Source organism: Scophthalmus maximus, chromosome 1 (genome assembly GCF_022379125.1).
Source record: "Scophthalmus maximus strain ysfricsl-2021 chromosome 1, ASM2237912v1, whole genome shotgun sequence".
NCBI classification, from domain to species: domain Eukaryota; kingdom Metazoa; phylum Chordata; class Actinopteri; order Pleuronectiformes; family Scophthalmidae; genus Scophthalmus; species Scophthalmus maximus.
In genome coordinates, this window is record NC_061515.1 from 9,045,663 (window position 1) to 9,100,433 (window position 54,771).

General features: G+C 44.2%; 6 protein-coding genes across 12 annotated transcripts; 5 read left to right on the top strand and 1 right to left on the bottom strand.

Annotated features, from left to right (window-relative positions):
- Positions 1-538: 538 nt before the first annotated feature.
- On the bottom strand, positions 539-6,958 carry nr0b2a (nuclear receptor subfamily 0, group B, member 2a). Its single transcript, XM_035630214.2, has 2 exons — positions 1,240-6,958; positions 539-1,145 (listed from the first exon to the last, which is right to left on the bottom strand). Exons 1-2 carry the CDS (start codon positions 1,772-1,774, stop codon positions 904-906), a joined length of 777 nt encoding a protein of 258 aa, XP_035486107.1. The 5' UTR covers positions 1,775-6,958; the 3' UTR covers positions 539-903.
- On the top strand, positions 6,862-10,218 carry gpatch3 (G patch domain containing 3). Its single transcript, XM_035630200.2, has 7 exons — positions 6,862-7,331; positions 8,455-8,903; positions 9,019-9,193; positions 9,331-9,390; positions 9,498-9,619; positions 9,705-9,832; positions 9,954-10,218. Exons 1-7 carry the CDS (start codon positions 6,905-6,907, stop codon positions 10,135-10,137), a joined length of 1,545 nt encoding a protein of 514 aa, XP_035486093.1. The 5' UTR covers positions 6,862-6,904; the 3' UTR covers positions 10,138-10,218.
- A 143-nt stretch (positions 10,219-10,361) lies between these two features.
- gpn2 (GPN-loop GTPase 2) lies at positions 10,362-14,551 on the top strand. The gene is made up of 6 exons (XM_035630206.2): positions 10,362-10,564; positions 10,871-11,382; positions 11,563-11,719; positions 12,185-12,345; positions 13,725-13,855; positions 14,065-14,551. Exons 2-6 carry the CDS (start codon positions 10,960-10,962, stop codon positions 14,135-14,137), a joined length of 945 nt encoding a protein of 314 aa, XP_035486099.2. The 5' UTR covers positions 10,362-10,564; positions 10,871-10,959; the 3' UTR covers positions 14,138-14,551.
- Positions 14,552-17,409: 2,858 nt separating this feature from the next.
- arid1aa (AT rich interactive domain 1Aa (SWI-like)) lies at positions 17,410-34,119 on the top strand. 5 transcript variants are annotated; one of them, XM_047336316.1, is made up of 21 exons: positions 17,410-18,687; positions 21,274-21,492; positions 21,579-22,178; positions 22,307-22,402; positions 23,167-23,410; positions 24,181-24,270; positions 24,418-24,588; positions 25,138-25,451; positions 25,512-25,639; positions 25,790-25,935; positions 26,041-26,126; positions 26,267-26,476; positions 26,572-26,776; positions 26,936-27,089; positions 27,238-27,407; positions 27,530-27,716; positions 28,737-28,862; positions 29,525-29,621; positions 29,770-30,613; positions 30,739-30,869; positions 30,958-34,119. In XM_047336316.1, the coding sequence occupies exons 1-21, from the start codon at positions 17,746-17,748 to the stop codon at positions 32,839-32,841; spliced, it is 7,044 nt and encodes a 2,347-aa protein (XP_047192272.1). In that variant the 5' UTR covers positions 17,410-17,745; the 3' UTR covers positions 32,842-34,119. The 5 variants fall into 5 exon arrangements, with proteins under 5 accessions (XP_047192272.1, XP_047192274.1, XP_047192264.1 ...); XM_047336318.1 differs by having other exon boundaries at positions 25,138-25,439; XM_047336308.1 differs by having other exon boundaries at positions 25,138-25,639.
- An 830-nt stretch (positions 34,120-34,949) lies between these two features.
- Positions 34,950-37,656, top strand: pigv (phosphatidylinositol glycan anchor biosynthesis, class V). Its single transcript, XM_035638064.2, has 3 exons — positions 34,950-35,305; positions 35,491-36,657; positions 36,764-37,656. The coding sequence occupies exons 1-3, from the start codon at positions 35,243-35,245 to the stop codon at positions 37,049-37,051; spliced, it is 1,518 nt and encodes a 505-aa protein (XP_035493957.2). The 5' UTR covers positions 34,950-35,242; the 3' UTR covers positions 37,052-37,656.
- Positions 37,657-38,974: 1,318 nt separating this feature from the next.
- Positions 38,975-47,016, top strand: zdhhc18a (zinc finger DHHC-type palmitoyltransferase 18a). 3 transcript variants are annotated; one of them, XM_035633435.2, is made up of 10 exons: positions 38,977-39,691; positions 39,818-39,978; positions 40,273-40,422; positions 40,982-41,119; positions 41,234-41,285; positions 42,341-42,443; positions 42,539-42,651; positions 43,051-43,156; positions 44,307-44,378; positions 45,156-45,232. In XM_035633435.2, exons 1-9 carry the CDS (start codon positions 39,453-39,455, stop codon positions 44,346-44,348), a joined length of 1,104 nt encoding a protein of 367 aa, XP_035489328.1. In that variant the 5' UTR covers positions 38,977-39,452; the 3' UTR covers positions 44,349-44,378; positions 45,156-45,232. The 3 variants fall into 3 exon arrangements, with proteins under 3 accessions (XP_035489320.1, XP_035489328.1, XP_035489337.1); XM_035633444.2 differs by having other exon boundaries at positions 44,307-44,363; XM_035633427.2 differs by lacking the exon at positions 44,307-44,378 and having other exon boundaries at positions 38,975-39,691; positions 45,156-47,016.
- The last annotated feature ends 7,755 nt before the right edge of the window (positions 47,017-54,771 follow it).

Genomic DNA, 54,771 nt, shown 5'->3' on the forward strand with positions numbered 1-54,771 from the left:
GACGCCTGGTTAAGAAGTCAGATATTTATTCCACTTTGATTGATTGTTTTGTGTCGGGGTTTTATTCTGTTAAGGTGTGTGTGTGTTGAGTCCATGTCTCAGTCTTCTGTCCTGTAGTTTGCCTGAGTAAACACATGGTTTCTACTAACTTCCATGAGGGGGAGACAAAATACAGGGCTTGAAAGCTAATGTTACAACCGTGTGTGTGTGTGTGTGTGTGTGTGTGTGTGTGTGTGTGTGTGTGTGTGTGTGTGTGTGTGTGTGTGTGTGTGTGTGTGTGTGTGTGTGTGTGTGTGTGTGTGTGTGTGTGTGTGTGTGTGTGTGTGTGTGTGTGTGTGTGTGTGTGTGTGTGTGTGTGTGTGTGTGTGTTCCCAATCATATTCATCTTGAAAAGAAAAAATTGTAATAAATGGCCATGGTGATTTTTGGCTGCACAACGTGTCAGTAGTGGCAAATGAATGTGTTATTATCAGATGTGTGTCAGGTTTGATTCTCTGTGAGTCTTTTTGAAAGGCTTTTGAGAGACAGGTCTTTGGCGTTAATGTACAAAAATATATTTATTTGAAAAGTTGTGTCAATGTAGACAAACCTTATTTACAAGAGTGAAGCAAAACGGAGAAGATCTTCAACATAAGAAACAATGTATGAACAGTGGGTAGAGTCTGGAAAGTCAAATCTTTGCACCTAAACACTTGCAGATATGGCTTAAAGTGACCTCAGCTTTAATGTATTTATAAGAAATCCGAAGTTTCAAGTCCACTAATTCCCATAGTTTTTAAAAACTGCTTTCCTGTAAGATGTTCCTTCCTTCTTTTGTGAGGGGGGGACATTGCTGAGGTCAGTCAAAAAAATGTTCTGCATCACCGTCTTTCCTCCAGGACAGTCACATGAAGTCCACCGCCTCTATCTGCAGAAGAGCATGTCGACCAGCAGCTCCAGCAGATCGGCCTCGCCTATCACGGGCCGGAAGAAGAGTTCGGTGATGAGGCTGGGCGTGATGCTCTGCAGCACGGAGGACGCGAGGAGGATTCGAGCGAAGCGCTCCTGGTTCCCGGGCTGGATGAGCTGGACCACCTCGCTGAGGGCGTGCTGAGCCTCCTGTTGCAAGCCTTCGACAAACAGAGCTGCCTTTAAATCTGGAACATCTGTTGGTAGTGAAGACAGACAGTTAGGACATTGGTTGGCCAAATATAGTTGGAAGCATTTTCATGTAACTTCTTGTGATATAGAGCAACAAACCTGGATTAAATATCGTGGTCCCTTTGAGGTATGCATACTCCTTTGGACTCAAATCCAAACTCCAGAACTTTTTCAGGCAGGACTTGAGTTTGCTGACTCCGGCAATGGTGGGCTGCTCTCGCTCCATCTCGGGGCTCTTCTGTCGGTTCAGGAGGATCTTCTTCAGCATACTGTCAGCAGGCGTGTCCGTCACCTCGAAGTCCACGTGCTCCTGGGCCAGACCCAAAATGAAGAGCGGTGCCCAGCAGCTCTTGAGAAGAGAGAACTGGTCATTTGGTGGCAGCTGGTTAAAAGCAGGTAAGTTCTTCATGAACTGGACGGTTTTAACCAGAACCCCCGAAGCTTCTTTGCAAATCTCAACTGGCCTTCTGAGGCACACTGTCCGTCGCAGCTCACAGTTGCATCTGTGAGGTGCTGAATTGTAGTTGAAGTTGCCTCGACTCGGTTTGCTGTTATCCATTCGACTCAGGATGTTGAAGAGAATCGGGTTTGAAAGCCTGTCCCGGTCGGCCGAACAATGACATCCGTTATCCATTCTGTAGGTCGAGATGTGTGTCCTCTCAGAGGATGAGCCGACGAGCACTGCTGCTGCTACCTCCAGTGTCCCTGTATTTATAAGGCCAACCCGCCCTGCTCCGTGGACCTTGACTTGTCAATATAGTCTCTGTGAAAAACAACGGTGCGCTCTGCCAGGTGACTGATGGAATAACCCTGGGAAACCGATAAGCTTTTCTCAATGAAAGGGAGCTGGTAGAGTAACGCGTGGGTATCAAGAGGGTTGGGCCTTATCTTGTTACTGGTGTCATTAACCCAGGCAGTACCAAGTCACCAAGGACTGCAGAGGTAATCAGCCCCAACACTGTGTCCCTGCACTCTGCCAGCTCACACCTGGAGAGCTGGAAAGAGGCCAGGGCAGAGAGGGGGCAATGACCTGCGAGTTAAATCCTCCTTTTCTTACTGTAATCCCAAACTGGAATTATGAAAAGATAATTGGGTTGAACTGTAATTGATACAAAGGTGCCCAACACAACCTCTTCTCATAACCTTCATCCACCTTCAAAATTGATGAAATACATTGAAACTAACTGACACGGCTTGTGTCACTGGTATACCGTTAAAAAAAACAAACACATATGAAGCCGGGGGAGTGGGGAAATACTCAGAGAAAAGAAAGAAAAAAACTGATATATTGAGGTCAGGACAGGGTTCGGGGCTAAAGTTGAGTTTGTTTTTTCTTGTAGAATACAAACAGATCAGCTGTACATTGACAACACGGACACACTCACTGTACATTACAGACATCTATTATATAAATTTACAGACAATAAAGTAAATTGGGACAAAAACAAAATAAACCCATCTTATTTTGTAGTGAGTAAGTCAACTTTGGCAATTGTTCTCTTCTGAGAGGCACAATCCAATTAGAAATGGATATTCATTTATTTATTTATAATTCCATTTTACTTTTGTTTGTTTTCATTGACAGCTCCAATATTATTGTTGGATGTATTTGCACTAGGCTTCAGTAAAGTGAAATCAAAATGAGTTTCTTTTTTTTACTTTGGTCATGAGAATGAAATTAATGAAGTGTGTGGCTCAGTCAGATAAATAAATTGTGCCGTTCAGTTGATTGACTTCAGACAGAATCTTTTTATGTAACAGAGCTTGCTGCGTCTCAGACTGACATTTTTGGATAATTGCTTCATATACAATTTATTTTTTAAATCTGAAACAAGAGAATCCAAGGAATTTCTGTTCATGGTGGCTGTAAAAGGTGGTACAATGTTCCCCGTGCCACTGAAATGAGTTTCTCCTAATTCATTATCTTCCCTGTGCCTGGCACTGAGGTTGGAGACTGATAAGCAAATGACTTTATTATTGTTTCAAATAAATAAACAGCACATATCCGATCACACACTCCTTTATTTTGTACATTTAACACCATGAACATACTGAAGCAGTAAAGTGATAGGTGACACAAATTATACCATAATATGCTCTTCGCTTTTTGGTGGAACGTCTGCTGCTCAAGCCGAGAAGCTCCAGAGGAAGACGTGAACCACAGAGCAGCGGAGTCAAGGTCAGTCCACGGAGTGAATGACTGCAATAAAGAGTTTACATGCCAGACACAACTGGCAGCGCCAGTCACCAAATGTTTGTCTTACTCTGCCGTGTTCTCTTTACTCATGATTTCAAAAGATAACTCCGGAATATGTTTCATACCCTCCTGTTCTGTCCTAGGGTGATCTCACTAGGATACACAATGTTTATTCAGACGAGATGTGTCCTGTCCAAAACCACAGGAGCTAAATCAAACTGCACCTCGGCTTCAAATACACAAAGAAAACACATGATGTTATCTTAGAGAATGGAGTACTTTCCTTAGGGCTGCTTGAAAGCCCTCAGGTTCCTATTATTAGCTGGTTTCCAACTGAAGATTTGTCAAGCGTAATATTGTCTCTTCACTTTATATATATAGTGTTTTTTGATGTCTTAGTTTTGGGGTGTTTTACTGTCAGGATCCAGGCCTTCATCTCTCAGCCTTGATTTGGGGGATGGGGGTGGGTTAGTATATTTTGTGTATGTGTATTTGTTCTATATATTTTCATAATTTATTCAATGACATTAAAATTTGATCACAAAAAAGAGAACGTGTTGCTGTGCTACTCTGTGAAATGACCTGTAATGCACTCTGCATCTTATACCCTCGGACCTCATGAAGCATGCTGAGCTGTAAATGCTTGTGATAAGGCCCGTGTTTATGGAGGTTGGGAGCAGGCAGAGACGGACACGGAGGACAGACACTTATCTCTGCTAAGACAGTAAAAATAAAATGTCCTTCATTCTAAAAGTGTACCAACTGCTTTTTTTTCTGACCTCAGGGAATTGAAACTGTCCAGGTCTGATGGAAGCATGATGTAATGGCTAGCACGATATTTTTTTCTTTTTGCTATTATCATAATAAAAAAATACATGTACTGTATGAATCTGGACAATCATTGGATAACTTTGAGGAGAACTGTGTCAACATCCACTGAAAAAAAGTGTACTTTTCTTGTCAGTTTCCCCCAAATATTGATTTTTGTTTCCCCCTATAGTTTTAGTTTCCCCAGGTCACTGAAATCTCAGCATGACCCTTTAACATGTGTGCATGGTGAACATCTTTTCTGGAACATGAAAACTTGACCCTGACCTTTTGCTATTACAGTGGAGGTTCATTTTTCACAGGGTCATTGACCCGAAAACTTTATTACCGTGGGTTCCTTTAAATTCCTCAGGGGGGGGGAAATTATTTAATTATCCTGGAGTGAAGTCAAATCATATTGTTTATATGTAATTCTGTCAGATTCATTATAAAAGTAATGTATGTTAGAAACTTCCAACAACTGCACAAAGTAATGTGCAGTAAACAATTCTCAGGTTGATGTACATATATTTTCAAACCAATCCAATTCATAAAAATGTCTCTGTCAAGTTTTAAGACCTTCTTCCTCACAACAGAATTAAAAAATTCTAAGCGTCTTTGAGCATTTGGAAAAGTGCTATACAAAGTAGATGTATTATTTTCTCATCATTTTAGCCCGGAAGCATTTTACATTTTTTTGAATTTAGTTTGAAAAATATTTTTCCTGAGAGTGAGATATCAAAACAAAACTGGCACTAGTATTATTTAAATATATACAAAATTAACCATAACAAGCCCTAAAGATTAATTGTGAAACTTTACCTTAATTTCACTAAATCACAAAGGCAAACAAATCTTTGGTATGTGTGAGAAAAAACCTCATCTCTCCCATAGGGTCATAACTGGTTTATTTTAGCTTTGTTATTATTTTCCAGCACCTACATTCGTAACTGGTGTGTCTATTTTAATGACTCTACATGATGATATACACATTATAAAGTTTTAATCTTTCAGTACTTTACAAACACGGCTGTGTTTAGATCACAAACCTAGAAGTAAGGTAGAATTTACTGACTTACCCACAAAAAAAGTCAAGATGCTTTCAACACTACTCTTTTTTTGACATTCCTTAGGATTATTGGACTTCCACAAGCCCAGATGGCTATGACTAATGCACAGTAAGTGTTTAATATAGTGTGTAAAGTGATGTCAGAGTCCAGACACCCGGTTCTAGTTTTACTGCCCCTTACTATCCAAACACAGTGATAAAAGCTGAGGTGAAGGCTAAAGACTTAGCCACTGGGTCAATGCACTCTGTCTGAATATATTTCATGATTATGTCTCTGAAAGATTTTTGGTCAGGTGAAAGATTTATATATTTAGAAATAAAAGTCTTTTATTCAGTGGGAATAAAGACAAGTTGCCTTTTTGCGAATATCCAAAATATATATATATGTGAAATTTGAAACTGAGCCAGAATGGTGTTATATTATTTGAGTCGTGTGGTTTCGCTTCTCCCTTTCACTTTGAATCAAAGGTGCAGCATAGATCACTGTCAATGTTGTGTTCTATTAGTGTTATTAGTTCATGTTTTTGTAAAAGGAAACTCTACAAGAAGGGGAGTCTATCTTTAAAAGGCCTTTACGAAGGTATTTCCCATTTTGCCCAATTTGTACAAAGCGTTTTACTTTGTCTGATTTGTGTTGTCCGAGAGTTTATTTTGGGTATGACAACACTGATGTGGCCTGAATGGCTGAATGAGACAATGAGATACATTTCTCAGTGAAACAACATCATTATCACAGTATTTCTGTAAACACATCTCTTGGATACCAGGGGAATTTCAGTTTGGTTTAGATTGCAACAATCTCATTGATATAGTAATAACGGTGCACATAGTTACAGTAAAACCTGATGATATTCCTTTTATTTGACTGTTCGGGATAAGTACTTAGACACTGGATATGACGTCATGAAAGAATAAATATATATAGATCTAGGAGAACAAAACAAAAATATCTTCAAATATCTGTTTGTCTTTCATGTAGAACTCTTTACATGTCTTTGTTCTTTTTGCTGTGAAATGTGAAAAACGAGAACTGCACAGGATTACAAAATAAAGGAAAACACGTGCCCTCGAAAAAAACACTAGTAAAAGACTTAGAAAATATAGAGGAATGAAGAAAACGAAAAAATAAGAGGAAATATAAAGAGAAATACGGGGATAACATTTCATTTTCACATTTATTTACAATTTTTTTCTACATAAATTTAGATGATCTAATTTTTTTAGCTTTTATGAAATTATTATGTTTTTTCTTTCACATTGAGGTATTTCTGATTATATTTCTACATTTATTTTCTAATTCGACTTATTTGACAGATTTACTGTTTTATGGCACTCCCATGACTCCATACAAATACACACATAACTGTAAAACAATGTAGTCTTCCTCACGTGGGCACCCATGAAGGAGGCCGCTGACAATAGGTAGGAAAACACAGCAGTAATCAAATAATATACTGCCATAGAATTGTTGACAAATACTGTACATTACAATACTTTGGAATACAGGCACTTACCGTATGAACCGTTATTTCTTGTTTAACTTATTATAATTGAATAATAGGGGCTGCTGCTACGACTGTGGTTATATAAAGCAAGTAAACGTAAACGTCTCCGGAAGCGGATGTGACGACGTCTCTGAAGCCGTACTGATGACGTACTGATGACGTACGTCGTCCAGTCGATAAACAATCATGGCGGACTGTGAAAGCGTCGCTCCCGTGTATTTGGCGATCAGCAACATCCCCGTCGCCTTTCGCTCGGCGGACCTGAGGAATTACTTCAGTCAGTTCGTGGAGAGCGGCGGTTTTCAGTGTTTCCACTACCGCCACCGGCCGGAGGTTCTCCGAGAGTCCGAGGGCGCCGGAGACGACGCCGAGTGTGGAGACGTCGAGGAGGAGGAGGAAGGCGGCTCCCAGTCTCCACAGACCGACCAGCTCGACACAAGCACCGCGGCCAAGAGGCCGGCGGCGGGCTCGTGCTGCTGTGTCGTCGCGGTTCGCGGTGCGGACGCGGACCGGTTCGTCAGGATGTATGCGCGGAATAACTGGATCGACTCGAAGGGCTCATGGCTCGCCCGGCGCTGTGTCATCAAGCGGATCAAAGTATCTCACGACAAAGGTGAGTGAGACACTTTAACGTGTAGTGTGTGTGTGTGTGTGTGTGTGTGTGTGTGTGTGTACTTGCACAGATAAGTTTGTGAGAAGAACCATACCGAGTACTGATCTAATGGAGTGAGGACACGTTTGGGAAAGTGGGGACATTTTGGCTGGTTCCCACTTTCTTAGGGTTGGTGCTCTGCATTTAGTTGTGATGGTTAATGAGAGGGGCTAGGGAATGCATTATAGCAATGAGTGTCCTCACTACGATTTGCTTCAGGTTTATTCGTGTCTTTTCTAGATTCTGTCAGTTGCTTCTTTGCACTGTAATGTACAGTACGTGTACAAAACCTGTGTGTGTGTGTGTGTGTGTGTGTGTGTGTGTGTGTGTGTGTGTGTGTGTGTGTGTGTGTGTGTGTGACTGACTGACTGACTCAAACTGCCTTAAACTTTACTGTTGGTCAATCAATCACGAACAGGAAGAGAAAGAAAAGACGTCCCTCCGCCTCGTTTTGTCGGGGTTTCCTCTGCTCCTGTTGTGCCATATCAAAGGGGCACTCTGCGGATTTCCCACTGTGGTTCTGTGACTAGTCTGCAGGGAGCTTTACTCACCCCAAGGAAATAAAAAAAACAATAACATTGCCTTGGTCTGAGAGACTACACGCTTGTTACATAAATCCTGCATTACAAACTGTTACAGAGTTGGTTGCATCGTGGATAGTGAAGGATCAACTGTGTTGTGAGCTTGACCCATTCTGGGCACTAACACCCAGACAGTCTTGGCCTCTGCTGCTTTGAAATGTTTTTCCGAGACCTTTCAACAATAATGACCAGCAACATGCCCATCACAAGCTATTAGAGCTCAGATTATTAGCACAGTAACAGTCTTGGTATTTATGAAGTTATTATCACCAAAGATTTTTTTAAATGATACATTTGCAATCAGGAAACTTTCTAACTCTTTTCATGTAAATAGAAGCTTCTCTGTTAGATAAAGTGTAGGAATTATGTAATCGATGTCATGGCATATTTGTGTAAATGTTTATTTCTGAAAATTCGTTTTCTTTTTTCTTGTTTAATTGTGGCCTAAAGTGTTCCACTGTTCATACATGTAAATCTTTTTTTTTTTTTTTTACTCCTCACAGATGATGAATCCTTCCCCTATAAAACAAAGTACGAGCAGCGGCACCATGTTTCATTAACGGAGCGTTTCACAGAGGCCGACCTCAAAAGCCTATCCGAGCTGAATCCGCCCGCCCTGATGCAGAATGGGAATGTGGGCACGCCGGTGAAAGTGTTCCTGCAGCTCATCCAGTCCTGCAGACTGCCTCCGCGCCTCATCCGAAAGTTGGGCCTCACTTTCCCCAAGACCAGCTCCAACCGCCGATACGGCAACGTACCTTACGAGTATTGGGACACTTGGACACTTCCGGCCACAGAGGAGACCGTATTAACAGCTGCTGGACATGAAATATCAGGACCAGGCACTTTGGCTGATCGACCCTCGAGACAACTGACTGACAGCACGAAAACAACAGAGGCTGACGAGCCGCAGAAAGAGGAGGAAGAGGATGCACAGTCTAACGCAGATGATGTGGGTATAAGTTTAAATCCATCAATACCTGTCAGTTATTAACATGTGTAGGCTGTGATACGGGGCTGGCTGAATTATCGTCATCGTCATCATCTTTTGGCAATATTGGTTGCAGGATGATGACCGCTGTGAGGAGTGGGAACGCCATGAGGCTTTACACGAGGATGTCACGAGCCAGGAGCGAAGCAAAGAGAGGCTGTATGAAGAAGAAATCGAGTTGAAGTGGGAAAAGGGCGGCTCAGGCCTGGTGTTCTACACCGATGCTCAGTACTGGCATGAAGAAGAAGGAGGTATGCAAAAATACACATCAAAAATGGATTTATTTACCAGCCTTTTGTCATGACTTCTTGAAAAATTGGTTATGAAAATGACAATTACATAATGTGTTTTGCTTGTTTTACATTTTGTGTCTCTTGTTTTTGTTTAGATTTCGATGAGCAAACGGCGGACGACTGGGACGTCGATATGAGTGTTTACTATGATAAAGGTATCCAAAGTTTGTCACCCAAATCGATTATCTTGATTGAGAAGGGAACCAAAAAATGTTGTCTGTGCAGAGTCAGATTGTGTTTAACCAGGCTCTTCCTCTCACAGATGGAGGCGACATGGATGCCCGCGACTACGTCCGAATGCGCTACGAAAAGAGGCTGAGGGAGGGTCTCGAAGATGGATCTGGATCCAGTCAGTCAATCGGCAAGTTTGAGAAGTTCACTAAGGTAAGGTTGCCACCACCTATAATTTGCTGCCAAAATGTCTCCTACAGTCTACTGGCTATTTAATCACTATATTTCCCGTGGGCAGGGTTTCGGCCGTCGTGTGATGGAGAAGCAAGGCTGGAAGGATGGCGAAGGCTTGGGGAACAGTCAAGCTGGAATCCCTGAAGCCCTGACGAGTGATGGCCAACATCCTAACTGCAAAAGGGGCTTTGGGTGAGCATAAATACAAAAACAGAATTGAAAAAATATAATTGCACACTTTTGGTATGTTATTATTGTTTTGTTTGCCCATACATTGCTCTCCTTGTGCTATTGAAAATATCTCTTTTTGCAGGTATCACGGACGGAAATTGCACTTACATCCCGGGAAAAAGGCCAGAAAGGATTTCCATATATCTACAGTATATGATAAACCCAAAGACATAGATGAAGGTGACACCTTGCTAAGACGCCAACCAAACACCAATATGAAGTACAGAGGCTGGCAGCCAGGTGGCACCATCGGACCACGGAGATGACGTCAAACAAATTATCATTTTGTATATACTTATTTTTGCTTAGTTGTCTGCCTTTGATATTAAAAAAATGTTTTGAACCATCCACTCATCATGTGCTGAGTCTTTTTACCTTTTAAATGCTTAGTGAATGTAATGAAATCAGACGGTTCACTATCTCAGAGAAAAAATAATTCTACATTGGTGCTGCATGTTTTAATGGAATTGTTTGTGCTTTACTGAGTATATAACTTAAGAGCCAGGTTGAAAAAATGTATCTAGTCCAATCACATAGATCTTGAGTTATTGTAGTTATTGTAGTGCTCTTTTTAAAAACATTTTTTTTTTAAACGCCGCTTTTATTGTGACACCTCGGTATCGTAACCCGGAAGTGTTCTGGTGTACATCAGCCTTGTGTATCGACCATCGTACGCATGCAAACAAAACGCCGGTACGTGGGTTTTACTCGTCAGCTTGTCGATACATTCAAATTATTGAAGTCCACAGCTATGTAAAGAAATTGTTGTAAGCGTTTGTTGCAGTTTGCACACACACTTGAGGCTAACTAGTGGCTAACTAGCGGCTAACTAGCTCACATTAGCCAGCTAGCTTCAATAACGTCAACTTTGACGAGTGTGTAACTTGACGTCATTTAGACATAATCACTCTTTGTCAAGTTGGTGAATAAAAGGCTGAACTCGCCTCCGGCCAGTGAAGTGCTGTGATCTGACACTAACTGATGACGTGACTCTACTAGATAACAGTGAGCTGGATGCTTGCCTGCTGGTCCCATCTGATGTGAACCCCTGCAGCCCTCCAGTCTTCCCCCCCCTTGGCGCCGCAGCCATGTCCGGCCAGACCGCAGCAGCGACCCCCCCTCTCCGATTCGGCCAGGTGGTCATCGGACCCCCGGGGTCGGGCAAAACCACGTACTGCCAAGGAATGCAAGAGTTCATGACTCACCTGGGACGCAAGGTGGTCGTGGTGAACATGGACCCCGCTAACGAGGGCCTGCCGTACCCCTGTGCGGTGGACGTGTCGGAGCTGGTCACCCTGGACGACGTCATGGAGGGCCTGAAGCTCGGGCCCAACGGCGGGCTCCTCTACTGCATGGACTACGTCGAGGCCAACCTGGACTGGCTGGAGAACAAGCTGAAACAGCACAGTGACTGCTACTTCTTGTTCGACTGCCCCGGACAGGTGGAGCTCTACACCCACCAGAGTTCAGTGAAGAACATATTCTCTCAGCTGGCCAAGTGGAATTTCAGGGTGAGCCTCCAATGCATGCAGGGATGACAGGGGGTCTGGTGTAAACTGATCACTTCATCCATACAAACATTATGCAAGTACTAGATAAGAAAGTGATTTCCCTTTTAGATTTCCCATTTACACCTTGTTGTCCCCCCCCCCCCCCCCCCCCCCCCCCCCCCTCTGTGTGGCTGCTTTCAGCTGACAGCGGTGCACCTCGTGGACTCTCATTACTGTGCGGACCCAGCCAAGTTCATCTCTGTGCTGTGCACCTCCCTGTCCACCATGCTGCATGTGGAGCTCCCCCACGTCAACGTCCTCTCCAAGATGGACTTGATTGAGCAGTATGGCAAACTGGGTAAGAGCTGTGCGCTCTACCTTCAAATGACACGGACGCTACACGTACTGACAAGAGGATTCTTGTATTTTACAGGCACAATAATCTCACTATTTGTTAATGAGAAATTAAGGTTTACACATTATGTTGGATAGATAGAGATTATTTATTTGTTCAGTACAATGATTTTGTACTTAACAAGCCTGTTGATGCCGAATTAGGTAGCAGACACAATATTAAGACTACAGAGTAAAGGATAAAGGGTAAAATAGAAGCTATAAAGGAAATTGACAATAAAATCTTATCAACTAGGAAAACAGGGAAAAAGTATCAAATATATATAAATATGTATGTACAAGGAACAAAAATAGAGCCAGTAGTAGAAATAAAGTGATAAATCATGGAATAAAGTGTATATAGATGGAATCAAGTTTAAGTTATTTACTATGGTAACATTTTTGTTTTCTTGTCTGTATTCCTGTACAGCCTTCAACCTTGACTTCTACACAGAGGTGATGGATCTGACCTATCTTCTCGATCACCTGGCTGCAGATCCTTTCTTTAAAAAATTCCACCATCTTAATACAAAGTTGGCAGAGGTCATACAAGATTACGGCCTCGTCTCCTTTGTGCCTCTCAATGTACAGGTATTACTTGAGAAATTTCATTGTTACATGTTGGGGGAGTGACCCACAGTGACTCAGGCTTAAAATAGCTCATGATACATTATACATTATAGCCAATTGGACCTTAATATTGCTACAAACCCAGTAAATGACTATTCAGTAAATTAAGTTAATACAGTAGATTTAATAATTAAATATAATCCACTGGGGATTTCCTAATTCAAAAAATTAGACTAGTGTAGAAGCCACTTGTACATGGTTGTCATCAGCCCTCTGAAGATAGATAGTACTGTATTGATCCCAAACTGTGAAATTCCAGAAAAAGAACAAAATGTAATTTCATAAAGTCTTCATAAAGTGACACTGAAAAAGAAAAGCACGACTCTCTATCTGACTTAGGTTATTGCTCTTTTGCAGTTACACATGTACTTTCAGCTAAATAAATCTAAAAAAGAAAATTAAAAATCCAAGACCAAACATAGCCTGACCAGCGTCATCTTATCGATCATCATTACTTTGTCATTGGCAGAAATCAGGCTTTGAATGGTCCAGTTCTGTGTGTATTAAAACAGACTGACAGATAATAGTTTGTTTATTGCAAATGAAAACACAATTTATCACTAAATATTTCAAAAGATTTCATCACCAAATAAGTCATAATCGTGAACCTCTTTTAGCATTTCAAATTGAAGACTGGATCAATTTTGCGCAGATGGACTGGACTGGTGAAAGGGAGTGGACTGTCTGCACACTGTATTCATTCCCTGACATTATGTCTTTATGGAGACTAATTTGATCCTGTGCGTGTCAAGAGAAAGGAGTCTAGACCCCGCTGTACCATCACTGCATATTGGACTAGTAATTTATACAAATAGCAGCTTTGCACTTGGAAAATGCAGCCATTGCGATTCATTTCTCTTTCCACACCCACTGAGTTAAAGCAGCCACTAGTTACCTTGGTTACCATGGTATTTAACACAGCAAATGTAAAAGGCAAAAACACAACAAGTTTGACCTTGAGAAAGGCAAGATGCTAAACGCTGAGCATCGGAGGCCAGTGAAGTTCATAGTTGCTCTCGAGTACTGAGCCGTGATTAACAACAACAATAAGTTAGAAAAGGCTGTTTTACAACATTTACATCTTTTAAAGGAAGGTTCCTTTATGCAGTAGATCAGACTGCTAGAGGAAAAAATAGGGAAAGAGAATTAGGACATTATAAAGCACATCAGATATTATTCAGACTTGTGTTTGGGTTACTACAATGTACTTTAGGACCTTTTGCACATTAACAAGGTTTCAGTGAGAGTGTCTCAGAAACTGTCTTGTCAATGGGTAGTTCCAGTGAATTTCTACCAGGGAAAACCCCCTGGAATTAAATACTTCTCTTTTCTGCTTCCAGGACAAAGAGAGTATGATTCAAGTCTTACGAGCAGTGGACAAGGCCAACGGCTACTGCTTTGGAGACCTGGAGGAGAGGAATATACAGGCCATGATGTCAGCTGCTGTGGGGGCAGACTTCCAGTTCGACTCGTATCCTTTCCTAATCACTGTGGTGACTCACTCTGACTCATCTGGTTTAAAAATCAAACCTTAACATTTACGGGAGGCATCTGAAAAAAAACTGAAAACTTTCCACTTATTTAAGAGCGAAATGTACTTAACAAAACCTGAACCTGAAAATATATATATTTAAAATTGTGTTGTTTTGTCATGTTTTTCCCTTAACAATTGACCTCCAGTACTCTTGGAGTGCAAGAGAGGTATGTTGAGACCAGTGGGAAGACTGTGGAGGAGGAAATGATGCATCTGTAAACTGAAAAGCCCAATTTAAAGGACAGAACTTGCTGCCTTTAAGCGCAAATATAACAGGGGAGGCTTGGCAACATCCACCTCATCTGGCCCGAACAGTGAGGTCCTCTCCTCCCCCTCACTTCAATGTTTCAAGGTTGCACCACCTGTGATTGATTTGATCTGCTGTACTAATGTCTGTGTATACAACAATAATGGACATTTTCAATAGATGCCAGCACATTTTATTAGAATGTATCAAATGCAAGAACCTTATTTTTTCTGTCTTTCTTTTCCTGAATATGTTAGATATTTGAGGGCCTGATAAGGTTGAGGACTTACAGGTACATTTTCTGAACCCTCATATTCAGATACAGGCAATGACTGCAATACAAGTAAGGGCATGAATTAACTGAAAATAAAGGATTCATCTTCATATTTCTTGCTGCTTGTTTTCAGTTTATTGACATGAAAATTAAGCTTGTTTTTTCAGATTTTTTCTCAGGATATAGATACATGAATGGGTAAATATCACAAACTATACATCTTCTATTACAGAATGAAATGTAAATAAAATAAAATTGATATTTCCTGTGTAAAGGTCGAGTACCATATGGTTTGATGTGCAGCCAGTTTATATTTACGTTTTAAGAGTTGAATGTCTTAAAACCAGAGGTTTTTCAAAGTGGGGAGGCTCAATAAATGGGGGGAGAAAATATATTACATCGGAAAAGGAGATCATGTAGAATAATCTAAATATGTTCCCCAAGCCAGAAACCAGTTAATCAGGACAGGCCTTTTTTTAAATATGTTTTGTGTTGGCTGAAGTTGTGTCAAAAAGCAATATTAATATGCCATTGCTCAATTGATGATTGTCAATGTGATGCACAGGCGTCCAGCAATTGAGCACACCTAAGAAACCTAAGGTAAGATCGAGGGTTCACCATTTCCCATGCTTTGTCTGAGGGGAGACTCAGACTCAGACTCTGAATATTCCCTGTTATAAACAATACTGTGCCACATGTAGTTTCATGTCAAGAATAGATTATGGTTATTGTGGCGCATAACAGTCTCCCCTTTTTCCAGAGCTTTCAGGTCTGTGAAAAAGTTGATGCAGTGTAAAATGGAAAACAAATATGCTATTCCATTCGCTACACGATGTCCACAGATCATATTTAATGACAAAACGACATTAAACATCACAATCACAAGTCGGTGACTTTGGCCACAAGTCACAGTCATCGGAAGTCGGGCCTTCTTCTCGTCCAGCAGGTGTCGCATGTGCTTGCAAACCCATCGCCCAGATCCACAACAAAAAGTCTGCTCCACCTTTTCCCAGACGCCGAGCAGAAAAATTAAGTCAGGCGGGGAGAGGAAGCCACATTAAATCTGTGTTTCTGCACAACTGGCCCTGTGTCTGGTCTCTGCGATGGAAGAGCTGTGTGTTTCTAAAAGCAACTAAAAACTCTGCTGTGACTTGGACGAGACGAATTGTTGAGCTGCTCTTATTGTTGTGCTTCTGTCTTCACCGTGTCGCCCAACATGCCACATGTTTATTCACTAAAATAAAAATAAACCAAACACTCTTTTTTTTTTAACACAAACGGCCCTTTGGGTGCGCGCACGCAGGGATGTAGTCAGCCTTAAATAAAGCGTGATCCACTTTGCGTGCTCGCGCTATTGTGGGAAATTACATTAACCCTGTGCTGGTGCTGTGATGTGGCTGGGAAATGTATATGTGCACCACGGCTGCTCTCGGCGCATTAGGGGGGTGTGTCAGGCAGAATGTTAAATTGTGGTCCGATGTTTGTACATGTGATCAAGTATGTCTCCTCGCTGCTACTTCCTGTATTTTCCTCCCCTGTAAGCCCCCTAGAGGTAGATACGTGTGTGTGTGTGTGTGTCGAGAGAGTGAGTGAGAAAATAAACCGAAAGGCTATCTCGTTCTTCTTACACAGCCCAAACCCGAATTCTTTTCAATACAAATTCGAACAATTAAACGCCTCATAAACCTTACCATGCCTTTGTATTGCATTATTAAACGAAAAGAAGAAAAAAAAAACACATACACACCAACGCACGCACGCACACGCACACACACACACACACACACACACACACACACACACTTCTCATTACCATCCCACCCCTGCTCAATGCTGTGTGTGCACACTCACACCCTATGCGTTTTGTTGATGCCAAAAAATGTCTGCTTCATTTGACTGAGAATGGAGGGGGGTGGGGGGTGCAAATGCCCCATTTTTTTCTAATTGTTGGGAGACTTTGAAACTGTTCATGCATCCTCTGTCTGGTAGATAAGGTCGTTTTTTTCTTCTCTACTGCACGGCGTAGTTCAATGTTAGTAGGGTGAGAGAGAGAGCGAGAGGGAGGGAGAGAGAGCTGGAGCCTGTGCGCCCATCCCCCCACACTCAGCAGAAGAGTGTTTCTGCTTGGAGTGAGAGACAGACAGAGAGGAGAGGAGAGGGGGTGGTAGAGGAGCGCAGAGCAGAGCGGAGCAGGCAGCAGGCAGGGGAGGGAATAGAAGAGAATGTGCATTGGTAGTCTCGTTTGCTGCAAGGCTTCCTCCTTCTGCTCTGGAAAAACCTGTGTATGCTGCCTTAGCTCGCCTGAATACGTCTCAGAATCACTGGTGGGAAATAACCAACAAAACATACATACAGGCAGATTATTATTATTATTATTTTAAAATCATTATACATTTATAGATATGGAAATTAGCTCCACATTGTTTTATTTATTTAGGTAAAGGGTCATAACTTTATTACAAAAAAGCCAGGCTAAATGAACTCTATGCAAATATTTTCTATATATTCTATAGAAATATATTCTATCCATTTAATTTCCACGTAGGTGTTTGCATTAGAGCTGCTTTTACGTGTGCAAACTGCATCCACATCCATGCAAACACACGCACACGCACATACACACACACGCACACACACTTAAAAAATATATTTCATTAATTAATCAGTTTCTCACCTTGCACATACAATCATGCATTTAACATAATTGTAATGCACAGCTTCTGTTTTTACGTTGGATTGTAAATTAGTTTTTTATATAAATAAATATTTTAGTAACACAACGTTTAAATAAGTATTAGAGTTTTGAGAACATTAGACTTGTCTTCATGTGGAGAAAATATTCCACATAAGTAAGAAGAAGAGGGGGGGGGGAGAGGAGGAGAAGAGAGAGAGAGAGAATGTGAGGCTGCGCGACCGAAGAGTCCGCTCCGCTGTGGGGAGGCGGGATCCGGTCCGTGTTTTGCAGCCGTCCGTGCGGCTCAGTAAAATGGCTGTATGTAGCGGAGCCTCGTGTTGGTTGGGTTCGCTCCCTGCCGCTGCCCGGGCTCAGTAACACAACTCCCACAACAATTTTTGTCGCTGTTTTACGCATTGTATGGAGCCTCCATCATCTCTCTAACTCATTTGCGGAGCCGGAACCGGGGGGATGGCCGCCGGAGTCGGGCCGGTGTGAGAATGAGTCGGCACAAGGATAAATGGTTATAAACAATTATTTATATTCAATGCTAGCTTGTGATTGTGACTGACTCGCCGAGAGAGGGAGAGAGAGGTGGTGGTGGTGGTGGTGGTGGGGGGGGGCGGTATATCATGGCCGCTCAGGTCGCCAGCGCCGCCACTCTGAACACTAGCCCGCCTTCCGAACTCAAAAAGCCGGATCGAGACCCCAAGGAGGAGTCGGTACCGAGGGAGAAGCAGTCAGACAAAAAGCAGCCGGGCTTGGACAGCGGATCGCCGGGCCGGGGGGATCTGCAGGACGGGGCCGAGGGTGGAAATGCAGGGGGAGGAGGGGAACCTGAGATGAAGAACGGGAATGGGAACCCGCCCAGGGCTAACAATAATAACCAGAATGACTCTGTCGGACCGGAGGGAAATAATCATCCCGGTTTGGTGCATCACCACGGCGCCGCGTTTCCTCCACCTTCATACGGATACAGCCAGCACTACGGCCGGGCCCCTTTTCATCAACATGGCGGACAACAAAGCCCTGGCATGGCAGCTGCTGCGGGTCCGGTCGTGCAGTCGAGCAACATGATGGACCCGTACCAGCCCAATTCGCACGAGCATGGCTTCGCGAACCACCAGTTCAACAACTACAACCCGTTCCCGAACAGGACTCCGTATCCCGGCCAGGCGTACGCCGTGAACTCCCCTCGCAGTACCCAGGCGCCGACAGCTGGGGGGCAGCCAGCTAAGCAGCAGCAGCAGCAGCAGCAGCAGCCGCCGCCGCCACCAGCGGGAGGACCCACGGCGATGGCCGGATCTTACAGTAACCAGAGATATAACATCGGCAACCCGCAGCCCACGTCCACGCCGACGCTCAACAAGCTCCTGACGTCCCCGAGCTCCACGCGGGGATATCCCAACTACCCGCCGGGCGACTACAGTAGCCAGGAGGCTGCTAGTAAGGGACCAGCGGAGCTGAGCAGTGGCGGCCAGTACGCAGGCAGCAATCCGGGCTGGCAACAAAGAAGCCACCACCCGTCGCCCATGAGCCCGGGGAGCGCCGGGCAGCCGCTGGTTAGGAACCAGGTAAAGTCCCGCGGGTCCAGGGAACACGGTCGAGGGCTGGAGCGCGTCCCCGTCCCTCCTCCTAGCTAGCGCACGACGCGGCTAGGCCAGCCATTGTCTGCTAGGAGTTCGCAAAGACTCTAAAATGGCTGCCTGTGCCTGTGCGCTGTCTCCCCCCCCCCCCCCACACCTCACACCAGACACGGTGGAAGAGTGTTTTAGACAACCGTCGGGAGGGTTCCTAGCTGCGCGGCGGTTTTACCCGCTCGGGGGGTTGAGGGGGGGGGACACATAAGTTGTTGAATCGACGGAGGGACGCGCCGCGGAGCCCGACAAGGCCCCGACTTGGGTAAATGGGCGCAAAGATCCTCGCCGAGCAGCGCTTTTTTTTCTTCTTCTTCTTGCGCGATAGCTTCTTTCCGCCGCTCGCATTAACCGTTGAATTGTGTTTGTACGCGCATTTAAAAGAGCCGGGCACACGGAGGCCAGCGTGCTATTACACACGTCCGATTGTGAAAGCGGCTTTTACGCGCTCGTATGTGTTGTTTTTCTTCGCCCGACGAGCGGTTACTCCGGGGCCGTGACGGTTGCACGTCGGAGCAGCCTCTCTAACGGCTACTCGAAACGCTCCGCGCCGGTCCGGTCGGAACGCCTCGTGGTACATTGAAAGGAAAACACTCGCGTCAACGGTTTGGCGTTTTCGCCACATCATTTCGTCGTTTTAATTCAACGCGTTTGCCCGGTGCAGCCGGGCAGCCCCCCCCCCCATGCACACGCTGCTGCCTGCAGGCAGCCAGCTCTGCAGGCAGCAGGTCGCCGTTTGCACTGGGATTTGAATTGTGGAGGTAAAATCCTGCTGTCAGAGCCAGGAGACAGTTGGTCTTGGGTTGACATGCTAGCCGAAATCTGATTGGCTGCTCACCCGCTGCTCATGGCCATTTATAATTACATGTGATGCGAGGCAACAGTTGGCGATAAGAGCGAGCGGCATTAACTCGTCGCAGGGCCGGTGGAGAGGTACACGGCCTGCCTGCCTCGCTCCCTCTGCTCAGCTCCACTTTCCACCATTCAATCAGACGTGTGGTGATGCCACAGCTTGGGGGCATAGATATTGCGTGATTCTTTTGGAGAAATACTTATTTGATCTTTTGGCAAATGTGTCCCAAAAAAAGATTAATATTCATACGAATACCAATGCTCGGTTCTATCATGCAGCTTGGTTTTTAATTTTTTCTCACCAGAATTAATCCCAAGTAGCTTGATGGACGATGTATGTGCTCATACCTGACGCACAAATGCAGCCTGCGTCATTGTATGCCAGGTAGTGTGTTGTTGTTGTTGTTTTTCTGTGCAACAAAAATAAACACACGCAGCAGCATCATCATCATCACCACCACCATTGACTGTTGATGACATAATGTCTTACGACATTGTCTGCTGTTCCATTAGTATTCTTGTTATTGATTCACATACACACATTTGTTATCCATGATGAGCACAGTCGTTGACTGATGGGCGCCTTTTGTTATGTCATATTGTAATTTGATACACTGTCAAAATGCAGGTTTGAGTGTGTGAGTGTGTGTGTGTGTGTGTGTGTGTGTGACAGCCTATGTCTTGCATGCCACACAAGTTTGACTGTGTGACTGCAAAGAATTCCCCCTCAGTCCTCCCCCCAAGCCAATCAGGAGGCAGTCCACCATCTCTCACCCACCAAGGGAGTTTCCTCTCTGTCTTATGCAGATTAGCCATGTGCTACTCCTATTTATTTCACTTCATTATCTGGGATCTGCAAAATGTCACATAAGGCATTTTTGCATACCTTTTGTAAAAGGCTGTTGTTACGCCAAGGAGGCTCCTCTCACCAGAAGTGCACATGTGGGAATTCACTTGAGGATATTCTTTAGGTATTTCTAGTAGATCATGAAATTCCGGTCTTTTTTATTCCAAATAGTTTGGGTGGAGGCCAGGTAATAATTGGATCCTAAATTAAACATTCCAGTTTAGTGTAGCGGTAAGTTGAAGGCACTAAAAATTTAGACACAGCACCCATTTCTTTTTACATGAAGAATGTTTATACTAACCGTTGGGTTACAGACAGAGTATGCTCCTGTACATTTTTCACGCTCTCCGGCTGTTTGTGAAAGTACTTCCTTCATCTCTGATGTCATTCATCCAGAGCCAAACTGCCTTCTCTGGGGGGAAAGAGCTACTTGGACCAGGCTCAAAACAGGAGCACAGCTGGGATATGTTTAAGATTGGGCAGACTGCCCTCCATTTGAAAGTAGATATATATAGCTCTGTTGACTTCCGCAACTATGGCAAAGTGAGGTGAAAAAAAAATCAGGGTAATGACCGTGGGAAATAAGGTGGAATAGAAGGACAGTTACCGTATCCACTGAAGTTTGTTTTTACAGGTTAAATCCTTCAAAAGCAGCGCACTGCGGGCAATTATTCTATGGACTTTGAAGAAAACACTATTGTCATAATTAATCGATATAAGATTCAGGGGGGCTATTTGTGCATTGCAGCACTTGTTATTTAGAATTATCGTATGTTGTTTGGTAATTAATTTAATTCATTTCCTGATGTTCTTACTCCGTGCAGCCACCTGGTCCCATGGATCCAATGGGGAAAATGAGAGGCCAACTATATGTTGCAGGCAGTCCATACGGTCAGCAGTCACAGCAGGGGCCCCCCACAGGTCCACAACAGGGACCCGGTTACCCAGGCCAGGGTTATGGCTCTCCAGGTCCCCAGCGATACCCAGTGGGAATGCAAGGAAGAACCCCTGGAAATATGGGTACCATGCCATATGGTCCACAGGTACATCACTTGATTTCTCTTGTTCAGAACTAAGTTTTTATCCGCGTCAGTGTTTTAAGTATTATGTGTTTGTGTGTTCTGTTTAGATGGGATCTTATGGACCGCAGGGAGCAGGAGGTTATGGCTCTCAGGGCCAGGCACAGTATTACGGCCAGCCTGGCCAGGCTCCTCATCCAAGCCAGCAGCAAACCCCCTACTCACAGCCCCCACCGGGACAACCGGGTGGCCAGACACCTTACCCAGGGCAACCCCACCCTGCGCCAACTTCTGCTCCTCACACCCAGGGAGGACCACCATATCAGCAGCCCCACATGCCCCCACAGCCCCAGGGGCCACTGCCAGGCCCATCCCAAGGGCCCCCACAATCTCAGCCACCTTATTCTCAAGCCTCAGCCCCACAGCCTGGCCAGCCTCCCTACGCCCAACAGCAGGGTCCTCCCAGTCAGGCCCCGCCGCAGCCAAGTTCTCAGGCTCCCCCTGGATCACAGGGACAGTCTAGCTACCCTGGATCTACACAGGGGCCTCCGCAGCCTCCCTCGCAGCAACAGCAGGCACAGTCCCAGCCTCCACAGCAGCCATCGGGACACAGCCAACACCCACAGGGCCAGCCTGCTGCGTACCCACAGAACCCGCAGCAGCAAGCACAACAGTCACCTTTTCAGCGCTTTCCTCCTCCACCACAGCAGGTACTGCCCCCTGTGCTGGATCTTCATCATGTTTATTCATCATGTTTCATTTTCTTTCTGTGTGTTCACGTGCATGCGTTTCTGTATCTCGGGCAGAACACTTAAGCACATGTTCTCTTGTCTTTTAGGAGGTATCCCAGGACTCATTTCAGTCCAACGCCCCGCCATCCACTCAGCCTAAATCCGGCCCAGAGGACAGCCAAGGCCGCCCCTCCAGCCTTCCGGTCAGTTATGCTTGTTATATCATGGCTGGAACATTAAGAGCTCTCTTTTTTTTTACACTGCTTTTGCTTTTCACCCCTGTTGTTTGCGTGTTACATTCTATTTGTGTGTTGTAGTTTTAAGGTCACAGGACATATTCATTTTACTATTTATCACAAATACGACATTGTCTGGCTTGTTACATTTTGTAATTTTGAATGTCCGCTATTAATGTTTTGAAAGCGCTCATTATGCCGTGTGCCTGTGTGGCGGCTGCTGTGCTCACTGTCCCTTGATGATTTTAGTCTGTGTGCTGCTGCCTGTTAGTGGTTGTTGAGGCAGCTGTGTGGAGAAAGTGTGTAAATGGGTAGATCTGAGATGAATACAAGAGAGTTTGTTTGTGTATTAAATCACATGGCACGGCTGCTGCTACAAGCTGACTCAGCTCGCATCCTACAAACCTTCGTAACCATGACAACCATCTGCACTAATGTACACTAGTTTTGTTTTTTTTTACATTTTCTTTGAAAGGAATAAATGAGGAAAAAAGGCCTCTGGGGGTGTGTGTGTGTTTGTACGTCACTTTAATCTTTAAAAAGAAAACTGACTGCAGCCAGTGGATGAAACAAAAATTACCTCATTAATAATAGTTACGATGAATCTAAACAGACAGCAAAAATGCTGAATCGTCTGAATCCATAATAAATATTTTAAATTGTTGTTTTAACCTTCTCTCATACCATGTTTGTTGACTTTGTTGTTTCTGCTCGACCCAAATTTTTTTCAGGACCTGTCGGGCTCCATCGATGACCTGCCTACAGGTACGGAGGGCGCCCTGAGTCCCGGCGTGAGTACATCAGGTGTGTCCAGCAGCCAGGGCGAGCAAAGTAACCCGGCTCAGTCGCCTTTCTCTCCACACACGTCTCCCCACCTGCCAGGCATCAGGGGGGGGCCTTCTCCTTCCCCAGCTGGCTCCCCTGCCAGCGCCAGCACACCCCGCACAGGACCACTGTCACCTGCCAACATGCCAGGTGGGCCGATCCCTCACTCACTGAAAGGAGACATACGATCAGTCGTGGATGCATTGTGGATTGTCAAATAGCAATGTCAAATTACTAGGGTTCTTGAATTTAATCAATATGTTTTAGTAGAAGACCTAAACAACAAAATTGTTATGCGTGACTTCTATTCTCAAATTATTAAACTCAGATTTTCCTGAGCGTTTAAGTTAGAAAAAAGTAGTTTCACTCATAATGAAATTGTTCCTTGAATCCCAGTTCGATACGTTTGGATTCCTTAGTCACTTTGGAGTCTTGGGTCAATTGTCACAAAATATACATTTGTTGGGACTCATCCAGGGTTAAAGATGTTAAAAATTGTGCAAGAGTGACAATAAGAGAAAGAAAGAAGAAGAAAAACAGCCAAATGCTAATCACCATATTTGTGCCCTTTTTTCTTGTTCCTTTGCAAAAGTTTGGAAGGTGCTTTTGTCCACCCACAAAACAGATAACAACTTAAATTATTAAATTAAATTATTTCTGCCAAGAGCACATTTGGAAATTGAGTAATATTTCCTAACATCCTATTCAGAATATGCCAACATTCAGTTTGCTTGTTGGATTCTCTTTTTGCCAAAACTTTGTATGATAAATGTTGTGGTGTTTTTTTTTGATTGATCAAGAATGGAAATCTGCCTTCGTCCTCAGTTCAAATACCCATGTTAGTCACATGAAAACCCTTGGCATAAAACTCAATACCCTTTTGAGCTCCCATTAACTTAAGTTAAACATTTATTGCTCAGGGACCCAGATGCCTCCCAGGCCGTCAAGTGTGCAGTCAGATGGGAGCCTACATCCAACAATGAGCCAGTCTCCTATGGCCCAGGAAAGAGGTATACTGTAGTCTAAATGCAAAAGTGTTCACAGAGCTTAAGATGTCGGGAGTGTTTGCTGTAGCATCAAAGTCTCCCTTTCCCAAATTTCCCCATTGTGGGACGAATAAAGGAATATATCATCTCATCTCTCTTTCCCGCTTTCAGGGTTTATGCAGAGAAACCCTCAAATGCCCCCTTATGGCTCCCCCCAGTCGGCCTCTGCACTTTCGCCGCGACCGTCCTCAGGAGGACAGATACATCCTGCGATGGCCCCATATCAGCAGAACAACTCCATTGCTGGCTACGGGCAACAAGGGGCACAGTATGGCCCCCAAGGCGAGTACTTTTGAATCATTGCTGTCAGGGTTTGCCTTTTTTTTGTTATGACATTGTGAAAAGATTATTTGAAATTTTTCAAGAGACCCTTCTTTGGCTTGATTCTTGATTTATGAAAGTTTTCCACCTTATTTACTGTGTTTGTAAAGTTATCTCCTATACACATTAACCAGTAGACAAACCTGTGGAATATATGTCCCTGCCCAGTAGGAATACCATGCAACCACTGGTCCCTCCCTCCGACTCTGTTGTGGCTATTTATAGCTGTGAGGCAGAGAGTCAGCTGACGTAGCAGAGCCTCCTGTCAGTAGAGCCGAGACTGTGACGAAGGCTTGTTGCTCAGGGTGCATAGCTCTCTGTGTTCGCACACAAGAGGGAAAAAGTCTGCCTTGTACTGCTGCATTGGAATAGACTTTGTCATAGCTGTAACAATTCTCTTTTAATGTTGAACACAAACGTTTGGGTGGTTTTTTTCTTCCCCAGAGCAGTTTACAACTGGAGCCAAGTGATTACATTAATTGATTTTTTTTTTTGTAATATCATCCTTAGGTTATCCCCGTCAGCCTGGCTATGGCAACATGCCCAACGCCAACTACCCTGGTCCAGGCATGGGCCCAATGAACCCTATGGCAGGACAAGGTGGGGGGCCACCATATGCTGGCATACCTCCAGGAAGGATGCCTCCAAATCAAATGGGGGCCCGTCCCTATGGCCCCAACATGGGCCCCAACATGGGCCCCAACATGGGCCCCAACATGGGCCCCAACATGGGCCCCAACATGGGCCCCAACATAGGCCCCAACATGGGCCCCAACATGGGCCCCAACATGGGCCCCAACATGGGCCCCAACATGGGCCCCAACATGGGCCCAAACATAGGACCCAACATGGGTCCCAACATGGGTCCCAACATGGGCCCCAACATGCCTGCTAACATGGGCAACATGCCACCCCAGGTAGGCTCAGGAATGTGTCCACCTCCTGGCATGAACAGAAAGTCCCAGGACCCAGCGGCCATGCAGCACCCTGCCACCAACTCCATGCACAGCAGGTTGGTTGATGTTGGACCCTTAAGTGCCTCCTGTTATTTACCTCATTCTCACGTAGGCTTAAATATGCGATGGCTGTACCATGACTTTATTTACTTTTCCTTTAACTGTTGCGTAAACTAGATTCTCATATTTTTTTCTTCTCCATTCAGGATGCCTGGTTACCCCAACATGTCTCCAGGCATGATGGGGTCCGGTCCGCCTTATGGCCCTCCCATAAACAACATGCCTGGAATGATGAACACACAAGGCGGATCACCTTATCCTATGGGGCCAAACATGGCCAACAACTCGAGTGGTAAGTTGTACATGGATCACTGAACCGAGCCTTTTTCTCTTTTTTTATTTTTTATGTAGTAATTTCACTGCCATTCAATTTCCAATCTCACTCCTTGTGTCTCAGGTATGGCCCCCAGTCCAGAGACGAACAATAAGATGAATAACAAAGTAGATGGGAGTGTAACGCCCAAGCCAGAACCTAAATCCAAGGTAACCTGTTTATTATACTGTATTTTGTAATAATAGTATTTGTGAAAGTCTTACAGTGTCAAATGTCTTCTTTTGGTGCATTTGTTGAATTTCCACTGTGCTTTAAAATTGCCTTCTTGCGTTTTTTTTGCACAAAACAGAAGTCCAATTCTTCCACCACAACCAATGAAAAGATAACACGCCTGTATGAGTTGGGGCCTGAGCCGGACAGAAAGATGTGGGTGGACCGTTATTTGGCCTTCGTTGAAGAGAAAGCCATGAGCATGACGAACCTGCCTGCTGTAGGACGCAAACCCCTCGACCTCTTCCGGCTGTATATGTCGGTTAAAGAGATCGGAGGCATGACACAGGTTAGTAAGGCATTTACAAATGGCAATGAAGTACATTTATACCTTGTCCTTTCCATTATTGTATCATTTTCTAATTATGTCTCATTGTGCCTCAGGTGAATAAGAATAAGAAGTGGCGTGATTTGGCCACTTCCCTGAATGTGGGTACATCAAGCAGTGCTGCCAGTTCTCTGAAGAAACAGTACATCCAGTGTTTGTATGCCTTTGAGTGCAAAGTCGAGCGTGGTGAGGATCCTCCTCCTGAGATTTTTGCAGACAACAAAAAGAACCAAGCTGCTAAGGTCCAGCCGCCCTCTCCAGGTTAGATCCATACTATTTTTTGAAGTCGAACACTTATTTTTGTGAAATTCCAAGTCTGTAAAACACATCCCAACACAAACAACAGAAATACAAAACCGTTTGAGTGTCATTAAAGTTATGTACCGTGTCTTTCTGCTCCTCCTTTATTTCAAACTGAAGCGTCCCTCTGCTCCACAGCTGGGTCAGGCTCTCTGCAGGGTCCTCAGACACCCCAGTCCACCAGCAGCTCCATGGCCGAGGGGGGAGACTTAAAACCGCCAACCCCAGCCTCCACTCCTCATACCCAGATGCCGCCCATGCCACCAGTGTCCAGGTGACTCTTTAAAAAAAAAAATTGCCGTCTAATTTTACCTTCAAAACGGCATTTGAATAAGAGAACCTCATTTCTTTCTGCCTTTCCTTCTATTTCTCCCACTTACTCCTAATTCCCCATCCCCCACTTAACTCTGCTGTCCCTCTAGGAGTAGCGTTAACCTGCAGGACCCCTTCTCTGAAGGAAATGACCCTGCTTTCCCGAGGAAGAACGTGACGCCCAACTCCGCCTATCAGTCCGGCATGAACACACCAGACATGCAGGGGCGCATGGGCACCTACGAACCCAACAAGGACCCCTTTGCCAACATGCGGAAAGGTAGGCACACTGAATGGCCTATAGCTGAATAGATCATGTTGTCCTAAAAGCTAAAATGCCTCCATAATTACCCATTAAGTTAATCCCTCCTAAATGGGCTTTAATTTTGAATGCATTTACAGTTGGGGAGCAGTTTTTACCTGCTAACCCGGGCCCTAACAGCGGGGTGGGCGACCAACAGCAGCAGCAACCGCCACAACAACAGCAGCAGCAGCAGCCTCCATTCAACAGGGGACCACCTGGGGCGATGGGCACGATGCCAATGGGGCCCAGACAGCAGTATCCTTATGGACCAGGCTACGACAGGAGGTAGGGATTATTGAATGGAAGGTCATTTACACTATTAAAAATAACCAGGATGTTTTTTTATTAAAACGAAAAACTCAAGTTCCCATGCAGGTCAGTAAAAAAACAAGTCAAACTTTAAACTTTGCGAGTGATTTAAAAAAAAAAATATATAAACATAATATAATTTCAAGCAATACTTGGTGAGAATTTCATGGCTTCTTACACATTTATCTTTGCTTTAAAGTGATGATGTATTGCCAAGGATTCTCATGATGTTGTAGAAACAAGAACCAAATAATATGTTCAAATTCAGTGACATGAAAATGTTGGGTGAAGGACCATATTGTTCGATGATGAGACATTTTGCTGTCATGCCTCTGCTCATCCTCTGAGGTTTATACTTGTTATTTATGAAGTAGTCATCATTATTGGAATCCTGTGTTGTCTCATTTTATTACTCCCTTAAATTTATGATTCATTTTGATTTGTTGATCACTGACATGTGGATTCTGATCTTTTTTTCTGTGTAATCATTGAAAGGTCAAGCATTGGATTTATGCTGTACTGGAAAAAAAACGTTAAGCAAAAATTAAATAACTAAATTTAACCTTGGAGTCTATGTTTAAAATTCAAAATATCTCTAATCTGTTAAATTGAGACAAAAACATTGTTCTTACCAATTAAAGTTTTGTGTGATGTGTGAGGCAGAAGCACCACAGATAACACTATTTTTGTCGAAAGAACATGGCAAATTGGTAAAGTCACTGTTGGCATCACACACTGTTTAGAACAGGCCATGAAAGAAGCATTTATCCACTGTGACCTGTCTGACTGGTAGCAGTCAGGCTAAAAAAAGAACTGGACAATAAATTTGACTATTAGCACATTAAATTACAACCAAAGTATTCAAGGTTGTAGTTGTGGTTGTAACATTAACTATCCCGTTGTCATATTTTGATCTGTAGCATGATTTTTTTGACTGGAAGAAGCAATATATGGAAGAAAAACATACCATGCCTGTTGTGATTTTTTTTTTCCCAGATCGGAGCAAGGATTGGGCCCAGAGGGCAACATGGGATCCGGTGCTCCTCAGCCAAACCCGATGATGCCTGCCAATGCCGATGCGGGGATGTATTCGCCAAATCGCTTCCCACCACAGCAGCCACGGTCAGTTCTCCACATTGCTTATTGTATCTGCTAAACTTAAACACTACTGTCGACGGACGCTTTTGCAAATCCTAATGAAATAATGGGCAGTTCTTGAAATATTTCAGAAAGGCAGGAAACGTATGAAGATTCCTCAGTTTTATTAGAATATCTATTTCATCAATGCATGATCACATCATGAACATGAAAAATATTGTTGCCGTCTTCCTAGGGTGAAATATTTACTCTAAAAACCTGACAGTTTTGTTTGAGCTTATTGAATGCAGAGGTGGTTAAGTAAGCATAGGCAGAGTTGCATTGATTGAAATATACTTTAAATTTGCAACGTGTGAATCCCATTTCAATAGTTTGGGGGCTAGTATTCTTAACAAACTTTTAAATGGTACAGTTAACAGAAAAGTTTTGTATTAGTCTTCAATATTTGCCTTTTTGTAATTAACAAATGGATCCTATTGATACAACTGAGACTGACACAATGGGGTTTTGTATAAGATATTTAAGTTTGTAGCTGTAAATGAAAAATAACCTTTGCCTTTTCATGGTTGTAAATTCATAACTATATGCCTTAACGCATATGTGTCTGACTGTACATGTGACTTAGCTGAGTGAGTGAGAGATGCATAATATTCATGGTGAGACTGACAGGGGCCTTATGTATACAGGCATGATTCCTATGGTAATCAGTATCCTGGACCGGGAACGCCCCCTACTGGCTCATACCCAAATCAGCAGCCTGGATTGTACCCACAACAACAACAGGTAATGATCCATCTGCATTACACTAACGCTCACTACACACTGGAAAAATAATGTATGTTTATTAACGGTATAGGAACCCATTTTTTACAACCATTTCTACTGAAATGGTGTGAAATAATTGTGCATCCGCACCTTTTTTAATGTGCAGAGTTACAAGCGTCCTGTGGAAGGGGGTTACCCTCCATCAAAACGTCACGAGGCGGAGTACAGTGGGCCTTTCCCCAGTGGACAACAACCACAACCGCCACAGCAACAGCAAGGAGGCACCGCTGCCCCCCCATCAGGACAACAGGAGTCGTACAATCAGTACAGCGGCAGTGGGCCCTACCCTGGCTCTGATCGCCGTCCACCTGGCCCAGGCAATCAGTTCCCCTTCCCCTTTGGTCGTGAACGAATGCCGGGAGCGACGGGGCCCAATGCTCAGCCCAGCATGCCCCCTCAGATGATGCAGCCAGGCCCTGAGGGTCCTCAGGGAGGCATGTGGCAAGGGCCGCGAGACATGAACTATCAGAACTACCCCAGCAGGCCAGGTGGCCCTGGGGGCCCACCCCAGGGACCCGGTTACCCTGGCATGAATCGTTCAGAGGAGATGATGTCATCAGAACAACGCATGAATCATGACGGTCAGTGGGGGGGTCAGATGGGCCCACGGCAGCCTCCCTATGGTCCAGCTGGGCCTGGCCAACCTATGCCTCGTTCAGTACAGTCCAACTACCCGCCCCCTCAGGGTGTGCAGAACCACATTCCACAGGTGTCCAGCCCGGCCTCCATGCCCCGCCCGATGGAGAGCAGGACATCACCCAGTAAATCTCCCTACATGCATGGAGTAATGAAGATGCAGAAGGCTGGACCCCCAGTGCCTGCTTCTCACATAGTGCCCCCTCCAGTGCAGTCGCCTCTAATAAGGCGAGACATGCCTTTTCCCCCAGGATCCATAGAAGCTTCGCATCCTGTCCTGAAACCACGTCGGAGACTCACCATGAAAGATATCGGTATGACTAGATTATAAATGGCAAAAATCATCTTGAGACATTATTATTATCATTGTTATTATTAATATTATAACACTATTATTCAAGTTGTTGCTCAGACAGTGTTTAATTTCTTGACTCCATAGGAACACCAGAGGCCTGGAGAGTCATGATGTCATTAAAGTCTGGTTTATTGGCTGAGAGCACGTGGGCCTTAGATACCATCAACATTCTCCTGTATGACGACAACAGTATTTCCACCTTTGATCTGAACACGGTGAGACTTGACATTGAGCCGTTAATGATAGTACAGTATGCACGATGATCATGTCTAATATTTTCTTATATTTCTGCTCTTTTTCCAGTTGCCTGGCCTATTAGAGTTGGTGGTTGAGTATTTCAGACGCTGCCTCATTGAAATCTTTGGCATCCTGCGGGAGTATGAGGTTGGAGATCTTGGTCAGAGGACATTACTTGATCCTGACGCCTTGAAAAAAGAATGGGAGAGCGTGGCAGAAGAGGAACCACGGGCCGAGGACATGGAACAAGAGGATGAAGATGACGAAGAAGAGGAGGAGCGAGAAATGGACGGACCAACTTGCGTGAAAGAGGAGCAAGAGCAGGAGCAGTGCAGTAAATCTCGGGGTCGAGATGAGAAGGCAGAAGACGGGGAGAAGAAGAGCAAGGGTTCTTCGTCTGAGCAGACGGGCTCATTGCAATCCCTACCCGCCCATGAGAGACGCAAGCAGGCCAGCAAGTTTGACAAGTTTCCTCTTAAGGTGGTACGAAAGAAAGACCCATTCGCGGCCGGCCAGTCTAACAATCACGGCAAAATGCAAGAGTTTGACAGTGGGTTACTTCACTGGAGTGCTGGAGGGGGAGACTCGACAGAACACATCCAGACCCACTTTGAACCACGCAAAGACTTCTTGGAGCCTCGAGAACGAATACTCGTGCCCCCAGCTTTGCTGAGGAGACGAGTCCCAGAAGAAGAGACACGGGAAATTTTTTTACCAAATGATGAGGTGAAAGGGAAGCATCACGACGAAGAAGAAAGGCCAAAAGAGTCATCTTCCTCGGAGAAAGTAGCCGCCTCAGAGAAGGCCAGCCCCAGACCCATCAGCGAAGACGAGAGGAAAACACAATCTGAGACCAAGACCGTTGAGAGAGATGCTGCAATTCACCTGGAGAACATTAGGTCAATTCTTTCCCCCGGCAGCGTTTTCATCCCACGGGCAAAGCAGACTGGCACCATCCTGGAGGACGAGCCTCACAGTAAAGACGAGGGGCCGCTCATTGCACTGGCTAACTGGCAGGATTCTTTATCCCGCCGTTGCATTTGTGTATCTAATATTGTCCGCAGTCTCTCCTTTGTACCGGGCAATGACCACGAGATGTCCAAACACCCAGGGCTGTTGCTGCTACTAGGTCGCCTGATCCTGCTCCACCACAGGCACCCTGAGCGCAAACAGGCCCCGCTCACCTATGAGAAAGATGAAGATTCAGAGGAGGGCATGGGCCAAAGGGATGAATGGTGGTGGGACTGTCTGGAGCTCCTGAGGGAGAACACACTGGTCACTTTGGCGAACATCTCAGGCCAGTTGGACCTTTCTCTCTACCCTGAGAGCATCTGCTTGCCCCTACTTGATGGTCTTCTCCACTGGGCCGTCTGCCCCTCAGCAGAGGCCCAGGACCCCTTCCCCACCCTGGGCCCCCACAGTTCTTTGTCACCCCAGAGACTGGTCCTGGAGACGCTAAGCAAATTAAGCATCCAAGACAACAATGTGGACCTCATTTTGGCCACTCCACCATTTGGTCGGATAGAGAAGCTATACGGGAACCTGGTGCGGCTAATCGGAGACAGGAAGGTTGCCGTCTGCAGGGAGATGGCCGTGGTCCTACTGGCCAACCTGGCCCAGGGTGATACTATGGCAGCCCGAGCAGTCGCTGTTCAGAAGGGCAGTGTGGGCAACTTGCTGGGCTTCCTGGAGGATAGTCTGGCTGCCACACAGCTTCAGCAGAGCCAGAGCTCTCTACTACACCTACAGGGGATGCACTTCGAACCCACAAGCCCGGACATGATGCGGCGAGCGGCCCGGGCTCTGCACGCCTTAGCCAAGGTGGAGGAGAACCACTCAGAATTCACACTACACGAATCCCGACTCCTCGACCTGTCAGTGTCTCCCCTAATGAACACGCTGGTTTCTCATGTTATCTGTGATGTACTCTTTCTGATTGGCCAGTCATGACAGCTGTAGGGAGCCGTGGCTCCACTTTTTGGGGGGTTTGTCCCCAATCCCCTCTTCCCCGGTAACCTGGCTTGTGTGTGTAAAAGGGCAAGGAAAGTTGAAGTGACTGTCTTTAATTTATGAAAATCCTTCAGATTCCATTCTCTGAGCCCTCCCCAGGCCGTCCTTGTTCGAGGAGGATAATCACAGAGCTGTGGTGGATTACAAACCAGAGAGATGCCCACAAAGTGACACTACTTGCAACATGAATGCCGACTGGACGACACAGAGCAGAGCACCACAGTTGGGAGACTGTTCTGCACTTGGGGGGAAAAAGTACTTTTTAATGAAGATAAATGAATAAATAAATAGCTGAAAAACAAAAACTGTAACCAAAGTTGCTGTCTCGTTTACAGTGAGTTTGGGAGACACAGCGTGCCCTAGCTCTCCCCTCGAGGGCACGTTGAGTCCGTAACCGGTTGACGTTCAGAGGTGAAGCAGACTGACAAGTGGCCTACTGGTTATAGTTGCTGTAGTTGGATTCTCACCAGTCAGCCCGACGGCACACAAAGTGCTGTCAATAGACACCTTCACCAGGGAGGCCTGTGCAGTGTGCAGTAGATTGTAGGACATTTTCTGTACCATACTGCTCTTGAGTGTAAGCATTCTGTAACACACCCGTTTCACACAGAGGCTGACGATGCAGCTCTTCTAGAGTTTCGAGGTCATTTTAGTTTGGTGTTGAACAGAAAATGGCTTTCTTCCCCAAAGTACCAAGAACCTACAACCCTTACCTCCTCTTATCCCTTGATTGTATGAATACCCTTATGAAAAGAAATCACCTCTTAGGACTGGTTTTCAACTTCAAATACAGCTTTGCTGTGGTGTATATATAATGTTGTACATTACACTTCCTTTCTCTGTGTCTGTCTCTGTCTGTGTCACTATTCTCACACTTGTTATTGGTGAGGGATGGAGGCTGACTTTGTGAGTTTGGTCCGTGACCTCCAGTCCCCTGCCGATATGACCCACTCCTCTGGTCTTTCCACAGCTCCGTAGTGCGGCAGTCACGGCTCAAACCTGTTATCTCCTGGTACAACAAAAATAAACTAGATGAAGTACACATTGACAACTTTTCTCTGGTCATGGATTCTGCATATTTGTATTTCAGACTATGTAGCTAAGACAACATGTAAATTCCTCTCTTTCCCTTTTTTGGCTCAATGAATATCATTTATTCAGTATGAAATCTTTATACTATATGTTCCACGTGGTAAGAATAAATGTACATTAAATCTTCGTAAGCTGTTGATGGTTTTTATTTTCTTCTGGAATTATTACCTCTGCTGTACAAATGCATGAAGTCACATGGAATTAGGTTCAGAAGAATTCCTGAAACAAGTTTCTTTACCTCAGTGCTCAGGAAACGTGTGGACTCAGTATAGAATGCCTTGTGTTTGTATAGACCTCATTACAGTTTCTATGTTTCAGTAAAATTAAGTGTATGTAGGAAGAGCACTACAGCCACCAGTGTTTTATAGGCTAGGTAACAAAGCTTGCAGAAGGAGTATAGTACATAGGAGAGATTTGTATATGTATGAACTTATTTATCCAAACATGATTCATAACATCCAAACAATATTTGGCACATCTGCATCAGGGGGCAAACAGAAGTGAACCACAGAAACCACTTCATAGCAACATATATTTAATGTACTGTAGATCAGATTTTAAAAAACACCAACACTTAACAAGATTACTGACTAAAGCACGTGTATTTGTTACCTTAAATCGCAGCCAGTCTCGATTGATACACTTGATGATGAAAAATATATTTTTTTCATATTGGGAACAACGTGCTTGCGTCATTTGAAAACCATCCCATGAGACAACCTGCAGCTCCGCCTGCTGGAGGTGGAACGACACTCCACCCGTAATGCAATCATTACAATTTGATCAGCACAAATAGAAGGCTAAATACTGACGGAGATGGAAGCTATCACTCTTCCAGGTTTTTAGAAACCACATTTATTCATTTGCGCAGGAGGAGAAAGTGCACGAGGGGTTCCTCTCATCTGGAATCACGCACTTTTATTTTGAAATTGATTTCTAACTCCGTTGCACCGGAAGTGAAACGAGTAGCGATCAGCAGGAGAAGAGGATGTGGGAACAAAGATCGGCACCTGAGCGAAAACAAACGCCGCTCGGAGACGGGTGTCTATCTCCTAACATAAACGTTTACATTCTCCTGAAACTGTAAAACCCCCATAAAACTGTTAAACTTGAAGAATCTCGGCTTCTCCCTCCTGGCTATGTCCAACAGACACCATGACGGATCCAGCGGTGGCTGCCTCATAGGAGCGACAATGCTCGGGCCTGTCACAACCGGCTTTTCCACAGTGTTTCCGTCACATCAGTGACCATGGACGTCAGAGCAGTGCTGGAGTTTGCCACGGTCACCAGGGGCATCTCGCTGTTTTTGCAAGTGAGTGAAAAAGAAAATATGAGCACGACAACTTGCTAATATAGCTTCCCCTGTTTATACGTCAGGTGTTGATGATGATGGTAGCTCACAGACATGGTGACTGTACACCTGTGTGGCTTTTTGCTCTCTGTAACAAGGTGGCAGAATTTTTTTTTTTTGATGCTATAATTTGGTTTTCTCCCCAGGCGGTCTTGAACGCCGCCATCCCCGACCATGAAGCTGATGCGTTCACGCCACCGCGGACAGAGGAGCCTCTGTACCTGGACCCAGCGGTCGAGTGGTTACTGGGCGGCCTCTCTCACTGGGACGCCGAGCACTTCCTCTTCATCGCCGAGAGGGGATACCTCTACGAACACAACTTCGCTTTCTTCCCCCTCTTCCCCGTGGTGCTCCGCGGCCTGGCGGAGACGCTGCTGTGGCCCCTGAGCGGCTGGCTGAGCGTGCGGGGGCGCCTGCTGTTGGCCGTGGCTCTGGGGAACAGCGCCCTCTTCCTGCTGAGCGTGGTAGCCCTGTACGCGCTCAGTAAGATCGTCCTGCAGGACCGACGCCTCGCCCTGCTCTCCAGCCTCCTCTACTGCATCACACCTGCCAACGTGTTCATGACCGCCGGGTACTCGGAGAGCCTGTTTGCCGCCCTCACGTTCGGTGGCCTGTTCCTCCTGGAGAAGGGCTTCACCCTGCGAGCCTGCTTGGCCCTCAGCATAGCCACTGCGGCGCGATCCAATGGACTCGTCAACATAGGGTTTCTACTGTATCTGCCGTCACGGCACGCCATCTCTCAGATCCGCGTGTATCGCACGACAACAAAAGGCCACATTAAAGTCTTCCACTACGCTTGGGTCGTCGTACGTCTCCTGCTCACCTCCCTCCTGGGAACTGCGATCATCGCCCTTCCCTTCTGTGCTTTCCAGTACTATGGGTATAGGACGTTTTGCACACCGTCCGTCTCCCTGGAGCGGATCCCTCCAGCTCTTCTTTCACTGGCTGAACGGAAGGGCTATCGGGTTCCAGATGAAAATGGTCCACCACCCCTCTGGTGCATGAGACCCCTCCCGCTACTTTACTCTCACATCCAGGATGTGTACTGGGACCTGGGCTTCCTCCGTTACTTTGAGCTGAAGCAGATACCAAACTTTATCTTGGCACTACCTATGGCTACCCTCGGCATCATGGCAGCGTATGCTTATTTTCTAGCTAATCCAGAACTGTGTGTGAGACTTGGACTGTGGGAGACGGGTGCAGCTAAATGGCTCGACAAAGCCACACCGGGAATGTTCAACCCCAGAGTGTTTGTGTATATTGTGCATTCTACAGCACTCCTTGTGTTTGGAACTTTGTGCATGCATGTGCAGGTGAGTTAATAATATAATCCCCTTCTTGTGGAATGATTAAACTGACTGGATTTCAGGAGAAGCTGTTTTACATCCTCTCATTCACTTTTTTACTCTTCATTTCTAGGTTCTAACCAGATTCTTGGCCTCCTCGTCTCCTGTGCCGTTCTGGATCAGTGCTCATCTTCTCCTCCTCAACGAGCCACTTCTTCACCGGAGGAAAACGTCGAACCCCAACGTGCAGCTACAGACATATTTTGGAAATGGATGCAAACACACACTTCAGAACCCCATCATTGCACTGCTGCCACATTTTAAAACCTGTTCGACCACAACACAGAGCATCCTGGGATACTTCCTCTCCTACTGGGTGCTGGGGCTCGCTCTGCATTGTAACTTCTTGCCATGGACTTGACTTCTGACACTACTCTGAGCTTTAAATGCAATATTTCTGTGTATGACTGGGTTATTTACCATATTTTAAATTACACAAATCCACACACGGGTGTTTTTAAAAAAAAAAAGGATCATCAGGAATTGTCCAATTGTTCTCTGCAATATTGCATTACAAATAGATTATGATGAAAATAAAAGAATACCTGGTGGCAAAATTCGGTGAATGTCATTTATTTAAAAAAATTCATGTATGCACATCCAAAGTACAAAAACCAAACGCTTTACCTCATGTTTAGGTTATGTTGCCTAGTCCTACATAGAACTTCCTGACATGATTACATTTCCAATGCTTATTTATTCATGCAGTAGTCAAAGAATTCAATTTCTACATCTTGGTCAAATGTGTGTGTGTGTGTATAGTCGCTTTGTTCTTTTGTTGTAAATCCTGGGAAAACAATGGTGGGTTTTTTTTTTAATTATTATGTTCTTGCAGAAGCATTCAGATTTTATGCACTTTGTTTAATTTTGCAATGCATGTTTGGAATAATTATTCCAAGTTATAGTCTTGGACTTTTGGATGTGAATGGAAAAAATAAAAATAAATAAAATGGTTGGTGTAAAAAGGCTCTTTAATTTAGTTATATTTTAATGTAAAGGGAATTGGTCATTAATGTGAAACTTTTTTATTGTGTTTTGCTGTAAATATCAATAACCAGATGCAATATGACAAAGAAAAACATTCAAGGCATTTGTTCTGCATAACAATGTAACTACTTTGTTTTATTTTATAGTATCACCTTTTTTTGCCTATATGAAAAGGATGTTTTGGAAAAAAAATAGTCTTGGCTATGGCCTTAAAAAAAGTTAATTATCATGCTATGAATCTTTTCACTCATTCATTCCAAAAGAAACAAAATATGGTTGGAAAGTGTATATTATTTGACAGCTGACACCTTAAAGTCAAACAGCCAGTGATTTATCACTTGGTTATTTGGTAATAAAATCAAAGTGTTCAACAGAATACTGTTAGCGAATAGCTTTTGCTGATAAACAAAGGATAACTATGACGAGAACTGAGGACTCTATCTACCTGCCAAGGTCACATGCTGACAAAGAATGCAATGTCAGTGTGAGACAAACAAACCCCAGAGATTTCTTTGAGTCCGTGAGGATAATTTATGAATTAATCAAATAACCTTTGGATGTTGGAGGCCCTGTGCGTCTATAAAGTATTCCAATCTGCCTAAAAAGTAATGCCCGGTGTTAAGATTTTTAATTGCAGAGTGGAAAACTCCCACTGTCTCAAAATACTTTCAGAAGTATAGAATAGAAATAAAACTTAGCACAGACATATGTCAGTTTAAAAAGAGGTACAGGGGTAGGTGATTTTGAGTGGGATATTTTCTTTCGTTTTTTCTTTGTTGGCTTTGTAAATATTTTGACTAGGGTATGAATGTAAATAATTTGGAATAATTTGGTGTAAATAAGTGTTTATAGCTGCTATTGTTGTACAGGTATTACAAACAGTTGAATAAGGGGTGGGAATTAATAAGCTTTGGCTTCCTCATGCTCCTTTTCGGACTTATATGATTTATTTATTTATAAACATTGTTTATGACACTTTATATAAAAAAATGTTTTTGTATGAAGTGTCACACTTGCTTTTTTATTTTTATTTTTTCGAAATAAAGAATCAGAGACGAAAGACTAAGAGGAGCATGAACTTTTTTTTGCTTGTTGGACCCATAGATTTACTAATAAACAACATGGGCAAGCACATAGAGCTTCATGTGCATAGCCACAGATTATCATCACTATGCAGGCGCTGGCGTTTTCCGCTGATCTACAAGTCATCTCGTGTCAATACCGGAAGTGTTTGTGCGTTTACAAATCAGCGGTGAGTCATGGGCGGAGACGTCTCCGTTCACCTCGTGACGTACATTGGCTGACGGCGACGGATAGAGGAAACGCGAACTGCCCGCAAGCAGCTAACAGACGTAGCTCGTTTCTCTGCTTGTGTCGGTTGAAACCTCGTAAAAAAAGGCGAGTTCATTCATCCAAATGTGCGTCAATACTTCCGACAGACTTCAGTTGAACCACCGAAGATGGTAATTGACCTCGAGTCATCGATGCGGCTCGTCAAACTTAACCACGGGGGAGAAGAGTGCCTTTGCTGGTACGCTAGCTAGCTAGCTAGCTAGCCCCGCGTTAGCTCTGAGGATGGACAGCTGATCGTTAACCGAACAGATGAACTTACACATGTACAGTGACTGAGTCTTGACAGAACCGTCTCTCGAGGACGCGACGAGGAAGAACAAAAAGAGAGTTCCGTGCGTGTGTGTGTGTGTGTGTGTGTGTGTGTGTGTGTGTGTGTGTGTGCGTGCCTTCAACCACCTCCGTGTCCGCGGACACTTGTTTACATGATGAAGAACTGCGAGTACCAGCAGATCGACCCGCGCGCGCTGTCCGTGTCGCCCGCGTCGGCGCCGCAGAGCCCCGCGGAGACGACGGCGCAGCGGTCGCGGAGGAAGTGGGAAGTGTTCCCCGGGAGGAACCGGTTCTTCTGCGACGGACGGATCATCCTGGCCAGCCAGAGCGGCGTCCTTCCCCTGACACTGGGCCTTATTGTTGTCACCTGTGGCCTTTTCTTTGCATTCGAGTGAGTCAAGTGTTAATGTGGCGTCTTGCCCTTTGCATTCTGCTTTATATCAGTTTATTCTCAACGGTGTGTTGTGACATGAGAGACGAGAGTTAATCTCTTTCTGTTTTTTTTTTTTTTTTACAGTTGCCCGTTCCTGGTGGAGCATCTGACCGCCTTCATACCTGTGATCGCCGCGGTGCTCTTTGTGTTTGTGGTCATCTCCCTGCTGAGGACCAGCTTCACAGACCCAGGCATCCTGCCCAGGGCCACGCCGGACGAGGCCGCGGACATAGAGAAGCAGATAGGTAAGAGAAGCGCAGACCCAGGGCTCGCAGGCGCCTGCTGTGGGACAGATGGGGGTAAAGGAGCTTTGCCATACGGCGGATCTCTTGAGGGGGACGTGTTCGTCTTTGAACTGCAGACCAACACCTAAGCAGCTTACTCTTTTAACTATCATGGCTGCAGTGCACAAACAGCCAGACATGACTTTGTTTGTGTTTGTGGGCCCCTTATTAACAATATTTGATTGCTGCATGGGTGAAACGTTAAGATCTAATGTGTGTGTGTGTGTTTCACTACTCGCCCTTCTCTATTTCAAGATACCTCAGGATCCTCCACGTATCGTCCCCCTCCGCGCACCAAGGAGATCCTCATCAACCAGCAGGTGGTGAAGCTCAAATACTGCTTCACTTGTAAAATGTTCCGGCCTCCTCGGACGTCCCACTGCAGCCTGTGTGACAACTGTGTGGGTAAGGATGTGTGTGTGTGAACTTAACCTCTTATTCCAACTGCTCTAATTAAACTTAACAACCTAATGCCTTTGGCAGAGAGGAACACCCAACGCTGATCAGCAGGAGGGTTTTCATTTTATTCCACCGATCTGAGTCCAGAGCCTGAGATGCTGAAACAGACTGTTACAGAGATTTTAAAATTAGAGATTTTAAATTAATTTGCATGTTTATTCTTGGGGTCATTGCTGGACTATATTCCAGTAGGAGGGAAGTAGACTATCAGAAACACCTCTGTATCTAATGCGGTCCAGTACAACACCATCTCCATTCATAACATTGATGCTAAAACATTTTGAATTGACACCTATGACCGTGTCAACAAGAACTGAACTTTATGAACATGATAACAATAGACTTTATGGCTAGAACTTTGGCCTCATACGTGACAAAAAATTTATTTATTTCTCCTTTTTTGAACATTTAAGATACAGTATATGTTTTAAATATTGTGACTTACAAAATTACTAGAAGAAATGTGCCTCTAATCGTTGGTATTTATACTGTTCTCAACCATCAGAGCGATTTGACCACCACTGCCCCTGGGTGGGGAACTGCGTGGGCAAACGCAACTACCGCTTCTTCTACAGCTTCATCATCTCTCTGTCGTTTCTGACGTCTTTCATATTTGGCTGTGTCATCACACACATCACCCTGCGTGAGTATTCTCGCTCCGCAGAAAGAAACAAATATCACTCTCTAGTTGTTTGTTGTTTGTTGTTCCATGTTATCAAGAAGTATTTTTTTTCAGATGTGTTGTTTTTCTCTCCAGGTTCTCAAGCAGGTAAAAGCCTTGTTCAAGCCGTTCAGGAGAGCCCTGCCAGATATCCTTTTATTCCTATGCTGAATTTTTACACAATTGCCGTGTTTATTAGTTGGATGAGATCTTTTCAGATTTGTTTTCTCTACAGCAATAATGCAAGGTTCACTGTTGACAAGGCATTTCCCACTTCCCGGCAGCCTGAGCACAAGCTTAATAGGATCAGAGAGTTAGCATCAAGCAAAGCAGTGTTTTTTAACAGATGGCTCTCCAGGAGTAGGTTTGCTGCCTCATGGCCTTGTGAGATGATGTCAGTGGCAAGACAAATATAGACAGCATGACCACAGAGTGTTTCGAGATGCTATTCACAGAAAGGGTGCGGGTTCATTTCCTCATTGTACACATGATAAGCATGATGCTGACTGTTTTCTTTCTTATCGGTCATTTCACAGAGCAGATGATTAGATTAGATTTTTTTTTAAAGAAAAAAATTGAATCATTTTCATATGAAAATGAATAACTTATGAATTCTTCATTAAAGGTCATAATGGTATTTTTTAGCCAATTTACAAATGACGTAATTTGACACATGCTCACTGTGATTTGATTGCTGTCATTTATCTCAAATAAGCTCAAACAAATGAAAGCCAATGAGTTTCTGAATCACAGGTTGAACTGAAAGAAAAGTTATTCTCAGTAGCAACAGTGCGATGACGCCCCTTTAGTTTATCTGCATTAACATACATTCACTCAAGTGTTGCCTTTAAATACAGTTTTACATTTTACATGAGTGATTCAATTTCCACTTATATTTTTCCAAAATGTGAAGAGTCCTTGAATGTTTTGTGAAGTTTGTGGACATAGAAGTATTTACAAGGAATTGATTCTGTGCCATGTCTGAATAAATGGCATAATTCAATAACTTATATTTCAGTAATTCAATAAATAGAGACATTAGCAACCTCTATACCTTAGATACGGAACAGAGTTAAAGATTTGTATAATGTTGACAGAAAATCATCTTAAACTCACATGTTCAACCTTTTCATAATCGTGTTTGTTCGATTTCTGTAATAATCAAATGCTGATGTTATAACGCCTTGACTCTTCCCGGTATACTGTGGTGGAGTTGGTGATTTGTTTCTTCTCCATCTGGTCAATACTGGGCCTCTCGGGCTTCCATACCTACTTGGTGGCCTCCAACCTCACGACAAATGAAGATGTAAGTATTCTTATAGAAGAAGTGTTCAGTTCATAGTTCCTCAAAATGGACTTTATCCACCAACTGGCAGCAAACCATTCTCCTTCACTTTACAGATTAAAGGCTCCTGGTCGAGTAAAAGAGGTGCAGAGGAGTCTGGGAATCCACACAGTTACAACAGCATCATAACCAACTGCTGCGCGACGTTATGTGGCCCCATGCCCCCGAGGTGAGTGAACACATCAGGAATAATCATCATCATCGTCCTCACACAAATCTTTCTCTCTTATTTCCTCTGGAGTTCACCTCGTCTCTCACACATCATAATAATAACAACTCAGGATCTGATGCTTTTCTATGTCATTGAGAATCTTTCATGATGATAGCATTGGCTAAGACCTGGTACAGTCTAGTTTTCATTGTTTCATAAATTAATCTTCTGTTAAACTTAGTCTTTTTAAAATGTTGACAGTGAAACAGTAAAAATATGAAGGGAAAATAATGATCAGTTGACATTGTTCAGTTTTTGGTGACATTATAAAATGTGTAAATTCAATTCTGTGTCTATTATTGCGGTCACAGCTGTGGTTCAGTGCATCATAACGTAATCTTCTGTTGTGTCCTCCAGTCTGATTGACAGGAGAGGCGTCCTGCCTCCGGACGAGGCGATCTCTGCTGCCTCTGCCTCAGAGATAGAGCTGCCGCTCTTCACGGCCAAGAATGACGCGCACATGGTAGGATGAACCAGCTCGTGGTCCCCTCCCACGTCCTGAGTGTCCCATAGCTCTTGTGTTGTTGTTAGCCTGCCCCCCCCCCCACCCAACACCACCACCCCCACCCCCGCGTGTGCCTTCCCCACACTTTACGTTTCCACTCCATCCTCCAGACTTCCAGATTCAGCACCTCTGGGAGTTGTCGTGCAGTATGTTGATCTGTGTTATGAAAGTTTGCACATTTCTTATGCTTTGTGTGTAGAAAAAGGAAAGAAAAGTCCATCAATTTCTAGAAGTGAATGTTTAAAAAAAAAAAAGAAGAAAAAAAGTAGCCCATGTTTGCATTTGAACAACATAACTTGGACTCGGCATTAGAGCTGCTGAATGGAAATTCATCTCTATGCAACAACGCTAAAAGTATTACTGCTGTGTCATTTAGAACAAAGGGTCTTTGAAGTTGGACATCACTGAGCAGTTGGGGGATAAAAAAGAAAGAAAAGTTTTAACAGCCAGGTCATTGCTGAGTCACAGAGTGACCCTGTCCGACTGCTGCAGATACAGGACGTCATGCTTGTCTTGGCCTGTGGGAGAGTAAACGCATCACAGTACTTGTTGCACCTTTTTCATTTTTTTTCATTTTTGCTCACTGTTAGTTCAACACTCATCTACCTCCTTGTTATGTACTTCACATGTTTGTTTGTATGTTGGGGTGACGGTGTGAACACACAACGGACTGAACTGCTTCTTATTTGGACATGTAAATGATTTCAGATCCTGCTTTGTATCGGATATATCAGCACTTTATCACTATGCCTTGAATAGAGTTTTGTCAATACTGTCAACATATCTAATGTCTTCGATACATTATTAGCTTTCTAAAATCTCCTTTTTTATTTTTACGTATATCTTTTATTTACCTTAAAAGCATAACAAGTGTTCTTTTATGTGTTGAATAAACATTATTTTTGTATTTTGGCCTGTTTTAAGTGTTACTTTGCCTTTTCATTTTTATCAAGTCTTCGCATGTCTGACTGCAGCTTAATTTCTGAGGTTGTTCTTTTCATTTCAATAAGCATAAGTTAGTGAACAGTTGGAAGTGTTTTTTTTTTGTTTTCACTGGCTGAAATGATTTCACACTCCGTGTTGTACTGTATTCATTCCACCCTGCCAGGAGGAGAACTGTCAGGACATTTCTTTGTCCTGCACAGCCTGAAGGCCACTGCCGCATGTAAGACGGCCGATGGTAAGAGTAGGGTTGAACGCCGGACCAATCACAACATCTCTCCATCTGCCACTCACTGTGCCGTCCTTCATATTGTGCTCGGTGTTGAGGTCTGGCGATGCCGTCTTCTTAATGGTTACTTCTTCTTCTTTTTCTAAGGTGTTTGTATTATTCTGCGTAAAAAAGCCAAACACAGTCAGGGTTAGATTTTGTGATTGGTTTGCGTTGATGGTTTGAATGGTTGGCACTGTGCATGCTTCACTCACCATTCATTCATCTTCTCATTAACATTTGCTCACGTCACTTTGTTCTGGATGGAGATTGTGTTATGACGCCGAATATTTTTCTCTGTTCTCTCTGTAGTTACATGACGTGTTTTCTTTTTCCACGTTTTTCCGGGTCTTTATTGTGCATGTGTGGCGTCGCAAGCAAATACAAAGTCTGCATAAAACTGTACCTCCTTTTTCCCATCGAACCATCAGAAGACACGGGAAGAAACAGCGTCTCTACACACTGAATCTTTCTTCACCCTCGTTCAGCGTCTCTACACACTGAATCTTTCTTCTCCCTCGTTCAATATGTTTGCCTCCTAAATCTGTGGCTGCATCTAAACCACTTCCTCAATGTGTCTCCATTTGAATCGCTTCAAAGTGCTGTCACTAGTGCAACCATTGCTTTCATCGTCCTCAACAAACTAACCCTTCTAATCACAATGCAGAATTTTCTATGCATCCCTCTTGCTTATTCATTGTTGCAGCTTGACCTTGTCTTGACACCTGTCTTCTCCTCTGCACACAGTGCACTCAGAGCACAAAGGACGTGCTGGAGAGGATGGTCCACTCCTCTGACTTCCATGGCCTGTGCCCCCCCGGCACCCCAAAGACCACACCTCTCGGCCTGGATGACTCCGGCACGCCGGCACCTTCCGCGGAGCCTTCACCGTCTGCCGGCTGCTCACAGCAGCGTGGCCGCCAGTCCGTGGCCGCTCCTTGCCTGGCGTTAAGCAGGAGCAGCAAGAGGGACTCAATGCACTCCATCAACCCAGCGTTCCGCCTGGCGTCTCCCTCGCCCTCGCTGAGCCGCACCAGCTTCATTCTGGGCGAAGCGCCTGACATCAGCTTCATCCCGCTACCCTGAGCAACCGTGGGTGAACCGGAAGTAGTCATAGTAAACTTATTCCGCTGCTCTGTGTCACCGGCAACGGTTTTCACCTTGGTAGTCATGATGTTGTGTTGCCATGGTTTCTCATGATGTCATTCTGAGGAGTTGATTAAGCAGGAGTATTTTATGTTCTGTGAGTTCTGTCCTACAATACGTGTCCTTCAGGATGTCGGTCGATCTTAGTAACGCGTGGAAGCACAATATAGAGATATTTTTTTACTAACACCTTTGTTGTTAAAGACACTCAGATGTTCTTCTGCTCACCTTCCAAAGAACCTCAAGCCATCGGCCGCGGCGTTTTAAGTTCCTGTTTTAATAATGTTGCAATCAGGTCTTAACATCTGGGATTATTTACGGTTTTGACTGTGGATGCAAGAAGTACAGAAGCAAAAGATTTACTGAACTGGCATAGTGAGGCACTTCAGGAAGATCGAGTCAAGATTTCGCCTTATGTCATGTCCGGTCATTTCTGTCAGTCTACATCAGCCCAGTGTCATTGGGTGGATCCAGTTGAGCTGTTTGTAGATGAATGAATAGTCAGTCTGAAGGGGTGATGATACTGTGAACTTTTTGTTTTATTTTCATTCTATGCATTTTGTTTTTTGTTTTGCGATCAGTTCTGCATGTCTTGTACATCAGAAACTCTTATGCTAAATGTGCAGTGTGCATCACTTTAGGAGACAGTAAGAGAGATGACACTTACAGCTGAGCGGCGTTCAGAGTTTTTCTCGTTGGTCTGAAATGTGTAGCAGTCATACATTTACTGTGTAATGTCCACTTTGTTGTTGCTGAATCTACACATTTAAATCAGAATGGAATGTGCTGCTGCTCACCAGAGAGTATTCATCGCTGAAACACTGTTTCTCATGTATGTGATCTACTAGGACACTTCCTGTTTGTGTGAGGATCTTTCTTTTTCTTTGCCTCGGGGCACATTTACTGTATGTCACTGTACCTGTCTCGAGTGCATCCGTGGTCACTGCACAGTTTCGACGAACGGACTCTTTCCAGCAGAGTTAATGTCGTAGGAAAGTTTACTAGGCCTCAGTGGGCATGTAAGCTCAGTTGTCATTTTCATGGCCATGACCTTTCACTGCTCTGAGGGCATGAAACTTGACCCTCTGTAATGGCGGGTACAGTTTCCCCGGGAGGTTTAGGAGGTAGTTTGTGCCACTAGGGGGCAGGATGGGAATGATAATTGCAGCCTCACTGGAGGACAATTAAGTGACATGAGCTATTAGACAAAAGGCCTTTTTGGATTGTTTTATTTATTATATTTTTTTGTAATCGAGCTTTGAATCTGTACATAGGTTGTGAGTTTGTGATGAACCACTTTGCCATAGTCAGTGGGTCGCTCATGTATCATTCTGCACCAAGACCCCGTAGTTTGTGTAGAGACAGTTACGAGCAGTGCTTGTATGAACAAACTCGTTTGCTTTTTGTAGGATGTGACAGTGGAACTGTAACATTTGGTCAATAAAATGATACATTTTGTTGACTTGTTTTGTGGCTTCATTCTTTCTCTCAAGAATGACTTCTGAAATTTTGCATAATTAAAAAAGAAAAGCAACCATGTTTTGCAAAAACCCTGCGCTCACCTTATTGAAACAACTTTGATAAAAATGTCAAGCTATGTCACCAGACAACAGCTGACCCTGCACTGACAGGTGGTTTTGTAATATCTGTATTTTATTTTCTCTCATACAGATGTTACAACTTGTTGGTAATATATTTGCTAGTTAAAAAAAATCAACAACAATAGTGTCATTGGTCCACCAACCAGGTCATGTACAGTATGTGAAGAAATGAATGACTGGAACAAAAATATATGAATCTGACAATAAGAATGTGTGCTGTAACCTCCCTCTACAATGAGATACATTCCCATCAAATGAGATTAAATCTTTTGGGCTGCGGTTCAGAGATCTTCTCCACCTAAATAACCGAAATAGAATATCATCCTTCAGAGTGTGCTCAATTCTTAACTTGGCACTGTCGACAAAATTATAAATATTGTGTACCCAGGGTTATACTTTTTAGGAAAAAAAACAATTTTGCCTGAATTTATTGAAAATAAAAAATAAAAATAAAACTGGAGAAATAAAGCCTGTGGGCCAGTGATCACAACAGATGGACAGTGACAGCTGAGGCCGCAGTCTGACCGTCACATCTGTGAGCAGAAAAGTGAGAATATTACTAGACGGTCATCCAGAAATCAGTTTTTTTTAGATCCTGTATGGGATCTTTGAAAGATATATTATCACTTCCGCCAATGAGGTTATGGGATTGTTTTTGTTTTTTAAGGATTCTTCACCATAGCAACAAAAAAAAGGGGCAAAGCAAAAATTTTGAGTCATATCTCCATAAATGCACAACAGGTCAGATGGAGATGAGAAAGCAAGTTTTGGATGAAACAATTGAGAAAAAAGATAAAGACAAACTTGTGCTAAAACTTTGGCTGGAATCAGACAAAGGACATCAGAAGATGCTTGTGAGCCTCCGACTCTACACAACATTTTACATGTTATAAAATATGATGACCTTCATGGATTTCGTAATATTTTTTTAAGCTCTACTGTCTGATTTGACTTCAAAAGACTCCTTGCAGAGACATGGTATTATAGAAACCTGTATATCTTAAGCTGACACAGATGGTCAGACGTTTGGCTCAACGCCTCAGCAGCAACTGTGCATCATTTTAACCACAACGACTGAAAAATTGTTTGCAGTTGAAGAGAAATCTGCCGATGAGTTGACTTCGACAGCACCAGTAAAGGTACGTCAGGTAGTCAGAGTTGGAGTGGGTTCATTTGTCTGCAGCGTTGAGGTGTGGATGGTTTGGGTTCTTCCTCTCTCTGCAGGTGATTACTCGCTCGCTGGAGTGTATCATGCTCTTTGCACCCCAACTGGTGTGGCACAGAGACAGACAGAGGCCACCCAGTCAGCGGGGGATGAGTGGCGCTCAAAATAAGAGGATGTATTTTAGTCAAACCCAGGAGACTTTTTTTATTTAAACATCAAAATAAAGAATTAGATCAGACAGGGGTGGACGGATAAGGGCTGAGCTGTGCTGGTTCTGCTCCGCTTGTGGTATCATACAATTAGTCTAGACAGAAGTTCGTTGTCTACTGTGACTCTTTAACGTCTGATCCCTTCTTTTCATTCGTGGAGCACATGTGCAACACGCAGTCACCGAGTAGCAGAGAAAGCCTCCTCTTTCACTTAAAAAACTAATAAATTCCAGCTCTTCGAAGAAAACGACCCAGTTAGTTTACCTCCGGCCGCTCTGCACTCTGTGATTCATCGTGCTTGTTCCTCTTCAGCGAGCCACTTTAGGCTCTGCTGTCATGTGTGCAGCCGTGTGTCATGCTCTCACAATGCCTTTTCCCCTCATCGCTCGCTGCTCTGATCAGAGCAGAAGTGAAGTACCTAAGTGAGCAGAACAGAACAGGTGACTCACAGTCAGGGCTGCCGTCAGCACCACTGTGGCGTTGGTCTGGAGAGCTAAAAGTGTGTGTGTCTATGTGCTGGGCAGTCAAGCTGGATATAATTAACCCTGCACTGAGCAGGAGAACCAGCTGCCAGGAGGCTGCAGCTGCCAACAGGCCCGGTTTGTTGCCCCTGCCAGTGAAACATGAAACAACCGAATCTGGCTGCGGTGGGCTCGGACACATGGTGGTTAAACGAGTCTGAAGCCTGAATGTTGAAACTGCAGAAAAACCAAAAGCGCCTATAAAAATCTGCTCTTGTGTATTTGCTAGAAGAGGATGAAGTTTCCTCGGGGTAAAAGAACGAGGTGGTGTTGATCTCCTTGCAAACAGGGTCAAAGTGGAGGAAGATTTTTGCAACTCCTGTTCATTCTATCTGAGACGAAATGTGATAAAGATTTCCTCACATTATGTCTGTGTGTGGTTGTGTGGAGTTTGGTCAGTGCTCAACCGTATGTTTGTGAAGTGCTTTTCTGTGAATTCCTCAGGGTGTAACCTGGGTTGGTTTGATTATCTCTGTATTTGGGCACGGTGACTCGTGCTAAGTCCAAAAGCCTTGAACGTACATAAAGCTCACGACGGATCACGCCTGTGTTAGTTTTTGGTTTGGTGTGCGCATTAGATCTGTTGACCGATGCCAAAGGTCAATGCAGGTCCGACCGTACAGCTCATACTATATATGCACAGGCTGTTTTGGATTGTGACGGTTTATGCACAGTTTATGCACACTCTGTAGATAGTTATTTATGTGTTGCATTTTGCTTTGTATCCCTGTCTCTGCAGCAGGAACTTATAAAAGTCTTGATCGTGATAAATGGGCCTTGAAACTCATTTTTGCTAAACTGCAAAATGTTGTACTTGGTTTTTTTCTTCTTCTTCTTCCTGTAGATAAACGAATATGTAAAAAAAAAAAGAAGGACAGTAAGTCATCCTTCTTGTTCAGTGGAAAAACGTTGGCGGTGTGCGGTGAAGTGGAAAGAGTTCCCCATGGAAACCTGAATATGTGCCATGGACCTGGATTAGTGTACCAAGGTACCAGTGGGTCAGACCTTATCAGTGCGGCCGTTATCATGCCGACTGTTTGATTATGGCCTCAATCAATCCACTGAAAAATGCCCTGGTTGCTGACAGATTATTTTTGACTTTATCACATTACGGCTCCGCTGCCAGCAGATAACACATCACTGTTTATTTCTTTAAGCTGCGCCGTTTTGAAGCCTGAGGTCTTCTTGAAAAGAACCATTTTGTTAATTCAACTACATGAAAGAAACATGTGTTGACCTCTGCAGCAGGAAGAAGTGCACCAATGTGCACATTAAAGACAAAATGTCTGTAACATTAACCATTGATACAATCGGAATCATGTTAAGCAGCTTTTTTTTTCATATTCTTAATTCTGGAAATGTAGAATTGTAGGGTTAGACTTAGGGTTAACCCTAAAAAAAAGCAGAGCACTATAAATAAAACTTTCTTAGAGTCCAGGCAAGGATGCATGTGCATGTTAGACAACTAGAAATTTCAGTTAAAGGTGAAGAGGTGAAGAATTGTTTTGTCTTCTATCCTTGTTTTTTACTTTTAAGGTTTGTTTTAGTCCAAAGACATTTAAAATTTCCAACGAAAAGCAAAGTTATTTGTATCTTCATTTGCTTTAAAATATATATTCTGATTTTACTTTTAATTTCATTATAGTTATCTGTAGTGTAAATTAAATCAAATAATTACTCATTCTTACACTGCACTTTTACTTCAACTCTTGCATTTCTTCAATTTTTTTAAAATTTAATTTAATTATTATTGTGATTATTGTGATTATTATCATTTTTTTCTTCTAAATGCTTCTTTTTTGTATTGCTTTTACAAATTTTGAATGAAGGCTTTTATAATTCACGCACAGCGCTTTGAATCACCTTGTTGTTCAAATGTGCGATTACAAATAAATAACAAATGTTTATTGCAGGACATTTCCTTATGGGTGAAGGTTCAAAATGGCTTCAATAGTAAAAGGTATTACAGATGAGTTTGGACTGTAAGCAGGTACAGTCTCAGAATATCAATAATGCGGTTATGTCCACAAGTTGGTTGTGCAATGGCCATCAAAGGCCACTGAACTTCACGAAACACAGTCACAACCATAAAGTGAGGAGGGAGAAGAGGCGGGAAAAGGTGATGGTGCTGAGTCACTGAGAGGACATGACCAGACTTGCCGTATACCCAGCACGTTTGACTTATAGCTGAGGCAACTGTACAGTTCTGTGAGGCGAAAAGGGGTTAAATGTTCCATATTGCTTATCGTGTTGACCTATGTTACCTGAAAAGAAGTTATGTAAAGGAGAGAGAAGTAGCAGTGAGAGATAAAGAGCTGTTCTATAATGAGTAACAGTACAGTTACATGTTTGAGGCTGTGAGGTGAACGTCGAGGGGGGTTTGTTGAACCGTGGCCGATCCTCAAGGCTCTTCATTGTGTATCTCTGAGCAGCTTCGGGCTATGTTTGCAACACGCCGGCCTCCTGCCTGCTTCCATTTACAGCGTTTCATAAATCTCAACCCTTCACCAGACGACACTGTGTGAATCTTTTACATCCCCGCTGGCCCTCTCCGACCCGCGGCATGGTGGGATACAACGTCTGCCCGATTCCATAATCCTTCCAGGAGGAGGATTTTAAGGCAACTGGATGCTGATCCGAGAAACATATTTTTTATTATTTACTCAAGCATTTGGACGGAGGTTTAAAACCTGACAGAGAGGTTGGACGACCCTTGCGCTGCTGTTTTCAGAGCTGCAGTATCGGTTACACGAGTCAATGATCATGATCTTAACAGACGTCAGCTCTGAGGGGTCTGCTTCATATCTCTGCTCTGCTCAACCCCAAGGGTGTCCCGCAAAAATTGCTCTCCCACGTGTTTCGCTCTTTATCGCCCCTCGGGCTGTGTTTTTCTCTCAGCTACTGGTTGGGGGCGAGGAGCAGCATTTCTGGGAATGAAATCAGAGCTTGCTGCTAAATTGGGGTTTCCCTCTCACTTCTACAATATGCTCCAGAGAGTGGAAGCAGCCGGTTCTCTCGTCTGGCAACTTTTAATATGCAATGTCCACCCCATTCGCACGCGTAGAGAAAATTACAGAACAAGTTTACTTCGTAAGCTTTTATCATGGCTACATTTGTTGACTCAGCAGTATCTGCACATTGTAAGCAGCTGTCACACTGTTTATTCGTCTCTTTAGTGCAGTTAGCAGTATTTGGTTTGTGGTGGATAATACAAGAATTAGGATCCAGAGGGAACCATTCATCTACCAGCACCAAAGCGGGGGAAGTGAAGGAAACTGGAGGTTTATTTTTCTTTTTGTAAAGTATTTGACAAGGTAGTTTGCAACAGGGTCCCTAAGTGTCCCGTTGGGTTGGGCGTGGGGCCAGTGCACAACATCATTTAAGCTGCAGTTAAGGAATCTGACCAAGTTAGGACGTCTCAGACACACGGAGGACGGCGAGGGTATTTTATTACCAGGGCCATACATTCCTGTCTTCTACTCTCTCTCTCTCTATAAGCAGGAATAAGTCACGTGTGTTGAGATATCCATGTGCTTAGGTTTGGATTTACAGAACAGAAAAAAAAGAAATAGATAAAGGGGACCATGTGTGCACGACTCCCTCGGCCCTCAGCTCTATTTCACATGAGCTGGGAAATTGATTTATTAGGAAGCCGCTTTTATCACACCCTCTGAAGGAATTTCTCATCTTGCCTTGTTGTATACATTTGAATAGTTTCTTAACACTCGGCCACTGTTAAATGAACCTTTTTCTCCCCCTCTGTCTGTTATGCCATCCACATTCTGCGCAACTTTAGCGTGAGTCAAAGTTTTTTCTCCTTCAGCCCTTCCACCCGATCAGCGCGTTAAAGGGATCCGGAGCCTAACATTATATTTGACTATTGAGCTTCAGAGCACTTGAACTACGCAACATCCTTTCTTAGTGAAAGACAGGAATATGGCATAACTACGAACCTGCAGACTGTGTGATCTGTTTGGTTTTTGTCTGTGGCTTTAAGGGAAAAAAGCTACAGTCAAAACAAGAAAACAAAAAAAGAACAGAAAAACAGTTGCTTTTATTAGTCTTAACAATTTCTACTAATCCTTAAAATCACCGTCTCACAATAGTAACAAAGCTTCAGCAGCAAATATTTTGTCATTTTGCCGTTTCACTGCTGGTGTTGACGGGGCGGGGAGCAGGTGTATGGTGTTGCCACTTGAATCCATTGTGTGTTCTTCGGCGTGCTGTGTTCCAGCAGCACACTGCTCGGCTCAGCCAAGCGCTACTGTAATCAATCAGGCAGGCAGCGGAGGCAGCCTGACGTCAGCAGCGCGGCTGCTTGCGTAACCTTGTTCCACTGTCCCATAGATTTCTCATCTGGAGCAATCCGGAAAAGTCAACTCTCTTATCACACGTTATCCTCCGTCGCTGGTATGGGCCCTGTGCTGTCCAGGCTGACAGGTCACCTCAACCTGGTTGTGTGGTCGGGTTATTTGCTGCTGTGGCAGGCCAAGACTGCAAAGCAGCTCAGGTAATTTAAAGATGAAACATTCAGTGTAATGTCAGACATGACAGCTGCGCCACTATTTTAGCAATGGCTACACTGTCCAAAGTTACATGATGCACCCTCTAATAATAGCAAACACTTGCTCTTCTGATATAACATGTCTGAATTTGCACAGTGTCTAATGAGGGGAGACTCTTCAATTCACGGCTCATTGTTTCATAATGTGTGATCATGGTTAGGAATGGAACGTATGCCTGCAACGTACGCCTGTATTCTAATGCATCATTTGTTTAAGGTGTGTTTGGGTGGCTCCCTCACCACGCCTACAAGACTCACAGTCTCAGTTGTCATGGCTGTAGCAGGATGTCAACTCAGGTATACGCGGAGGATATGGTGCCAAAGACATAAATGAACGACAACACAAAGCAGTGTACACACTTGAGGAGTAATTCTGTCTAACACGCGGCTGTGAGGGAACCTGAGAAGGTCAAGTGGCCTGACGTTTATCTGTCCCCATTTTCCCCTCGTCACCGAGAGTTTCACATCCAGGTAAACGCTGGCTCTGCTCCCCGGATGCACAGCTGCCACACGGCGGGTTATTTATAGTCGGGTGACGCAGATGTCTCACATCAGCCTCAGCTGGAGAAGCCTCTGCCCCGGCTGCCCGACGACCACAGATACTGTTGCCACGGAAACAGGATTATGTTGACATCACAAGGATTTGAAGTGATCTTGTGTAGAGGCCAAATCCATTGTGCGCCCACGTCCTGACCTCTTTGCGGGCCCGAGAGATTCTGTCAACCTCCAGCTGTGTGTTGTCCAGAAGAAGTGTGTGAACCAGACATACACACACACACACACACACTCACACACACACACACACACGCACACACACTCTTGAGTGAGTGCGTAAGAGCTTGTGTTTCCGTCTGCGTTTTATTGCTGCATCATTAAAAACCCACATCAGGTCAATCATGAAATGATCTTTGCTCAGTTGTAAAACATTTTACAGGTGCACTAACATGCTGTGTGGACAGGTATGAGAAGTTGAGGATTTTATACAAGATGACATATTTAGGTCATTTTAAAAGAGAAAATTGTTGAGTGGCTTTACTTGCTGCACACACTGGATGAGACTTAAGGCCTTCTCACCACTGAAAGAGTAACGTCTGCCATTATGACTACTGTCTATTGTGTGAGGTCCTTCATTTAGGGATATACAGTGCATTCAAACA

Coding starts and splice junctions, on each gene's coding strand:
- nr0b2a (XM_035630214.2), bottom strand. CDS start 1,774: ATGGATAACGGATGTCATTGTTCGGCCGACCGGGACAGGCTTTCAAAC. Junction 1,146..1,239: donor GACCACGATATTTAATCCAG/GTTTGTTGCTCT, acceptor CACTACCAACAG/ATGTTCCAGATTTAAAGGCA.
- gpatch3 (XM_035630200.2), top strand. CDS start 6,905: ATGGCGGACTGTGAAAGCGTCGCTCCCGTGTATTTGGCGATCAGCAAC. Junction 7,332..8,454: donor CAAAGTATCTCACGACAAAG/GTGAGTGAGACA, acceptor TACTCCTCACAG/ATGATGAATCCTTCCCCTAT. Junction 9,620..9,704: donor AGTTTGAGAAGTTCACTAAG/GTAAGGTTGCCA, acceptor TCCCGTGGGCAG/GGTTTCGGCCGTCGTGTGAT.
- gpn2 (XM_035630206.2), top strand. CDS start 10,960: ATGTCCGGCCAGACCGCAGCAGCGACCCCCCCTCTCCGATTCGGCCAG. Junction 11,720..12,184: donor TGAGCAGTATGGCAAACTGG/GTAAGAGCTGTG, acceptor ATTCCTGTACAG/CCTTCAACCTTGACTTCTAC. Junction 12,346..13,724: donor TTGTGCCTCTCAATGTACAG/GTATTACTTGAG, acceptor TTCTGCTTCCAG/GACAAAGAGAGTATGATTCA.
- arid1aa (XM_047336308.1), top strand. CDS start 17,746: ATGGCCGCTCAGGTCGCCAGCGCCGCCACTCTGAACACTAGCCCGCCT. Junction 25,936..26,040: donor CATGGCCAACAACTCGAGTG/GTAAGTTGTACA, acceptor CTTGTGTCTCAG/GTATGGCCCCCAGTCCAGAG. Junction 29,622..29,769: donor TGTACCCACAACAACAACAG/GTAATGATCCAT, acceptor TTTAATGTGCAG/AGTTACAAGCGTCCTGTGGA.
- pigv (XM_035638064.2), top strand. CDS start 35,243: ATGGACGTCAGAGCAGTGCTGGAGTTTGCCACGGTCACCAGGGGCATC. Junction 35,306..35,490: donor GCATCTCGCTGTTTTTGCAA/GTGAGTGAAAAA, acceptor TTTTCTCCCCAG/GCGGTCTTGAACGCCGCCAT. Junction 36,658..36,763: donor CTTTGTGCATGCATGTGCAG/GTGAGTTAATAA, acceptor CTTCATTTCTAG/GTTCTAACCAGATTCTTGGC.
- zdhhc18a (XM_035633427.2), top strand. CDS start 39,453: ATGATGAAGAACTGCGAGTACCAGCAGATCGACCCGCGCGCGCTGTCC. Junction 40,423..40,981: donor CCTGTGTGACAACTGTGTGG/GTAAGGATGTGT, acceptor CTCAACCATCAG/AGCGATTTGACCACCACTGC. Junction 42,652..43,050: donor TGTGGCCCCATGCCCCCGAG/GTGAGTGAACAC, acceptor TGTGTCCTCCAG/TCTGATTGACAGGAGAGGCG.